At 40.2% G+C, this 69,958-nt stretch overlaps 6 protein-coding genes across 13 annotated transcripts; 4 read left to right on the top strand and 2 right to left on the bottom strand.

The window, feature by feature from the left end:
• Window positions 1–4,986: 4,986 nt before the first annotated feature.
• Window positions 4,987–11,128, top strand: sec61a1 (SEC61 translocon subunit alpha 1). The gene is made up of 12 exons (XM_034533026.1): window positions 4,987–5,117; window positions 5,769–5,836; window positions 5,926–5,991; window positions 6,930–7,008; window positions 7,100–7,231; window positions 7,327–7,436; window positions 8,036–8,189; window positions 8,302–8,462; window positions 8,590–8,787; window positions 9,192–9,383; window positions 9,473–9,549; window positions 9,975–11,128. Exons 1-12 carry the CDS (start codon window positions 5,111–5,113, stop codon window positions 10,159–10,161), a joined length of 1,431 nt encoding a protein of 476 aa, XP_034388917.1. The 5' UTR covers window positions 4,987–5,110; the 3' UTR covers window positions 10,162–11,128.
• A 211-nt stretch (window positions 11,129–11,339) lies between these two features.
• On the top strand, window positions 11,340–22,066 carry uroc1 (urocanate hydratase 1). The gene is given in 23 exon segments (XM_034533143.1): window positions 11,340–11,518; window positions 12,745–12,843; window positions 12,964–13,245; window positions 15,507–15,700; window positions 16,405–16,526; window positions 17,171–17,261; window positions 17,354–17,413; window positions 17,500–17,628; window positions 17,716–17,777; window positions 17,875–17,941; window positions 18,289–18,432; window positions 18,537–18,625; window positions 18,913–18,975; window positions 19,092–19,129; window positions 19,132–19,270; window positions 19,367–19,465; window positions 19,540–19,638; window positions 19,789–19,978; window positions 20,083–20,181; window positions 20,289–20,388; window positions 21,145–21,226; window positions 21,343–21,442; window positions 21,540–22,066. Coding segments are annotated over 23 exon segments (2,511 nt in total). The 5' UTR covers window positions 11,340–11,496; the 3' UTR covers window positions 21,681–22,066.
• Window positions 22,067–22,699: 633 nt separating this feature from the next.
• Window positions 22,700–28,975, top strand: LOC117731025 (MAP kinase-activated protein kinase 2-like). The gene is made up of 10 exons (XM_034533141.1): window positions 22,700–23,323; window positions 24,480–24,619; window positions 25,637–25,701; window positions 25,793–25,872; window positions 25,963–26,089; window positions 26,311–26,386; window positions 26,498–26,622; window positions 27,222–27,307; window positions 27,397–27,477; window positions 27,579–28,975. Exons 1-10 carry the CDS (start codon window positions 23,072–23,074, stop codon window positions 27,789–27,791), a joined length of 1,245 nt encoding a protein of 414 aa, XP_034389032.1. The 5' UTR covers window positions 22,700–23,071; the 3' UTR covers window positions 27,792–28,975.
• Window positions 28,976–35,614: 6,639 nt separating this feature from the next.
• Window positions 35,615–50,821, top strand: pfkfb4b (6-phosphofructo-2-kinase/fructose-2,6-biphosphatase 4b). Of its 8 annotated transcripts, none has more exons than XM_034532413.1 (14): window positions 35,615–35,755; window positions 42,625–42,741; window positions 42,872–42,968; window positions 43,439–43,505; window positions 43,610–43,684; window positions 43,764–43,820; window positions 43,994–44,115; window positions 44,203–44,410; window positions 45,563–45,709; window positions 45,811–45,915; window positions 46,025–46,154; window positions 46,676–46,738; window positions 46,995–47,059; window positions 49,733–50,821. In XM_034532413.1, exons 1-14 carry the CDS (start codon window positions 35,713–35,715, stop codon window positions 49,790–49,792), a joined length of 1,356 nt encoding a protein of 451 aa, XP_034388304.1. In that variant the 5' UTR covers window positions 35,615–35,712; the 3' UTR covers window positions 49,793–50,821. The 8 variants fall into 8 exon arrangements, with proteins under 8 accessions (XP_034388304.1, XP_034388303.1, XP_034388307.1 ...); XM_034532416.1 differs by having other exon boundaries at window positions 35,648–35,760; XM_034532411.1 differs by lacking the exons at window positions 35,615–35,755; window positions 49,733–50,821 and adding exons at window positions 40,961–41,223; window positions 47,346–48,890.
• Window positions 50,822–53,921: 3,100 nt separating this feature from the next.
• Window positions 53,922–57,423, bottom strand: arpc4 (actin related protein 2/3 complex, subunit 4). Its single transcript, XM_034533720.1, has 6 exons — window positions 57,329–57,423; window positions 55,479–55,597; window positions 55,250–55,361; window positions 55,002–55,097; window positions 54,426–54,596; window positions 53,922–54,208 (listed from the first exon to the last, which is right to left on the bottom strand). Exons 1-6 carry the CDS (start codon window positions 57,329–57,331, stop codon window positions 54,203–54,205), a joined length of 507 nt encoding a protein of 168 aa, XP_034389611.1. The 5' UTR covers window positions 57,332–57,423; the 3' UTR covers window positions 53,922–54,202.
• Window positions 57,424–59,077: 1,654 nt separating this feature from the next.
• Window positions 59,078–67,794, bottom strand: LOC117730775 (ras-related protein rab7-like). The gene is made up of 6 exons (XM_034532747.1): window positions 67,421–67,794; window positions 63,186–63,248; window positions 61,862–61,988; window positions 61,453–61,671; window positions 59,818–59,946; window positions 59,078–59,650 (listed from the first exon to the last, which is right to left on the bottom strand). The coding sequence occupies exons 2-6, from the start codon at window positions 63,236–63,238 to the stop codon at window positions 59,555–59,557; spliced, it is 624 nt and encodes a 207-aa protein (XP_034388638.1). The 5' UTR covers window positions 63,239–63,248; window positions 67,421–67,794; the 3' UTR covers window positions 59,078–59,554.
• Window positions 67,795–69,958: the final 2,164 nt, after the last annotated feature.

Here is a 69,958-nt window from a genome sequence, read left to right as displayed (position 1 = left end):
TGTATTCATGTCACATGGTCCACCGGACTTTGTTTGTCTCTTAGTGTATTTCACATATTTAACAGATGGGTGACAATGCAGTGCCAGGTGGACCTGAATCATGCCAGGCAAATGCCCAACACTCCTGACTCTAGGGACCAAACATAGTTTGAGATTGAGCTGAATGCAGGTGCCACGTCAGTCACTGCGTCTTTGTGAAGCGTCTTTCACTTCTGTGCCCCCAGTAATACAACACATTACAAAGTCACACATCTTTTCCTCTTTCAATCTTGAGCATGAATTGATGTCAAGTACGTCCACTGAATCAGGCAATACACATGCACTTAAGTAAGTGTGTGAGCATGTGAGCCCTTTCTCGGACAGTAAAACTGCAGTAGAAAGATATTTGTACCCACATTAGAGCACACGCACACTCATTCTCCCTGCAGCAACCGCAGTGAAGTGTGCGAGTACGTGTGCTTAAAATAACCCAGACAGGACAAGACAAGCAAAGAAGGCTATGAGTGTACGTTTAGTAGTCTGGAATAATCTGGATTATGCCTGATGACTACAATTATGTTGTGACTTGTCACTCGCACCACATTCTACTGTCTGTGGGATTTTTTCGGTTCTCTGCTATTTAAAACATAGCTGCATTAATCCTCCTCGCATACATTTTCCACTTCATATATGACGGGACACCAGACTTTTTCCCTAAAGTAATTGCAGTGCCCATAGATGGATGATAGTAAGTGAGTGTGTCTGTGGGAGGAGGAAGTGTGGGCAGGATGTTTCAATGAAAAGTCTTCCATATATGGAGGACACTCACCAGCTATAGCTGGATATCTTTTAATTACTGTAATAAAGGTTATAGAAGTGAACTCTGACAATGGGTTCATGTTGGCTCATTTATCTCTCTTAGAGAAACTGTCTTGCTTTTAAGAGTCACATAGGACTTCAGCATGGGTAGTATTGTGATACTTTTTAAAAAATGTTGTCTATCCTGTTCAGGTAGAGTTGTCTTTAGTTGGTTGGGCTTAAGCTGTATTTATTTAAGTTTAGCAGAAGCAAAGCTTTAGCTGTCTTGTGTTTTAGACACTTTGCAAATCAGAACAAGAGACTGCTCATCTCTGATGCGGTCTTTTGGCTGTCATGGCTGTGTTTACGTTAAGAGCATGGACATCAGGGAACCTTTAAACAGGTTGCATAAGACGGTTACATTGAAGCTGCACTGAGCACAGTTGTTAGTGTGAGATTAGCAGGATGACCAAAGCAAACACAGCAAACGCCTCTCTGCTCTTCACCTCTAGGATGTGAAAGTGCTTTTATTTACAAAGCCTGGGCTACAATTTAGACACTCCATGTCACTGTGTTCTGTATCCCCCTCCCCCCGTCATTATTCTGTAAATTGAGCAGGACTAAAGGCATATGGATGGTGATAACTGTTTTGGCTATGTTAGCAGTGTGGCTATAAGGGAGGTAACGTGTTCAATGAAATAGCTCAACCTCAATTTGGATGGGTTAGCATTTTACTAGAGGTTCATGTCCCCCCTCGGGATGTAATCATTTTAGTGATTTACCTTTTATCTAGCTACTTCATCAGGTAAACCATGTATTTGCCCAATTCTTTGGATTATGACCATAAACCTGCTGAACCATCGGTCTCTGCTGTGCCTCATGTTTTTGCGCTAATTAGCTAAATGTTAGCATACTAACATGCTAAACTAAGATGGTGATTATAAACATTATTCTTGTGAGCATGTTAACATGATGTTAGCATTTAGCTCAAAGCCTAGATACAGCCTCACATAACCAGTAGCATAGTGGTAGACTGAGCGCTGCTGTGTTTGGGCCCTCTAGGATATAAAGGAAACAACTATACTGGATAGATAATGTTCAGATTGCCAGCTTTAGAGATTTTTTTTCCTCCATGTTTGATATAACAGGCCCATCAGGTTATATAAAGCTGAAGAGCCAAGCTGTTTGTCATTAACCCTCTAATGCTGTGTGAGAACATATCTACAGGGAGGAGTTCTCTGATCTGTGGATGTTTATGTAACCTTGTGCATGCGATCAAGGACACAATGTTCTCTTGTCTGTTGGATCACATTTAAATCCGCCAGTTAAAACCCTTGACCTTAACCCCTGACCTCTTGTACAGCAGATATATACTATATGAATGTTGTGATAGAGTATCAGTAGTCTGTGGGTCGCCAAGAGATCAGAGCAGCTGTTTAGCACAACAACGACCATCTGATTCACAGCAGTGAATGCTGCTCAGACATCAGAGCATATAGTCCTGGTCAACAGTGAGCCACCAGTGAACGCAAACAATCCAACATATAAGAAGAATCAGTCATTCAAGGATTGATAAGAGGAGCGATAGAGAGATGTGTAGAGGCAGAGCAGTCTCAACAAGTTTCTCTTTACAGACCAGTGTCGTACAGTGGTAGCAGACAGACAGGAGAAAGCTGAGTAGAGTCTGAGAAGAGTGAGTCACCATGTCAAGATCACCATGTCACCATGTCAAGATATTGTGACATACTCCCACTCTTGCTTGTGTATCCACTGTCACCCCACCCCTTACAAGAACCTAATGGGCACTCCAGGTAGGTGGCAGAGAATATAATATTGTCCAGTCACTTTAAACATCAGATAGTGGTCTTTCCAAAGCCCCTGACATCCCTTGTCCCAGTAATCTAGTTATATTAACTACAAATCCATGTGTGTGTAAACCAAGCACACACAAAACAGTTCAAATTAGAGGTGAAAGTGAGCCTTTTTATCTCGCTGATGGGAACAGAGGGAAAATGTAAAGAAATTCTAAGTCAAAATCTCTAATGTTACGCCAGCTGCCAAGTAACATTTGTATATGTCCATGTGCACACTGGCAACTCAAAACACCTCTAAAGTGCAGTGATCAACACAGTGTATCTTGTTTAATGATCCAGGCAAAAAAAAAACACAACAAACAAGAATTGGCTGTTTTTTTACAAGGGGTTATGTAATCGTCCTCTGGTTGCCAGCAGAGCTAGACTAGTTGTTTACCGTTTGCTGGAGCCTCATATTTACAGCTAAGACATGAGAGTATCTATCTTCTCATCTCAGAAAGTGTGAATAAGCATTCTTTAAAAAAGAGAGATACTATAAAAAAATTAAGAAAATCTTGCATACAAACTATGAATATATTTGGATTTTTTGGTCTCATTTAGACTTTTGTCTTGAGTCTTACTTTAACTGCAAGTACCATATTTCATAGTTTATGTCCTTAAAATGTGAAAGACTGGTTTCAGGTATGACATGGTGGCACATTCTCCAGCAGTGGAGGGATGTAATTAAGTTAATTTATTGAAGTACTCAACTTAAGTACACATTTGAGGTGTTTGCACTTCAGTATATTCCAACTATATACTTCTACTCCACTTTACACTCAGAGGTCAATAATATATATTTTACTCCAGTTACAAGTTATATTTCTGATCAACTGAAGGATTAAGTACGCCTTTGCACACAAAACATCAATTAGCAAATTTTATGAATGCACATGTTTAAAGGGTATACTTTGATGCTTTTTACTTTTAACTCTAGTGTTTTTTTATTAATTTCTTTGCACTAGTACACTAGTCGTGTGTGGTTTTGTTTGTGTACTGCTGCTGTGACATGATAACTTCCCCCCAGAGTTAAATTAAGTATATCCTTTAATCTATTAATATGTCCATCTATCTCAACAAGTACCTACAACTACCACCACCTTAAACATCTATAGTGGTAAGTATGCATCCAAAAATAGAATAGATAATAGTAAGACTGACACACGGTTTTTATGCATGATGAGTACTTTTACTTTTGATAATGTAGTTAAGTATGCTGATACTACTACTTTTTACTCAAGTTTTTGAATACAGGACTTTTACTTGTAGTAGATTGATTTTATATTGTATACACTGCTCTCAGCACACAGCACACAGCATGTGTCCTGCAGTGTAAGAATCGAATGAAGAGCCTGTCTATCGACAGACAAAGCCTTAGCTGCAGCTTCATTTGGTTGGAGGAGCTTCTCCCTTATCTTTTCCCTTGTGCCCCAAGGCTATGGGAAATCTGTTTTCAGGCAGTATTGTGAAAGACTGAGCTCTTTCTCTACTGTGTGTGCCATCATCCTCTTTCAAATGTGTGAGAAATGCTTCGGCAACTTTTTACGACATCCTGTTGACTGATACTCGTTTTTACTTTTTTACTGCATTCTCCAAAGAAAGAAAGAAAGAACGAACGACAGAAAGAAAGATAAAATGAGAGGAATGTACACATCATAACCCCATTTCTGCTAAAGACTAGGGCTCAGAGATGTACTGAGACATCTGTTGGTCATAATATCATACTGCTGTCTTTGCTGCTTCGTCGGCTGTTGGTGAAAGTTTATGGTGTTGCCTATAACTTTTAATATTATTTGACACCAATCAGCGTCTCTTGGAAACAATAATGTATGTCACATGATAATCTTTACAAATAAACGATTCATTGCAGGGCTTGTGCATTTATTGACATTGTCATTTTGTTATTTTTTCCACCCTTAACAATCTTGTATGAGAGAAACTCTGTCTCTGTCAAACTGTCCTCGCCAACCTGCATTTCCTGAATTAGACCAGAGATCCTCTCCAGGCCACTGCTGCTCTCTGGTGGAGACAAGAATGTGTTCATTCAGGGAAGAACAGTGGTATCGAAAATAGAAAGTCGTCAGATCCTCCACATACTGTAAGCAAATGTAGGAATACTATGTAAAAATGATGATACAGTTCCTACATTCAAAGTAAAGAAGAGTATCAAAAGTATTATTATTGTTAAAATATATTATTATTATTATTATTATTATTATTATTATTATTATTATTAACCAATTAAACGGACTACGTGTTCTATCGTCTTCTAAATAAAGAGTAACACGTTTGCAGTGGAGAGACTGGTTCTTTAAATCGTTGTTCTTCGTGCCTGTAGTGGTGACGTGTCTCTTAGATTTCTCCTCCTCCTCCTCGTCCTCTTCCTCTTCCTCCTCCCCCCGGTGGCTCAGTCAGTAGTGAGATTGAGTCTGATTAGATTTATACAGTAAAGGAGCACGTCGGCGGACAGTTGGGACATCATGGGCAGTGAGTATGACTTTGGCACACGACTTGTGCCAAACTGCTATCTACTGTTTGTGTATTAACACCCTAAATATAGTTCCAAATGTTTTGTTCAACTTAGCTCAGTTAGCTCACGGTGTTAGCGCTGGCAGGCTAGCGTTCATAGCAGGATCCGCTGCTATCAGCTAGCTAGTTGGCTTTTGTACTATTGAGAGACTTTTACGAAGGGGAATCGTTGGTGGATTGAAATAAACTGTCGGTAGTATTTTTGTAAACTGGACTTCCTGCTTGTATTGAGATTTTAGAACCGTAACGGTGGTTTTCGTTGGCAGGAACATCTCCCAAGCTAACTCGCTAGCCACTCATTCAAAGACATTGACAGTCTAGTGATGACGACGCATAACACAACCGGTGTTATCTTCAGCCTGCTGGCCCTAAATCATCTGCCCAACGCTAATAAGGAAACGCGCAGCACTGTTGTTAATGTCCTGGAACATGGCTAGAAACACAGTAATACAAAATCCCCCATTCGACATAAATCTGTGTGGTTTACATTTAGTTGTAGTGAATTCAAGTCTGTCTTGAGTCCGCCCACCATTCACTGCCACGTCCCACTGATGACCAGCTATTATTCACACAGAACTCACAATAATGCTCGTGTTTTCTTGTTTCCAGTCAAATTCTTGGAGGTGATAAAGCCATTCTGTGCCGTGCTGCCAGAGATCCAAAAACCTGAAAGAAAGGTATGTTTTACGCTTATTAGTACCGTATGCGTTTTCCAATAAAAACGGGTATTTGTTATAAATATTCTAATAATGTCATTGTCTAACAGATCCAGTTCAGGGAGAAGGTATTATGGACTGCCATCACTCTTTTCATCTTCCTGGTTTGTTGCCAGGTAAGTGTCACAATTACCTTACTGACTTAGGTTGTTTCTCAGCTAATCAAAACACATGTATAAATCCACATGATACTATTTGTAACATTTAGCAAAAATGGAGTACTGTACAAAACAAAATAGTCCACTACAATCACTTGTAGTCGCTGATGTTATTTAGGACAATTTGGTCTTCAGACATTCAACAGAATCTTGAATGACCTTCATCAAAGGTCTGAGGACAAAACAAATTCTTAATAAAATGAGTACACCTGTGTGCACTATTTATATATATATATATATATATATATATATATATATATATATATATATATATATATATATAAATTGGGGCTGGGCACGTTAACGCGTTTATAAATACGTTAACGTAGCAATCCATTATAAAAAAATTAAAGAAATTTGACAACTGCCCATCACAACAAATCATATATTTGAAACGAGAATGGTGCTTTTAAAGTTACACTTTAAAGGTGCTAAATGCAAAATTGAGAGCATAGCTAATGTCTCTCAAATGCTCTAAACATGGCAACGGCTGAGCCGGTTGCTCGCATCTAGTAATGCTATCAGTGCTAACAGTGCAAACAACAGTAACAGTGCTGACAGAGCTAACAGTGTTTACTTGAGTCAGAAGAAGAGGGAGGGCGCTACGCTACGGCAACATTGGCGTCTGTTGGGACAGCATTATCAGTTGTGACTGCAGTAAGTGATTAGTGCAGAGCGGCGGCAATGAGCTAGCCAGTAGGGCACTTTAACATACACTCCAAGGCAAGGCCGTTCTGGCCATGTTAACAAAGCACAGAGAAACTGGGAATACAACACGCACACAGAGGGAGTGTCCTGACAATTGTCAAACTATTGTCGTATTGCAAGTTCATGGAAGCAATTAAACTCATGGATAACTGAAAATAATCTAATTCTCTCACACTATTTTCCTGCAGATCCCCCTCTTTGGCATTATGTCATCAGACTCTGCAGATCCATTCTACTGGATGAGAGTGATACTGGCCTCAAACAGAGGTATATTATTTGTCTTGCTAGTAACTGAGTAATACATCAAATGTATGTCTGCTCTTCGCTGTTATATCCTAACTTGATTATTAACCTCCAGGTACCTTGATGGAGCTGGGTATCTCGCCTATTGTCACCTCAGGCCTGATCATGCAGCTGCTTGCTGGAGCTAAGATCATTGAGGTTGGCGACACACCAAAGGACAGAGCCCTCTTCAATGGAGCACAGAAATGTAAGTAAACTCTCAACATGTGGCGATCTGTGAACATATGGTTGGTATCTATAAGTGTGTCTATAGATTGTCTTACCACTCTTAATGTTTTTCAGTATTTGGAATGATCATCACCATTGGCCAGGCCATCGTATACGTTATGACTGGCATGTATGGAGATCCCTCTGAGATGGGTGCAGGAATCTGTCTGCTCATCATCATTCAGGTGCAAATGGGAGTTTTCTTAAATTTGTCATAACCATTGTGTACTTTGACAAAAAATATATACTCTATCATCAAAACTGTCTTTCATTATACACTTAAAATGAAGATAGTATGATCAAATGTATAATATAATGTAAAAACCAATGCAGATTGTGGTTACATTTTTATTTTCTGGAGTCTTTAGACTAACCCTCACATATTGTTGATTTATTATCGTAGACAAATCCCCTAGAGTGATGTTGACATTTAAACTAGTCAGTATCAAGCATATCATTCTCCTTCAATTAAAACTTTAAACTGCAATCTTACTGAAGTGCAATATGTGCCCAGAAACGTAGCATTATGTCAAGAAATAGTTTAAATAGTCATTGTACAATTTTAGAATTGCATGACCAACGGGTTTGTTTACATTAATGTGAGTTTACTCACAAACACTTTTATTAGGTTCAGTTAAGGAAACACAAAGGTATAACTTCCATAATCAGAATAAACAGCTTAGACACTCCATAGAAATGTGAATTAATTGCAAAGTAAACAATTTCATATGACTGCCGTTGTATTTTCTTTTAGCTGACTGTATCTGTGTCTGTTCTTTTTCAGCTTTTTGTGGCTGGGCTGATTGTGCTGCTGCTAGATGAGTTGCTCCAAAAGGGTTATGGTCTTGGTTCCGGGATCTCGCTTTTCATTGCTACCAACATCTGTGAGACGATCGTCTGGAAGGCCTTCAGCCCCACGACTGTGAACACTGGAAGAGGTAAGAACCACAAGGTGCTGAGTGAATATGTGATTGTAATTAATACATGTAAATCCTCTGCACTCTACAGGATTGTGTCTCATACTGTACTTGTGACTTTGTATGTTTTTAGGTACAGAGTTTGAGGGAGCAATCATTGCGCTTTTCCATCTGCTGGCCACTCGTACGGACAAAGTGCGTGCTTTGAGAGAGGCTTTCTACAGACAGAACCTGCCCAACCTCATGAACCTCATTGCCACAGTATTCGTTTTTGCTGTAGTTATATACTTTCAGGTGAGTTTCTGGTCTTTCTTAACATGCACCTTTTCTCAAAGCTGAGAAAAGGTATTCCTAATGGACAAGATAATGAAGTGTGGAAATGAACAATTCATGATTTGCTCACACTTTCACCTCCTAACAGGGATTCAGAGTTGATCTGCCCATCAAGTCGGCTCGCTACCGTGGCCAATACAACACCTACCCCATCAAGCTCTTCTACACCTCCAACATCCCCATCATCCTGCAGTCTGCCTTGGTGTCAAACTTGTATGTTATCTCCCAGATGCTTTCCACACGTTTCAGTGGCAACTTCCTGGTTAATCTGCTTGGTACTTGGTCTGTAAGTATACACTTGAACAATCATTTCTCTTCAATTTGTTGAGCTTTATTCTAAGAACGTGTCTAAGTCGATCTAAGAAATCACAGACATTTTCAGCAGGCTTGCAAACAGTTTTTGTTATTTTCATAATGAAAACAATTTACCAAAGTTGCCAGTGTAAATGCTACTTTAGTCCCCAGAAGGAGGATTATGTCTGTCTTTGACAATCGCTCTACCGGCGTATTTGTAAAGATTGTCAGAGTGCAGATTAAGAGACAATGTGCTGTGACACATGATTTTTATTTTTATCATTGATAAATTTGCCTGCCTAGATTAGATTGTACTTAAGTATTTTTTAATTTGTTTTTAACCCAAGGTGCTTGAACATTTTTTTTAAAGCTTGTCTTTTTCTTTCTGGTCTGTAGGATGCAACGTCAGGTGGTCCAGCTCGGGCCTACCCTGTAGGGGGACTCTGTTACTACTTCTCTCCCCCTGAATCATTTGGCTCTGTTCTTGACGACCCAGTCCATGCCGGCATCTACATTGTCTTCATGCTTGGATCATGTGCCTTTTTCTCCAAGACCTGGATTGAAGTCTCAGGCTCCTCTGCGAAAGATGTAAGTTGTTGCTACTTTCAAGCATGTGGTGTTATAAGTTTATTTCAAACAGACTGTGCTTTAAAGTTCTGTTCTTAACTTTTATCCAGGTGGCAAAACAGCTGAAGGAGCAGCAGATGGTGATGAGAGGACACAGAGAAACCTCAATGGTCCATGAACTGAACAGGTAAAATAAAAAAAGTTGTATTTTACAGATCTCTCTTGCTTAGCATTTACATACCTAATAAGCAGCACAAACTATACATTTAGAATGGATATAAGCCTTCATCATGAATTTACATGATCTAATGTTTTTGTCACTAACTAACAAGAAAATAACTCTCATATTTGAATCACATATTGACATCATATTTCACCATACCTTTTATTGCCTCATGTCATCACTTCAACAGTGTGACACTCAATAATTTGATACTCATCATAGTGTTTGTCAAACAAAATATGGAACACTTCTAATCTAACTCTTCGCTACTTTACAATCATGGTTAATGTCTTTGAATATCTACCATTCTTGTCACTTAGCATTTCTGCTGAAATACTGCGAGTAGAAATTCTTTGTATTAATGTCAATCTCCCTGTTTTGTGTTCTAGGTACATTCCTACTGCTGCTGCCTTCGGTGGACTGTGTATTGGTGGTTTATCAGTAATGGCTGACTTTCTCGGAGCCATTGGCTCAGGCACGGGTATCCTGCTGGCTGTCACCATCATCTATCAGTACTTTGAGATCTTTGTGAAAGAACAAAGTGAAGTAGGCAGCATGGGGGCTCTGCTCTTCTAGAAAAGCCAATATCCTCCCACCCTTTACCAACTTTTATTAGGATCACCAACTTTGCATTCATTTTACATCTATGAGAAGCTCCTGCAACGCCAGCTCTCCGCTTTCAAGATGACTGAGGAATCTTAAGGAATCTCTGCTTAAATTGGACTGTATGAAGTGGTGGGGCTACACAGCTTGTTGCTCTCTCCTTAAATCTTCCAAAGCAACACAAAGACCGACATTTCAGTTGTACATCATCAGATTTTCTAACTGACTCAAGATTATAGTTTCCAAAAATTAGTTTAAAGGCTTCCTTTTTTGTATGAGATGAAGTCCTGCAGGAGTTCGGTCCTTTTTTCAGACCGACAATAGAGCGCTTCAGTATGCAGGCATACTCAACACGGATGTAGAGGTCAACTGCCTGCTGTTTGCAGAAGTGCTCTCAATGTTCTGATTGGTGTTATCTTAGTTTATACTTTTACTTTCAGCTTTATTTTATGTTTCCTACAACCTGCCAATTATGTGAAGGTGTGGAACAGAAGCTTAACTGTCAAACGCTGAGTCAAGTACTGTCTTTCTCCTGATTTGTGACCCTGTGTTATAGCTGTTATTTGAACAGAATCCTTTAAGAGGAGGATGTGGAGCTCGCATTGGAGTCCACCTGTCGCTGTTTTAATATATGGCATTCCCAGGGAGCAGCAGTATTAACTCACATGTCACATTCATTTTTGTCTCCCACTTTCTACGATTGTTTTTGTTTTGTTTTGTTTTTTAATTGTCTGCTCTCAGCATACTTGCATTAATTGCTCTTTCATACCTGGAAAAAAATGATTTTCTGTACATAGGCCATGCATTGAATAACTTTGAATTTGTCTCAAGTGTAAAATACAATCTTTTGAATATGTAAAAAATAAATGCATTTCAGAACAAACTTATAGAAAAAACATTCTCAATAAAACCTTTTTTGTGGGAAAAGGCTTAATATTTTGCCTCTTGTACTTGTCTGATGTGTCCCAGGTGAATTGTGATACATTGTATTTTCACAGAGGTACAGAATCTAAATAAATTCTTATCAGAAAGTTAGAGGGGGAAAAAGCTTTCTTGTGAGAAATTCCAAGAATCAGTTTGTGTAATGTGCATGTCATGTGATGAACCTTTGGGGGCAGCAATGCGCCACAGAACGCGTGCGCTACCGGAAATAGAAAAGAAGAAGAAAACTGGCTATAAAACAAGCTAGCTGATGGCTTAAACTTTTGCCATCTTCATGTGTTGTGTGTCAGAAAATAGTTATCATTGAAGCTGTCGCTGCTGTACTTTTGAAAAAAGAGGAATTATTTCCGTCGCAGCGTGAAGAAAATGAGCTCGGTCCGAAACGAAGGTAACCTCAATGTGCCAGCCGGCTAACCCCGTCAGGCTGAATGAGAACATGATTTCGGTGTTTTAACCTGTGAAAAGTATAACAACAAGCCTCTTGTTATAATGACAACCAGGACTGTTAAAATGTGTACCTGGCCCATCATTGAGTGAACAGGACTGTGAGGTTTTTTACAAAGACTCCTCACACTGATGTTTTTCAGTCACCTTGAGTCCTTTCCTTACACCTGACCTTGTCATCACTATACGTCGAGGTTTTCATCTTAAACACATCGAGACTGTCATACTGTCGGTAGATATCTGGTGCAGTGGTGGAAAGCAATTCAGTACATTTGCTCAAGTAGTCCATTTAAAGTACGATGTTAAAGTACATGCTGCTTTGTACTGCTATTTATACTGCTTGTACTTTTGACATCTTTAGATACTACTTTGCGGGAGAATGTATTACGTTAGCTACATATAATCTGCATACAAAATACATTGAATCGTGGCTGGTGACCCCTCACAGAAAAGCCGTGTTTATTTGGGGCCCCATGTAATGTTTAGGGCGCCGACATCAAAGTTAGTATTTGCATTGTTGTGCTGATAATTATAGTTATGTAAAGTATGCTTATACTTCTTTCACCACTGAACTGGTCATATTCACCAGACCACAATCACAGACATAACATGTTCGTGTATATTAAGTCTTGTTTTGTGCCATGATTATTACCACAATACATTGATATGTCAATAATATTTTTGATACATTGTTTAGTCAGAAAATAGTGTAAAATACCCATTACAGTTTTCCAGAACCAAAAAGGTGAATCAAATGACAAACAAAACCCAAAGATGTTACATTTTGAAATTAGTTAAAACCGAAGACAAGCAGCAAATCCTCACATTTATAAATGGGGGAACAGCTCATTTCTTTCTGATGATTAATATATTATTTGACTCATAAGTTAACTGATTTCAGCATGGGTGCTGGAAGTTGCACCAGCAGATCACTGTTTGAATGAAAATCTAAATATTAGCCAGGATGATTTATCTGTCAGGCTCAAGTGAGGAACGTGCAGTACACCGTTCAAATAGTGATTGCAACATTTTAACCTCTTTTTACTTTGTTAATCTCAGAATTTAAAATGAAGTTGTGGCCGTAGATGTCAGCCTTTGGTTTAGTTTGGATATGGTGCTGCAGTTCTTATCAGTTTGTTTGAGTTGTCAATTCAACATTTTTCACAACAGGTAAAGACCGAATTATCTTTGTCACCAAAGAGGACCATGCAACACCCAGCAGTGCAGAGCTCATAGAGGAAGATCCTAATGACCCATATGAGGAAAGAGGTAAGGAACAGTACAACTACCACTAGGACCCTGTCGTCAGACTTATTTGTAGCTCGGGTTAAGTTTGGAAAAAGACAAAATTACAACCTATTAATTTAAATCTCAACTCTTTCATCCTAGGTCTGATTTTTCCCAGTGGGGAGATAAACTGGAACTGCCCCTGTCTGGGTGGGATGGCCAGTGGACCCTGTGGGACGGAATTTAAGGATGCCTTCTCCTGTTTCCACTACAGTAAGGAGGAGGTGAAGGGCTCTGAATGCTTGGAGCAGTTCAGGGCTATGCAGGAGTGTATGCAGCGCTACCCAGAGCTCTATCCACAAGAAGATGAGAAGGTGCAAGAATATGAACGATCATCAGAAACGAAGCAGACCTCACAAGACTCTGCATCTGCAGAAACGTCAGGTGCAAAACCTCAACATCTGCCACCAAGCAAGACTCTGATACTACACAACGCAGCACAGAGGGGCTCAGTGGAAAGTTAATGCGGCTTTAAAGTGCTAAATGCCAAATTCAGAGCATAAATATGATTGAGGGGTTGTCTTCACACAGCTCTCAACACGACAATGGCTGAAGCCGGCGGCAAGCAGCTTACGGTGCTACAGCATGAAAAGTGCCAAAACGGCAACAGTTCTGACGGAGCGTTGACCTGGGGGAGTCGGAAGGTGGGCGCTACACTTAAGCAATGACGGCATCGGTCGGTACGAGGTTATCAGCTGCGTCCGCTGTATAAGCTCAGGGCAGAGCGGCGCCGATTAGCCAGTGGAGCACACAGGAACTGCTCTGATTACAACACACACCGAGGGAGAGTGACTTAATGCTCTGCTCAGGTGGACATTACTCCACTACATCTTTACATTGAAAATAGTTGTTTGATGCTATAATAATGCTCTAAATTTGAAATTTAGCACCTTTTAAAGACCAACTGAAATCATAGTTACTCATCGCTTTATGTAAACAAAAAAAACATGTTTTACATGTTTACTGTCAATTAGTTTTTTGATTGAGAAATGGTAGAAATGCTCATTTTGCTTTGTGGCTGGAGAGGTACGTCTGACGGTTTGATTAGCAGCAGTTTGCAGGCTTAGTGGGCCAGCAGGGGAGACAAAGTAAACCAGAGACCATCTTATGATGGGATCACATCAGATGCGACGCCAAATCCGGCCAGGGGCATAAACCTGAACGGACCATCTTCAAACTTGACTTTGATTTTGAAGCTCTTTCCTGCAAAGTCTGTAGGACTGTCCCACTGTCAAATGTTCTAGTGTTTGAGAGCTCACTTGCAGACATTTTTAGTCCTTTATTCACACTTTCCATAAGTCTACATCTAGCAAGGCAAGAAGAGCCTGAAGGAAATTAAAATAAGGCAGTAAACGATTTGAAATAAATCCCCACAATTGTACATGACATGTTTTAGAGTTGTGAAGGCATGTGATATGTCGCCGTAGAGCTCTTTCCCATTTGTATTTACACCATTTCATCCATTTACCGGGTGATGTCAGTTAAGTCCCTGAGGGTTCATGGTTTAAGGCCTTAGGTGGACATTGGGATTGGGCCTTCGATCAACTACACATCTTTAAAGTTCTTGACTGAATCTTGCACGGTTGCAACACTATCCCAGTCACAAAAATCTGTCCTAAGAAAGAAATAAATGATACCAGCGTTGATTTTTGCGCCTGGTAGCAAACCTGTCCTGTAATTTCAAGCCATTTGCCGACAGTGTGTTGCTAGCATTACGTCAACACTAGCATCTGAACACTAGCATCTGAACTGACCAAAGGGGTATTTGTAGGTATATGTATTAATATATATATATATATATATATATATATATATATATATATATATATATATATATATATATATACAATGTGCATTTTTCATGTACATTTTGTGTTATACAAAGTTAAACTTTGAGTTAACCATAAACGATATACACAAGAAAATATTTGCTTTAATAGAGTTACTTCCTTTAAGTTATAGTTTCAATTTATTCAGAATTAAGAAATTACTCCAAAGCATCTCCAAATGCATTGTTTTCGGCAAAGATCAGGAATTTCAGAAGTGTAGGGAATAATAACTAGGTAAATATAATCTGTTACTTAGTTTGTACTTTCCAAACTCTCTGGCACAAAATATTGACCCTTTTAGCTTACTGTTACTGTAAAGTGAGAATGAGGACAAGAGCTATTATACTTTCTGGGAAGACAATTTTCTGTGACGCATTTCTCTTTGTCTTTATAATTACATTATTAGGCTAAAAATTAATCCCCTGGACCTAATCAAAAGTATATTATTTCACTGTAAATGTGCATTTTTACATGAGACATGAGTTAAAGATGGGTGTATCTTCAGGAAATAAAATCATTCTATATAACAGTTGTTGACCTGTCCAAAGGTTCTGAAATGCACTCGCGCATCAGGGGTCAGAGGCCGGTGACGGTGTTTGTCCACTGAAGCATGTGCCACTTCAAACTCCCTCAGGGATCAATAATTATAAACACAGCATTTTTTATCCGTGCCGGCACCATTGGTGGATTGCGAAGGGCAAAGACGACCGAAAAGCCAATGAGACATCGCCCTCAAATCTTCTACTCAAAGTGCACCGTCTTTGTCTCCATAGTGGACGGTTTTCAGTGAGGGTGAAAGCTGCCTTCAATCTCCAGCAGGAACTCTGTGTTCAGGTTTTTGCTCAAGCCTGAGACGGAAAATCTCCGACAGGATGTGTTCTTTAAAGGAGATATGCAGTGGTTTACCGCTGGACCCCTTGCCTCTGAATCCCGGAAGAGACCCCAATGTGCCACATGCACCGATGCGGACCCCAAACCTTACAGCAGAGGAAGAGCGGGTGAGTCAATATGCAAACAATGTTTGTGCAGAGGACATTTTTTTTTGCACTTTTAGTCACTATATAATCATTTGTTGACATGTATACCCCTTAAATACAGGTGCAAACTAATTTGATAAATAATGGCCGCATTCCATTTTCATGCACACCTAATGAAACTGAGGTATAATGAATAGGTACTCCTGTACCTATTCGGTACACCCAACGTCAAACTACTTTCTGTGATTAAAAAGTAAAGATATCATATATGTCTAATAGTCTGGAAAAACACTGTTGATGGAACATCTTGGCTGCAGTTAAAGCTGTCAAACAACCATCAAAAAGGAAACGTAGACGACCCTCAAACATCATGAAGCAATGAGCAAGTGAGCTAAAGGAGGTTACGGCTCACTGTCAATTGCTTGATTATAAATGTATCAGTGTGGAGCACCATTATTTGTATGCCTTGCTTTGTACTGACTTATTGCATCATCATTGTTGTCTCACAAACCGCCCCAAAAAATTGATTATTCTCTAAGGTCCACTACTGATTGCCCAAACTCAGAGCAAAGGCTTCAGTCAATAATTAAAAGAGAGACAGTGATTGCTCTGCCTCTCATCCTAAACGTGTAAAGGATCTGCTCAGCCATCTGACTGTATTGGTACATTGTTTTGCCGTGTGCAGTGTGTGTTCACTAATCTAGTGTAAATGCCTCTTTCCTCTAGCTGGCGCTAAGAATGCACTGCGTTATTTCCCTCCATCCCACCACGCAACACTTGCACCCGAATTTGCTCAAGAGCTGCGGCAGTACGGACACATCTACATGTACCGCTTCTGCCCCGCGTTACACTTGAGGTGGGGCAACCTGACCATGACCTAATATTCAAGTGTCACATGAATCTGATGTGTATTTTCTGGAATTCCTTTTTGGTTGTTGTACCTTTTTGATATAAATATTGACAATAATCCTTGACATTTGGTTAAGACAAAATATATGCTTAGGAAGAATATTTTACATGTGATCAGTAAACTTTATTACCGGAGATGACAGTAACTAGAAATGAAACATGGGTTTAGTTAATTTGTTCAATGAAAATGACAAATGACTAAACTGAAATATCTTTTCACTGCTTATATATATCTGTCAGTAGGGCTTTCAATGACAATCCTGCTGTGTCAGCTTTTCGCCAAATCTTTTGCATTTACACAATGGTTTGCTGCAGACTTACTGGTCTGGAATGACCAGGTGGGAAATGTTAGCTTGCTCTATAACCAGCCCAGGTTGACCTCTGTTGACCTTGTGACTTTAGATACACGTTTCAATGGCTGTACCTCAAAACAAGAAGTAAACAATGTTAAGGTCAAAAAGTTAATGTGTCATCCTGTATGTAAAACGTGTGGCTTCGGTTCGGAAAAAGTTACAGTCTTGCTTGCAGATGGTACTCTCTAGTTTTCTTCCTCAACAAGAATGACGTGTGTTTCCCTCCGTCTCCTCAGAAGCTTTACCCCATAGATCAGTACCCATGCCGCACACGTCAAGCTGCCTCCATAATGCTCATGATCATGAACAACCTGGACCCAGCAGTTGCTCAGGTGAGCCTCGAACACGGCTAGTAACAAAGTGTGGAAAGTCTTTTGTTTAATTCACTGTCTCGATGACGGCTTCATCTTTCTTTTTCCTTCAGTTCCCCCAGGAGCTCGTCACCTACGGAGGGAATGGACAAGTGTTTAGTAACTGGGCCCAGGTCAGCCTTGAGTTAGCTTGTGTTCAGAAACAATGTATAGAGTCTCAATGGATACACATTAACGACTTGCGCGTGTCTCGGTGCAGTTTTGCCTGGTGATGCATTACCTGAGCGAGATGACAGAGGAACAAACTCTGGTCATGTACAGCGGTCATCCCGTGGGCCTGTTCCCCAGCCTACCTTCATCACCTCGTGCCATCATCACCAACGGCATGGTAACTGCCAAACAAACATCTGATTCAACATTCAGCTCTCTGACATCCCTGTGTACTAATGCACTCTCTTGTTTTTGTATCCCCCAGGTTATTCCAAATTACTCATCTAGAAATCAGTATGAAAAGATGTTTGCTCTTGGTGTATCAATGTAAGTTTTAAAGGTGCTTTTAAGGGAGAAAATGATGCTGAATTAAGCCTCATGTGGTTCCAGATGTAATCTTTATTCTTTGGTTTCTTGTTTTTAGGTACGGTCAAATGACAGCAGGCAGCTACTGCTACATTGGACCTCAAGGGATTGTTCATGGAACTCTGGTTTGTAAAGTTATTAAGAAAAGATGAGCACACAACACTCCAGTATTGAATACTGGAGAATACTGGAGTGTTGTGTGCAGTTCCCAAACTGAGGGTCAAAGAGATTGTAAGATTAGTGTCACCAGATGTAATAAGAAAAAAGGGCAATTCTTTCACACAAAATTATACTTGTTTTTAATTATTCTGAAAAACTGGATAGTTTCATCTCTTTAGAGTTATCAATAAAATGATTTAAATGAAACTATCTGAGGAGGCAAAACAAAGGTCAATAAGGCGCTGCTTAAACCCATTACCTGTATGTTATATTTCCTATTTTTTTATTTCTTCCCTTCTGTATTTCTGTGTAGCTGACTCTGCTGAATGCCGGCCGGAGGTACTTGGGCTCTGATGACTTGAGGGGGCGTGTCTTTGTAACCTCCGGCCTGGGGGGCATGAGTGGAGCTCAGGCTAAAGCTGCCGTCATTGCCGGTTGTATTGGCGTGATTGCAGAGGTCAGTTGGTGTCCAGTCAATTCCCATAAACATTCACAACTGCCTGAGCGAGAAAGAAGGAAGTCCTGTGTGTCAATGTGACTGTGAATTTGATTTCTATGTAGGTGGATGAGGCTCCTCTCAGAAAGAGATTTGAACAGGGCTGGCTGATGGAGGTCACCAGTAGCTTGGAACACTGCATTAAACGCATCAGGTAACAAAGTAATTATGCAAATTATCTTTATTTGAAAAGTAACTATGTCTGTCAAATTAATGTTGTGGAGTAAAAGTTCAATATTTCCCCTGAAATGTAGAAGTACAAAGTTACATGAAATCTAAGTACTTTGGTACAGTACAAGAACCTACAGTTTTCACTAAGTACAGTACTTAAATAAACCTCCCTTGTCAGACTATTGTTATGTATACATCATGTTAGTGTTTCTGTACTGCCACAGAAAAGACCGTAAGATGTATATCATAATGTGCATTTTGGTTTTTCAGAGAGACCAAGAGCTCTAAGACCCCGCTCAGTGTCGGTTACCATGGCAACATCGTAGACTTGTGGTGAGTGAGAGGTGAACACTTTCTGCTGCCGAGAAACGGTCCAGGTCTGCAGCTGCAGTGAAAGAAACACAGTTTGTGACGCACTCTTAACATCTTTTACCTAACTTTCTTACCAGGGAGAGGCTGCTTCTGGAGTATGAGAGGACAGGGGACCTCCTGTAGATCTGGGTTCAGACCAGACCTCCCTTCACAACCCATATAACGGAGGCTACTACCCAGTCCAGCTCAGCTTCTGCCAGGCAAATCAGCTTATGTCGACTGACTCTAACCGTTTTCCTAACCATGGTCAAGAAAGGTAATCTATATCACACAGATGGATTTTCCTATGGTAAACTTTCTGCAATATTTGGGTCTATTGAGTTGAAATAATGGGTTTTACTTGTGATCGTAGCCTCCGCAGACACATTAAGGCCATCAATAAGCTGTCTGATGCTGGTATGTTCTTCTGGGACTATGGCAATGCATTCCTCCTGGAGGCCCAAGAGAGCTGGTTAGTAATTTAACACTTACACAAACTCCCTCAGAATATATGATTATCATTCAGTACATGTCAGACCTATAGAGAGGCTTTTGTTTCTTGTTTTTTATAGGTGCAGAGGTAGAAAAGGCTGGTGGAGGGGCAACAGAATTCCGTTACCCTTCTTATGTCCAGCACATCATGGGGTGAGACATTTATTCAATCTAGCATTGATCATGTAATAGAACTGTAGAACATGTACAAGTCTAGAAAAAGACAGAACTGTGAATTGTGATCAGACCTTTTCTTCTTGCTCTTGCTGGTTTGTAATGACTGTCCTTCCACCTTGGCCACAGGGACATTTTCTCTCTGGGGTTTGGCCCATTTCGCTGGGTGTGCACATCTGGCGACCCCAAAGATCTTGCTACAACGGATGATATCGCTGCTACTATCCTGGAGGAAATTGGTGCCAACGTGACTGATCACATCAGACAGCAGTACAATGATAACATCCGCTGGATCAGAGAGGCTGGAAAACACAAAATGGTGTGTAACTTTCTGGGCAACCAATCCCATCATTCAATGAAAATCTGATGAAAAGATATGCATCTGCAATGACAGGATTTCCTCTGTGTATCCTCTTTGTTTAGGTTGTGGGATCTCAAGCCAGAATCCTCTACTCTGACCAGAAAGGAAGAGTCTGCATTGCTTTGGCTATCAACCAGGCTATTGCTGATGGTCGAGTTTCAGTAAGGATAAATTGTCTGCTAAATAAATCAGTTCATGTTTACTGCAGTCTGCATAATATAAAGTTTTCACTGGAGTCTCAACAATGTCTCATGTTTCTGTTGTTCAGGCTCCTGTGGTTATTAGCAGAGACCATCATGATGTTAGTGGCACAGACAGCCCCTTCAGAGAAACCTCCAATGTGTATGACGGATCTGCCTTCTGTGCAGGTATGTGGTGTGTTGGAAACCAACGGCTCAGATGTTACACAGGACAAAAATGTAATGTGCATTTTTTATAGTCAGTTTTCAATTCAATTCAGTTTATTTTGTATAGCCCGATATCACAAATTACAAATGTGCCTCAGAGGGCTTTACAATCTGTACACATACAACATCCCTGTCCCAGGAGCTCACATCGGATCAGGAAAAACTCCCCAAAAATAACCTTTCACAGGGAAAAAAGGGAAGAAACCTTCAGGAGAGCAACAGAGGAGGATCCCTCTCCCCGGATGGACAGAAGCAATAGATGTAATGTGTACAGAATGAACAGCATTACAGAGTTACATAAACACATTAAATGAATATGACAATGTTTGAATGGACCTCTACAAAGCTTGATAACTGAAGGCTCTGGCTCCCATCCTAATTTTGAAGACTATAGGAACCATGAGTAGCCCCGCATTTAGTGAGCGCAGCTCTTTAGTGGGGAAATATGGTACTTGCCCCACTAGAGATGTGTGGGGCAACTATGGTAGTTTTATGATTTATTCTGTGGGCAATGAAACATGATTTGAAAGTGGACGCACTGCCAACATTGTAACAGATGATCAAACATGCGAGAGCACCACTATAGTCCACACAGATTCTGTTCCTAGTTGCCACCAATGTGAAAATGCACTTCCTGTCTCTCTTCATTTATATAAACCAGTAACACTGCAAGAATCATTTTAGAAAGTCAGAGGTCACAATGTCTCCCCCTTACAGACATGGCGGTCCAGAACTTTGTTGGTGATGCATTCAGGGGCGCCACATGGGTAGCCCTGCACAACGGTGGTGGTGTTGGCTGGTAAGTCTGGCTGGTCATCCAGTAAGCAGTAATGTGTGTAAAAGTATTTTAATCATAAATACTTACCTGTCACCAAGTCAGTGTGTGTATTACTGTATCTCTCGTCTCACCTTCAGGGGCGAGGTAATAAATGGAGGGTTCGGGTTGCTATTGGACGGCTCGGTGGAGGCATCAAAGCGCGCCAGACTGGTGCTCAACTGGGACGTCTCCAATGGGGTGGGAGTGCTGAGAGGACAGCAGCATGATAGATTCCAGCCTCACTTATTGTTTACAATGTGCTCTAATGGCTCCAATCTGTTTCTACGTGCTGCAGGTGGCTCGTCGCTGCTGGTCTGGAAACTCAAAGGCTTATGAGACCATCCAGCACACCATGGAGGAGAATGGGCAGTTGCGTGTCACCATGCCCTTTCCTGTGCAGGATGAGTGCGTGCTGGACCGTGCCCTGCAGGGCTAGCCAACATTTTAGCGCAGGTTAGCAACAGCCAGCTACATACAGTCAGCGACATACAGCCACACACAATAACACAGCAAGGAAACCTGAAGCTGTCATCCCTTCAGTTGGGGCTTATCCAGCTGTGGAAATGATACACTGCAGACGGTCAGTACTAGTTAAGGAATCACTAGCAATGTTGTTACATAAATTGTTTTCCATGAATACACAAAATGCAAAGTAGACTACAACATTGTGCTAGGCTGTATATTCTTTATTTGTTGTGCTAAAAATTAAACTACAAGTATGTATAAATGATAAAGCCTTTGTGAGTCATTTGTATGTCAGTAATCTAAATTATTTTGTCCAAAAATGTCAATGACAGGTTAGTGGCAAAGGAATCATTTTATTTTGTGAAAAAAGGAAAATAAATCAATCAGAATGTGAAAGCCATTTTTTGTCACAGCTGCCTGGTTTGTTTCTTGCTTCAACCACACATTTTACACTTCATTTTAGACGTCCGGAGCTGAAAAAAGCAACTTTCCATTAAGCAACCAGAGACCGATCACTGACACAGTCGCACAGCATTTCCTCTGCTGTCACAACCTGGCTAAACAATTTGAAAGAGGAGAGACCATAAGAAATGCAATCGTTTCAATAGATTACATGAAATACAAATAAGGCTTGACTGCAAGCATCAGCATGCAGTCCAACCATATAAGACGGACAACAATAGGGCCAACCCGGCGTCATTTAGATTACTCAGTAAATAACTACTGACGTTTACCTCCCATCTGTGTGAATCAGCGTTAATATGAGAGTGAGGACACTACTGCTCCTCAGCTTGGAGGATTCTACAAAAACTGTATGAAAGGGAAACAGCGATATTCTCTGACGGAGGCACTTGTGCATAATATATTTTTTTTGTTGGTCATATAGCTTCGAGTCCTTTCCGTCTCACTGGTTCCCCGCCGTGCGTCTTTACGCTGGTTGTTCCTTTAAGAAAAGGCATTTGAGGCGCTGCGCGCTGACGTAAGGGAATTGGAGAGCTTTAGAGAACCCTGCAGGAAGAAGACGCGGATAACCGCGATGAGGACCAGGCAATTTTCTTTTTCTGTCATTTAGTGTGTACTATATTGTATCAAATTACATCCAGATATAAGTTATACTATTTTGAACTTCTCTATGCCAGTATAACGGCGTGGCTTCAGACCTCCGCCCTTTTTTGTGACAAGAGGTTTTCGAGATTACCTCAGTGTGTTCGTGCAGTGGTCAAAGTGGGTCGAGATGTTCAGTCGGGCAGCACGAAAGTCCTCTGGACGTACGCGGATGAACTAGGATGACACCGGATACTTTTTGTTGCAGACACTGATTACATTTTCTCTGCATCACTGTTGGCTTTAACCCCCCAAAAAATGCATCATAACCAGGAGGAGCAGTCGGTAAATTCAATCACTGCGCAGCACGGGACAGGGCACCACAGTGACACCAACAGCCTGGGCAGCAGCCCCACTGACCTCCAGCCGGCTGCTTACTCCAAACTGGAGTTCAGGAGGCATGCAGTGATAGATGACTATAAAATCACATCTCAGGTTCTTGGCCTGGGCATCAATGGCAAAGTGCTGGAATGTTATTGCAAGAAAACGGGAGAGAAATGTGCTCTGAAGGTGTGTGTGTCTCTGCTTCTTAAAACCCTGTGTGATCTGAGTCGTCCTCTGGAGGCTGCTGTCACTAGAAAGAAAGACAGCAGCCATCCATGATTCATGTTACAGTGTCTTGTGCTGGAAATGTGTCCAGCATTTCTACTTAATGTAAAGTTTGTTGTCTAGTAATGATTTTTAATTTGTATGATTAGTAATCTGATGTGACGCAGATGAAATATGAATTCAACCATGGATGGATGAAGCGAGTATCTGCAAATCCACTTACTGAGCTACCCAGACAGTGATGTGCCGTCTGGGAGGCTCTGACACAGGTCCCACTGTTCTACGATGGTTGTGTGGACAATGATCTTCCCTGTTAATACTTTACATAATCATATGACATTTAACACATTTTTTTACTCCTCTAACATTTAGTATCCAGCTTATTAAATGTTTGCCGTTATTTTTAAAAGCTAACTTGAGAAATATGAGTTGTGAGAAATGCAGTGCTCGTAAGTCAACAAACAGCTGGCCGTAGGGTTGCAGCAAAGCTTTAAGAAAACACAAACAGGAAGTGCAGCCCCATGAGTGGCTCTGCATGTTTTATTTGGAATATTGTTTGTGGTAAACCACAAGCGAAAAGCTACAAGGAAATGGGAAATTTGTGGAAATAATCTTATGTTCTGTGAGAGTTAAAATTGTGATTTGTGCTTAGGGGCTTTGGTGGAAAGTCAAACACTCATATCTGAGCCTGTTTCCTCCCACAGTGCTGAAAATTCATTGTAATGTCCACAAGGACTTAGGCTGGGTCTGCATGTCTCGGAAAATAGGATATCCTCCTCCCCTGGCTGTGATACAAGAACAGCAGCACTGTTTCTTTAAAGATAAAGCACATTGCCAAATGCATTCTTACAGTATTCACTCTTAATGTCCTTTCCAGAAAATGTAGATTAATGGTTTTAATAGCGACCACTAACAGTGCCGTAAACCATGAGTGTCTTCACAACAGATGCCTCTGTGTGGGTTTATTGATTTCTTGACAAAGATGTCAAACTAATTCTTTAAAAAATATATTAGGCTGTTCTACCTTATAGACTGTGATCTATAAACATGCAGATACCTTTAGACAAATGTGAAATAGTGGCATTTCATTTATTCATGTTTTTGTTATGTGGAGCAGATCCTGTATGATACTCCTAAAGCCAGACGGGAGGTTGAGCTGCATTGGCGAGTTTCCGGAGGTCCCCACATCGTCCGAATACTTAGCCTGTATGAGAACATGCACCAGGGCAAGAAATGTCTCCTCATCATAATGGAGTGGTGAGCATTACCAGCACTACGTTATCTATGGTCTCCTTGATTTAGGCCTTTACAGGAAAGCTCAAATAGATTTTACATGTTTTTTCTCTAATTGGTAGAGGCATTCATTTAGGAAGGGAAACAGATTGTGTGAAGTCATCCGACCTAAAGTTGCCTTATTTGTGAATATTGGAACAACCACTATGATGCCCTGTTCAGACTATCTTGTATCTAGAAATGTTTGTATGGCATCTAGATCCAGATGAGCTTAATTTCAGCACACACATGGCATAAGAATGCAAATCAAATACATCTGTGACCACTTGGGATTGGAATATAGTTTTGCACGTGTAGTTGATTTTGGTGAAAACTAAACTCTCCCATACTTTTATTGTTTCTGTTTGCTTCATTGATAAAACAACTTAGAAATTCTGATAGTTCTTTGCTCTCTGACCACATCGCAGCTTATACTTTTTGATAACATATTAAGGTCATAAATTAATGTAATCCTCCTTAACTTTACCTTTTTTTTAAAAATATATATTTTTTTTTCTTACATGACCTGCATATATATTTGCTATATTCTCTGTGTGGCAATAACAAATATGCTTTTTAAAGTATTTTTTCCTGTCTATATACATGACTTTCTATTGTTATGTTGTCCTGCTTTTAAATAACTATAAAATAATTAAACTGAGACTAAATTAAAAGGTAAAAGTGGCTTCAGGACTGAAGGCCACTGTAACCCAATTGTGTGAAGGGCTGGGTTCATATATATACATATATATATAGTATATATATATATAAATATATACTGTATATATAGCACCGTCCTCCTGTGATTCAAGCACATAGAACATGCTCAGAGTTTACACGACTTGACCGAAGCATATGGAAAAAGAAGACTGGACTCATCTCAACAGTGAATCACAATGACTTGCTTTGTTGTCAAACCACAATCGCAGTGGAGAACTGTGGTTGGTTGCCAAGAGTCCCCTCGCTGCCCCAATTCTGATGTCTTTGTTAATCTTGTCACAGTATGGAGGGAGGGGAGCTGTTCAGTCGCATTCAGGCCAGAGGGGACCAGGCTTTTACAGAGAGAGGTGGGTTAGAGTTCACGTGAAGCAGTTTTAATGTATGGGTCTCTACACTTTGTCCTGTATGTGTTACATCAATGTCATGTCTGTCCATCAGAGGCGTCAGAGATCATGCATGACATCGGCACAGCCATAGAGTACCTCCACCACATGGACTTCGCTCATAGGGATGTGAAGGTGATGTTACTGCTATAGTCAGAAAGAATTCTATCCTAAATACATTGTTTTGAATTTATTTTTATTTTCTTATTCCCATGCACAATACAGCCTGAAAACCTGCTCTATACCACGAAGGAGAGTAATGCCACACTCACGCTGACTGACTTTGGCTTTGCTAAGGAGACAACACTACTCAACTCCCTCCAAACTCCTTGTTACACTCCATATTATGTTGGTGAGTGTTTACTGTGAAGCTGTATGAGTTTGAGTGAAATCTGCGGTACACTGCATTCGTGCCAGTATTATAAATGTGCTTTAATAGAGATATATTTTTGGTATGTCATTCACGCACATGTTGTCCATGTGTGTCTGCATATTTATCTGATTTTGTGTGAATGTGCCTTTCATGCCTACCATCATTGCGTTGTTTTTTTTTGTATCTATTTGTCCATTCAGCCCCAGAAGTGCTAGGGCCAGAGAAATATGACAAATCATGTGACATGTGGTCTCTGGGCGTAATCATGTACATTCTGTGAGTATCATGTGCGTCTGCAACTGATTCGACTTAATTAAACATATACTGTACATATATATGTTGGTTAAAGATAACATCAAAGTAAAAGAGCCTCTTTTTCTGTTCTAGTCTGTGTGGGTTTCCTCCGTTCTACTCAAACACAGGTCAGGCCATCTCTCCAGGCATGAAGCAGAGGATCAGGTTGGGCCAATATGAGTTCCCCAACCCTGAGTGGGCTGACGTTTCGGAGGAAGGTCAGACTTTGGGCATAAATTCATAAATATTGCAAAAAATATTGGCATGCTGTTCATTATCCCTTACTTCAACTGTTATTTTGGTTTTATGACCTGCAACTTTACTATTTTGGTTCAGTCTGATCACTGCACACGACTTGCCCAGCACCAAACCACAGACTGAACACGGTGGTGTATTTAACAGCTGAAGAGGCACATATTTCTCTCAGGAGTTGGTAGAGACCCAAAATACAGCTAAAAGAGAGTGAATGATAGACGTACATTCATCCGGAGGCCAGTAACACCACTAGAAATTATTGATAATGCTGCTCTGTAACAGCTAGATGTTTAAATAGGCAAAAAGTAATCCATGAAATCTTAAAAGAAAGATGTTAGTGTTGTGTTTACAGCTGGTTTTCACAGCCCTTAAGTGGCACAAAATTCAATGTATGCAGTTTAAATGTTGCAGGATGCACTGACCCAATCACATGTTCGAAAATACCTGAACAACCTGCATAACATCTCCAGTCAACACAAAAGAGACAGCATCATTATAGCTCCATATTGCACTAAAGACTTATTGGATAAAATGCTTGATGTTGTTTAACTGTGTTTTGTAGCAAAACAGCTCATCATTCAGTTACTGAAGACGGACCCCAATGAGAGGATGACCATCGGCCAGTTTGTGAACCATCCCTGGATTAGTGTAAATTATCCCTTTGTCACCTTGCCTATAGAACTGTATGTTTTATCCCCTTTTAGTCAAAAGATGTGTGTGTTATTTCTATACTGCAGCAATCAATGGTGGTCCCTCCGACCCCCCTCCACACCTCACGTGTTTTGACAGAGGACAAGGAACTGTGGGACGATGTGAAGGTGGGACATGCTGTGTTTGGATCCGTTTGTTTGCCGAATATTACCAATAGGCGGCAGTAAAGCACCAGATTTACAGCACAAAACCTCTCGTCTTCCAACAGGAGGAAATGACCAGCGCCCTGGCGACGATGCGTGTCGACTACGACCAGGTTAAGATCAAGGACCTGGACACGTCCAACAACCCTCTGCTCAATAAGAGACGGAAGAGGCCCGTGCCTGGAGGAGCTGACAGTGGAGGAGACGAGGTGTATAATAGCCACAAAGAAGTTACATTTTCTGAAGAGCATGGGGAAATGATTATTGGACAAAAGTAGTACAAAACCATGAAAGCCATAGTTAGCAGTTTTCCCACCAACATATCACTGATTGTATTTTGCTTACCTTCTTTGTATCACTTCACTCAATAGTCTAATCAATGTCACCACTCTTTACATTAAAAATACATTGTTTTTGTATGTTTCAACATGGTATTGTGTCACTTGTGTATAGGAAAATGTATTTGACACAAATAATGATAAAAACCTCGTTGTTCTTATTGCTGTTTGGTGAAAATAAGTTGAGTGTAGAGATTTATGAATCAGAGTGAGAAATTATTATTATTGCTGTAAACAAAGAAGGACTGGAAGTCTAAAAATATATTTAGAAGGCAAGATTCCATCCAACTATAAATAGTCTTCTCTGGGAATAGTTTTGTGAGTAACGTAACATGTGCATTCAAGGAACATTATAACTTTGAGAGGTCAAGGTCAAGGTATCAACCTCACCAGACATTTCACACTTGAAGAGCCTCTGCTAAACCATTAATACTCCCTCACTGAATACTGCATACTCCCTCCTGTCTGTGTTGTATTATTGTATATAATTCGCAATATATTATACATATCATCATTTTAATATTGGATGGAGTTAATTCTAACTACTTTGTTGGGAAGTTTCACTGTATTATATTTTATAAACTCAATATTTCCTACTGAAATGTAGCAACGTAGAAGTATAAAGTAGCATTAAATGCAAATACTGTCTTGCCATTGACTGTACATAGAGTTGTTCAGTTAGGGAAGGAAAGCCACAGTGCATACACAGCGTACAACAAGTCAAAAAGATTTGCATGATAATCAGCTGGAATTGAAATATTTCCATTCAAACCAGTTAGTCAGGAATGAATGTACTGGGTTCAGAACAAAATGAAAGGACGAGGTGGTGAGAGTGGTGGTGAGTAAAAGGTTGTGTGATGCTTCCTGGATGTAATGTGATGAGTGATCTCCAGACTATCTATGAGAAAAGTGTCCTCTTCACTCTGCTCGAGCGTCAGTGTAAGGTCAGTTCATTACTGTCACTTTAAATTATTATCCTTGAAATACAATGTACAAATTATGTAACTTAGTTTTACTTTTTCTGTATTTATAAAAATTTGAATCAGTGATCAGCCAAATGAAGTCTGTCTGAGACTGTTACATACCTGCCATTGCCATTAATGAAACCTAATAATAAATTTGCTAACAAAAACTAATTGTGTTGTAAGTGTAACATATTTGAAAAGTAATATTTCATCTGCTGAATATACTGTATGTGGCTGGTATTGTATTACCTATGTGTTATCAGTATCATTAATCAGAGGAAGCTTGGTGGATGAATGGGCTTCCTATGAGAGATGATTTGTTTAGTATCGGTATTGCCTGCACGACCACGTTGGGTTACAAGAGCAGATGCTGCAAGATGTCAAAAAACACTTAACACTTAACCACTTGAATAGAGCAAATAAGTAAATAATGAAAACAAATAAAGAATATTTTGTTGTGTGTGTGTGAGTGTGTGTGTGTGTGTGTGTGTGTGTGTGTGTGTGTGTGTGTGTGTGTGTGTGTGAGGCGGGGGGGGGGGTAACAGTACTACTACAATAAGATGTTCATTTTGGAAGTAAAAAGCAATGTCAATTTGGTCAACCATATTCACTGACAGTTTATGCATATGACTTGATTTCATAGGATTTAGCTTCTGTTATTAATTTTCTAATCGATCAAGAAACGTAAAGCTACCATCTTAAATAAAGCTTGACTCTCATGGACTAATTTGCACTAATTTTAACCACTTATGCTGTTCATTAAAGCTCTAGCTTGCATTTACCTACGTGAGTCATCAATTGAACTAAATTGTCTTTGGACTGTGGGGGGTAGCTGGAGAACCTGGAGAGAACCCACGCTGACACAAGGAGAACATGCGAGATAAAAACATTATCACTGAAAAATATAACTGCTTATAAAAAAGTGTCCTAATGAAAGAAGTAATTGTGGGTGCTTTATAGGCAGAATAAAAGGTTAACATTAATATTAAAATGTATCATTAATAAAGAAAAGAAGAGAATGTAATCCGGTGACCATCAGTTTTGTGTACTATGATGATGATTTGCAATTGCATCCGTAGGGATGGTTAGGACCTGGATGAGTGAACTTAGGTAATGTCAGGCCTGAAATATAATGGGAAGTTAAATGGATCATTTCCGAGCATCATCAGCCTCTAAAAGGAGGTCACAATCTCTCTGAGGAGCTTCCCCTCTGCTATGTAAGACTCTGAAACTAAACCAGAATGTCTCAAAGGTTACTCATGAGTCAGAAATAATATGAAGTTGGTTTAAAAAAGAACAACTCCAAGAAAGGTGGAGGAGTTTGAGTGGCTCAGTGATCCTGGGAGCTATGTTGTCCGGGGCATCAGCCCCTGGTAGGGTCTCCCAAGGCAAACAGGTCTCGGGGGAGAGCCCAGACTAAGAGCGGTTCAATAAACCCTGATGATAAGTAGCCCACGGACTTGAAGCTACCTTGCCCGGACAAGGGAAACCGGGGCACCCTCCCGGAGCCAGACCCAGGAGGGGAGCTCGTCGGCGAGCGTCTGGTGGCCGGCTTTCGCCCATGGGGCCCGAAAAAAACATCATGGAGCAGCAGTCACCCTGTGGACCCACCACCCGCAGGGAGAATTATCGGGGTCGGGTGCTATGTAGATCCGGGCGGCGGGCCAGGCGGGAGACCTGGGCGGGCCGATCGCTGGCGGCATAGACTAGCTCTAGGGACGTGGAACGTCACCTCACTAGCGGGGAAAGAGCCGGAGCTGGTGCAGGAGGTGGAGCGGTACCAGCTAGATATAGTTGGGCTCACCTCCACGCACAGCATGGGCTCTGGAACCAAGCTCCTGGAGAAGGGTTGGACTTTGTCCCTTTTCTGGAGTTGCCCAGGGTGAGAGGCGCCGGGCGGGAGTGGGGATACTCACGAGCCCCCGGCTGAGCGCCGCTGTGTTGGAGTTTTCCCCCGGGGAACGAGAGGGTCGCCTCCCTGCGCCTACGGGTTGCGGAGAGTAAGGCTCTGACTGTTGTTTGTGCTTATGCACCGAACAGCATTTCGGAGTATCCGGCCTTCTTGGAGTCGGTGGGAGGGGTCCTGGAAAGGGCGCCGCCTGCCGACTCCATAGTTCTCCTGGGAGACTTCAACGCTCACGTGGGCAATGACAGAGAAACCTGGCGAGGCGTGATTGGGAGGAACGGCTTGCCGATCTGAACCCGAATGGTGTTTTGTTGTTGGACTTCTGTGCTAGCCACAGTTTGTCCATAACGAACACCATGTTCGAACATAAGGTGGCTCATAAGTGTACCTGGTACCAGAACACCTTAGGCCGGAGATCAATGATCGACTTTGTAATCGTATCATCTGATCTGCGGCCGTATGTCTTGGACACTCCGGGTGAAGAGAGGAGCAGAGCTGTCAACTGATCACCACCTGGTGGTGAGTTGGATCAGATGGCGGGGGACTCGGCTAGAGAGACCTGGCAAGCCCAAACGTGTAGTGAGGGTGAACTGGGAACGTCTGGCAGAGGATCCTGTCCGGGAGGTCTTCAACTCCCACCTCCAAAAGAACTTCTCACAAATCCCGAGGGAGGCTGGGGACATGGAATCCGAGTGGACCTTGTTCAAAGCCTCTATTGTGGACGCGGCTGCTCGGGGCTGTGGCCGGAAGGTCAATCGGTGCCTGTCGTGGCGGCAACCCGAGAACCCGGTGGTGGACACCGGGGGTGAGGGAAGCCGTCAAACTGAAGAAGGAGGCCTTTCGGGCCTGGCTGGCCCAGGGGTCTCCTGAAGCAGCTGACGGGTACCGGCGGGCCAGAAGGGCTGCAGCGGCGATGGTCGCGGAGGCTAAAACTCGGGCATGGGGAGGAGTTCGGGGGAGGCCATGGAGAAGGACTTTCGGTTGGCCTCAATGAAGTTCTGGCAAACCATCCGACGGCTCAGGAAGGGAAAGCAGGGTCTACCCCAGGCTGTTCTCAGCAGGGGGGGGGAACTGCTTGCCCCGGACTGGGGACATCGTCGGGCGGTGGAAAAAGCACTTTGAGGAACTCCTAAACCCGGCCAACATGTCCCCCGGAGAGGGGGCAGCGCTCGAAGACTTTGGGGTGGATTCACCCATATCCCTAGCAGATGGTCGCTAAGGTAGTTAAAAAGCTCCTTGGTGGCAAGGCGCCAGGGGTGGATGAGATCCGCCCTGAGATGCTGAAAGCGCTGGACATTGTTGGGCTGTCTTGGTTGACACGCCTTTTTCAGTGTCGCATGGGGGTCGGGAACAGTGCCCATGGACTGGCAGACCGGGGTGGTGGTTCCCATCTTCAAGAAGGGGGACCGGAGAATGTGCTCGAACTATCGTGGTATCACACTGCTCAGCCTCCCGGGAAAAGCTTATGCCAGGGTGCTGGAGAGGAGGCTCCGACCGCTTGTCGAACCTCAGATTCAAGACGAACAGTGCGGATTCCGTCCCGGTCGTGTGAACAGTGGACCAGCTCTTTACCCTCGCAAGATTACTGAGGGGTCCTGGGAGTTTGCCCAACCAGTTTACATGTGCTTTGTAGACCTGGAGAAGGCTTTCGACCGGGTCCCTCAGGGTTTTTTGTGGGTGCTGCGGGAGTATGGGGTGCCCGGACCCGTTGGCACGGGCCATCCGGTCTCTGTACTCCTGCAGTAGGAGCTGTGTTCGTCTCCTCGGTAGTAAGTCAGACACGGTGGGTGTTGGCCTCCGCCAGGGCTGCCCTTTATCACCGGTCCTGTTCGTGACCTTCATGGACAGGATATCTAGGCGCAGCCAGGGGCGGAGAGGATCCGGTTCGCGAGTCTCGGGATCACCTCTCTGCTGTTTGCGGATGATGTGGTCCTGTTTGCCTCCTCGGACCGTGACCTCCAGCATTCACTGGGGCGTTTTGCAGCCGAGTGCGAAGCGGCAGGGATGAGAGTTAGCACCTCCAAATCTGAGGCCATGGTGCTCTGCCGGAAAACCGGCGGATTGCTCCCTCCAGGTGGGGGCAAACTGCCTACCCCAAGCGAAGGAGTTCAAGTATCTCGGGGTCTTGTTCACGATGTGAGGGTAAGGTGGAGCGGGAGATCGATAGGCGGATCGGTGCGGCTGCAGCAGTAAAACAGGCGCTGTACCGGTCCGTCTTGGTGAAGAGGGAGCTGAGCCAGAAGGCAAAGCTCTCCATTTACTGGTCGGTCTACGTTCCAACCCTCACCTATGGTCACAAACTCTGGGTCGTGACCGAAAGAACGAGATCTCGGATACAAGCGGCCGAAATGAGCTTTCTCCGTAGGGTGGCCGGGCTCAGCCTTAGAGATAGGGTAAGGAGCTCGGACATCAGGGGGGAGCTTGGAGTCGAGTAGCTGCTCCTTCGTGTCGAAAGGAGTCAGCTGAGGTGGTTCGGGCATCTAGTCAGGATGCCCTCCTGGACGCCTCCCATTAGAGGTTTTCCGGGCACGTCCAACTGGTAGGAGGCCCCGGGGAAGACCGAGGACACGCTGGAGGGATTATATCTCCCGGCTGGCCTTGGAACGCCTCGAGATCCCCCAGAATGAGCTGGAAAGTGCTGCGGGTGAGAGGGAAGCCTGGGTCGGCCTGCTGAACCTGCTGCCACCGCGACCCGACCCCGGATAAGCGGGTGATAATGGATGGATGGATGGATGGATGGAACTCCAAGAAAGCAGTTTGGTGGCAAACCTTCTAAAAGAAGGGTTGAGGCTAAGAGGAAGATAGGGAACAAACACTGACTGAACCATATACCTCATCAAGAAAGTGTTTTGGGACTTGAAAGTATTTGGTAGCAGAGGGTCCAGGCTGGAGTTGTTTGGGTTGTGGGTCTCATTGAGGATAGTTCCATTCACACACATTAGAGATACTTCATTGACTCTACTAACATCTATGTTCCTCAATGTGTTAGCTTCCTTTTGTCTGTGATAGTAATTGCATGTATGGGACAGCTATAGCTTCCTTTGATTTGCAGTTTCCTTTAGTAACAATGGTCTTACTTGGTGCCTGTACTCTTCCTTATGTAATTACTATAATAGCTGTTTTATCTTTCCTTGAACACAGCATTCCAAGTTAATGTGTGAGCAGGAGCTGTACATCCCATTCAAGTACACTGCAACTCGCACATTCTTCCATACGTTCCCTGTGGATGTAAGCAATCCTGTTTAAAAGTATCAGTGTATGCAACATCAGAGAATTAGCATGAATGGGTTTAAGGTAGATTTACTGTGTTTGCACAGAGCCACAGAGTATACGTTTTAACTTTGCAAAACATCGCGGTGGAGGATGTCCAAAGAAACCAAGGTTAGAATAACAAGTAATCTATGACATGTATCAACACAGGTGTGTTTGGACTTTTCTTTTAATGGCTCTTGTTTCCTCTAATTCAGCTTTTTCTGTTTCACATAAATTATGGTCATGATGAGGGGAATAACAAATTCTGAGAACAAAAACAAGTCGACAAGTGATCCACCTGATTCAGGGTGACAACAATGTTACGACTCCATAGACATAAATAATAGAAGAGAGCCAAGGTTTAAAGTAATGGTTTACTTTGTTTTCTATAGCATTAAGGCTGTGCATAGAGAGTTACTTTATCTTGAAAGACGATGTGCAGTGTATCCTCTTTTTTTCTTTTCTTTTTTTTGCTGTTAAGTAGAAGTAATACTGGATCTTTTAAGGCAGTACTTTTGCATTTTTGACCGGCCCAGTATCTCATCCATCTCTTTTGCTTTGAAGAAAGGACCTCAACCACAGGTTCCCTCCATCAAAGATAGCACCACCACCCAGCAGGAACCACAGTACACAGACTCACAACTCCAGAGTCAGAGTCCTCCTCAGATTCCTCCTCCTCCACCTCCTCTGCCTGCTCCAGCTCTCCCAGAGAGGACCAGAAGGAGTGCACACTTACAACCTGTAAGTGGACCATGACACATGCCGTTACAGTTCTTAAATTTGAACATGTAAAATGTGTGGTCTATTTGCAATGTGAGCATATTCTGACTACAATTAGAGAAGTATTCAGACAAAAGGAGCTGCTCCAGAAGTGTACAGATGGGCGGCATATGGAGCTGGACACTAACAGTGAACGGCACCTTTAAAGAAACTTTGGTTTCAACTGTGCTACTCAATAAAAAATGTGTGATACAGCTGAGATGCTGCTTTTCACTTTGTCTTACATAAGGCCATGGTTTTCTTTGTGTCAGTCAGTTTTTTTGTTCAAAACTTGAGTTAAGCTTTAAAAGCTCTATGTATAGATTTGTTTTACTGCGAGGTAAAGATGTCCTGAAGCCAGTGATGAAGATTGAATGGCAAGGATTTGTTCATGTCGAGGTTTAACACAGCATGGTCATTCATTTCTGAATTATTCATTGGTCACAAAAGGAACTTACATCTAACTGTTCCACTCTAATAATGTTGCACAGATATGTACTGTACAGATGCTGTTAAAGTTGTTTCTCTTCTTCCTTCAAGGGGTGTCGAACTGGTAAATACAAGAACATTTGAAACAACTATTTACTCATTTAAGAATCTGCTCCATGGGAGCACGATATAAACTGAAATAATTAATCATACATTTTTACACATTCTCGTGTTTTACCGCAGGACTTGTCTTGGTTGCTGCTGAAGTTTATGTGGTGCACATTCTCTAACATATTTACAATAAATGAAATTACCAAAACCCAGTTTGGGGCCCATTTGTTTTCATAAAGGGGCGTAAAACATATGCACACAGGTGAAGAGGTAAAGGTGGAGTTTCATGAGCACAAGGCGACGTGCTTGCGCGCGCGCTCATTATCGCGTCCATACGCACGCGCGCGCCTCTCACAGCGCACTGCACTTCATTCATTGCTGTGCTGCTGTAGGGACTCGCACTGCACACCACGCTGGGAAGAGGCTTTAAACCCGGACCATGAGGGGCTCTGGCCGCCCGAGAAGCATGCGGGACAGGGCAGGTAAGGTGCGAACTCCTCCTGGGACCTCACTTGTCTCTTTTTCTGAGGATATGTCTATTTGTGCCACTAGTTGTGTGTGCAGTGAGTGCTACAGAGCAGCTGGACGAGCGAGCAGATGAAGTAAACAAGTCTGTGTCACGTAGGCATGCTTCAGAGCGGACAGGGTCTGCTAGCGGGGAGAAGTGGGGCAGCCTGCGGGACACAGTCGGGACATTTAGGACAGACCGGATAGTTCAGCTTTCACGTAACGAAAAAACAGTTTGCAATTGCCAAGGATGCTTTGGTGGACTACTTAGTGTGTCCCTGTCTGCAGCTGCTGGTTAGCTAGCCTGTAAGCTAACGTAACTGGTGGACTGGCCGTCAATGAGAGGAAGTAAACACGACTTTGCTTCGAAAAGCTTTCCAAACATCGCTTATTACAGTGTAGTGCCGCTTCAAAGAGCCCCGACCTGATCTGAGAGGTTAAGTTGGTCCTCCAGAATGTTCTAGAAATGCCTAGAGCTAGGTATTGCTTTGGGTTCTGCTCAAACGATGCAAATGTAAAGTCAGGCACTGTGTGCTAGGACCACAAGGGAAACCTCTGGCCAGGTGGTCATCTCTGCATACCCAGACCGCCAGGCGGCCCGTTTGGTTTTCAAAGGATATTGTAGACCTGCTTTTAAATTCCTCTTATTGTTGGTTTGGGGATTCTTGTAGCCACGAAATGTGTGTATCACAAAGATTGGTTTGAATACAACTGTAAGTAGCATTGAATGGGACAGATGGAGATTTCCGTGTAAATTGTGGTCCACAATCCTTGTCTAATGGGTGCTGGCTTGTGTCGAATGTACCTTAATGTTGCTCTAAACATTTTGAATTTGTGTGAGTTAACTTTTGCATGATGTCAACCCCAGGCTACAATACTTTGTCTCTTATTGAGAATACCTCCCATGCTACAAAGGATTATGAGCATACGAATGGAATCTAAGACAATGCTAATGCTATGTGCCTATATAATCCGGTGACTCAGTTATTATAAGAATATGTTATTACGTAACTCTATTTGTCATGAAGCCTTGGCCTGTTTAACATTGTGTTACTGTGCTGTCATGTTGATAGACGCCCTGCAGAGAGGACACACTCTACCAAGTCTCTGATAGACTTTGCATCTCAAGGGACGGATTCATTACTGTTCCTTGTATGAATATGGTCACATTGGTTTAAATGTTGTCCCAGATGTATGAGGGATGAACAGATCTCAGGCTGTGTTGGTGAGTTGTCTGCCTGCCAACACACAGAGAGGTGGGGCTAAGCAGAAAAACAAGAAAAACATGCTAGTGTGCATGTGCGGATGCTGATGGTTATACTTATTTTAAGAACAAATACAGATAGTAACCTTGGATTTTAGAGATTCAGTATGGTGATAACAGTTTAAGTGCATATTAAGCGGCCCCTTCTGTTAACAGTGATGTAACTATGATGTTAAGAAGAGACTGGCTGTGAAAGCATTGAGTTAGCTTTGTCTCTAGAGTGCCCACAGAGCCCTTATGTGTTTATCACTGCAGACGAAGAGAAATATGCTTCAGTGGGTGCAGCAGACCCAACACAGATTATGTCCCTACGTGCACTTCACGATGGCTGTAAACCGCACACAATATTTACCCCCATGCTGCCAGCTCCAGTACATCTACCTTCTCCCACCCTCTATTTTTATCCTCTCTATTTTACCCAGTAATCCTTATTTGCTCTTTCTTTATTTCCGCCAGATCCCTTCTCTGAATAATCACAAACACATCCCTCTTTCTCATCCTGTTCATCTATTGCTGGCTGGCTCACTGCAGCTCCCTCCCTCCCTCCCTGTGTCTGCTCTCTATCTGGGGGAAAGTTCACCCTCTCACTCAGAATCTCATTAAAGGCTTCAGGCAGAGCTGCTGTGGCCTGCTAGTGTGTGATGCCTCTGCAGTCATTGTACGCCTGCTCAGTGCACTGATCTTGCTGATGTTTTGCATTTGGGAGCATTCAAGTGCAGGATTGTTTGTGTTATTTATGTATGTTTATGATTGCAAAAGTAGAAACATTTCTGTAAAATGGAGAAATTAATATTGCTTGTTCAGGCTCATATGAAATCGCCTCTTCTGACATCCTCCGTCACAAGCAACACAAAAGGGACTTATAGGCCGATTATGGATTTATAGTTGATCAACACAGAATTAATATATTAAATTAATATATGAACATATTTGATAATCAAGTAATTGTTAAAGCAAAAAAGCTAACAATTCTCTGTATGCAGTTTCTCCGGTATGGGGGTTTGCTCTTTTTCTGAGTGATACAAATGTAAAATTAATATCTTTGTGTTCTGGACTGTTGATTGGCCAAAACCATCTTTTTTATGTTGTCAAGTCTGTGAACACCCCTGTCCACATACTTTTACTGAGTTTGTTTTTCATGGTTAGTGCTAGATCTCTTGATTCTTGTTAATGGGTATACACATATTACAGTATTTATTTATTTATTATTTAGGCATAGAGTGCTGTATCTTTTTTGTGTACAGTGGCACTGTCGTCTTGAAAAGAAAGGGTCTTCTGCCCCCAAACTGTTGCCAAAACCAAGTTAGGTCGTAAACAAATGCTTTTCTAGTTTTAGTGCAGAGGTAGTGAATTTCCTCCACAGAGCCCTGAACTCAACCCTGTCCAACACCTTTAGGGTGAGGTCAAATGCTGACTGTGTCACACAATCTTATAGACAGCGTTCCCAAGAGTGAAGGTTAGTTATCGAAGCAACATGGTAACTGCATCTTAATTCAAAGATCAATCGTATGTATGTAATGTTGGCCTTGAAAGTCAACAGAAATCTAAATAAGATCCCTGATCTTTTTAAACTAAACTGGATTTGCTAATCTGGATTTGATTGGTCTAGACTAATCACTATTAGATCATCAAACATTATGTTTTTCTATTTAACATACACAACATAAAACTCCGCCAAACACGCCTTTTGTAGCAGTGTTTGCAGTGGTTGTTTACATTATTTATTACAAATTTAAATGTCTTTGTGAAGAGTTTGACTAATTTTGTTGATGAAATTATACATTAAAATTTTTAACAAAGGTTTGAATTGCAGCTTAAGGAATCTGCTTTGTTACCCTTAAAACTGTCTCTGTTGGCCTTTAATATAATTAATGCTCAATACTGGATATTTGTTGTTGTTGTATACTTACTGGCACATAACTGGTGTGTGTGTGCGTGTGTGCATGACTATGCTAGCAGCTCTGGAGTGAGGTTGTCTTGCTGATGGGATTAGTCCTGCTGACTTGCTGACTTCCCAGACATGGTGCCCTCTGACTTCTGGATGTGTTTACTGTCGTAGTAGATGCTGAGTTGATAACACAGCTGCCAGTAAGATGCATCTTTGTCTCAACTAGATTTGTATTAATTTCCTTTACCCTGCTGCAGTCCAAACCAATGGCCTTTAAAGTGAGTCCACAGCGTCACCTGGTGTTACAACTTTGACACTACATTAAGTTTCATTGGGCTAAGAACAAGCTACTGTATTGTAGTTTTTCTCATTTGTTTTCAGACATTTTCTAAAAACAAACTGTATATTTTTAGTCAAAAGACACAAAAGGTAAAACTCCACAAATACATTACTATGTTTTCTAAAATTAGTAGATTGTGTTCAAATGACACATGCACCATAAAATGAATAAACATTTCCAATGACAAATTCCACAATGATGTGCTCAATTTAATCTAGTATGAATGCCTTTTCAGAAGATGCCTTTTGCATCTTTAGTGTTACACATACTACGTATGTACAGGAGTCACCATTAGCGTTTTTCTCTTCTTTTTAAAATACTGTATAGATCCGAACAAACACAAAGTCAGATATGTAAAGTGCGCAACGTACAGAACAAACAATAGAAAAAGTACAATTTAAAGTGAGGTTTGACCCTGTTTTCTGCTTCGGTCTGGCCACAGCACCTCATCAGCATCACAAGCGTTGCTCTCCTTGGCCACTACTGTAAATACATCTAGGCAGGATAGAGTTCCCTATACAGTACAGTACCACGGTCCACCTGTAATACTGTACTACAGTAATCATTGAATACTGTATTGATATATACTACATTATTGTAATGACAGTAGATGTAATACCTTAGCCATGTGAACCTCTTCCTCATCCTTCTCCTCATGTGATCTTGATTTTTTTATGGTGAAGATTAGGCGAAATGTGTGAAGTGTTTAGAAGAAAGTTGGGGTTACTTGAGAGTAAAGTGTGAATGTTCTTGTATTTTAGAAGATCTGGGTCAGTAGTTTGGTACATGAGTTCCAGGTTTGGGTCATTGTGTTTCAAGTACCAGTGTTAGTGTGTGAACAATTGAGAAAACTGAAAAAGAACAATACAACTCTGGATGTTTTATATTTGACATGATTCAGTCATTACTTGGAAGTGAAACTTGAACCAGTTTCCTCTAGTGTCAGCAATTTGTGTTGTTCAAGGCGTCTGTACTGGACTTCTTTTCTTGTCCTATGCAGTCTTCTCACAAATGTGCATCTATTGTTTTGGTTGGACAATATTACTCTCACATGTTCTGGCTTGAAGAAGACCCAGCTAACAGCAACCGATTGAAGTCCTTGGTTGAAATACATTTACATTATGTAATGTTGAAGGTTGTGTGTGATATCTGGGACTCGTGACTGGGTCATGTAGTTAATACTTGTGGCCACGACTGTTTTCTGGATGCTCCCAGCAGTTAGCACGCCCTCCCCATCCCCGAAACCTCCTCTCCTATTGGCTGCTGGACCTCTCGTCTCTTCTCTGATTGGTTCAGTTCTCAGCTGCATTCACTGCCCATGTGTGCTGCACGTGAGCGTCTGCTGGCTTGTGATTCGATCATCTGCTCTTTTCCGCTTCTCTTGCTTGTGTCATTACGGTAATATTTTTTAACGGGTTTCTTAGAAATTAGGGAGCTATTCAGATGTTTTCTTGTGGTCTGGAAATATTACTGAAAATAATTCAAATATTTGTATTTGTTGCATTTACCCCACAGAAAGTTCAGTAAAATATACATTTAAAAAAATGAATTGGCGACAATTCTGTAACATAAAATTAGTAGAATAATTGAAAATGCAAATTGAGGCAGTTAGTTGAGGTTAAAATGACACCGCTGAAATGCTGTTTACCTGCTTTGTTTTGCGCCCTCACTGCGTTGCGCTTCGTCTCCAGTGGTTACAGTAATGAGCAACTGCTGTTTCTCTGCTGATATGTGACATCCATCCCGCCTGCAGTCTGCTGAATCAGACTACCCGGGTTGGAGCCCACCGCCTCAGTTTCACATAGGCAGGGTAACCTCAGTGATCCAACATCCAGGATGTTGGACAACAACGAAGAGTTCACGTTAGAGACTTCTCCACGGGAACTCACCCAAAACCCGCTCCAGAAGATCTGGATGCCGTGCAAAAACGGCCATATATCTCAGAGACGGGGTAAGATGCAGTTGACCCGCAAGAGCCGCAAAGGATGTGCACCTGCTAATGTCATTTCTATTTTAAATCATATTTTATTTTATTAATTTAGTTTCCTGATTCAAGTGCGTTCTGTCTTTGAACTTACACGTATTCCGTTTTGTGACATTTACGCGCGGTTGTTTTAGATGTTGCGCACAAATAAAGTCATGAATTATTGCCTTTTTGTGCTTGGTAGTGTTGCATCAGCGTATCTGTTTTCTCCCATCTCATGTATGGAGGTACATTTGAATCGCGCTTGGGAGGGGGTAATTGTAAGCTCGGTGAATTGAATGTTGTCATATGACACACGCACACACACACCCCACACGACCCAAAATGCATCAATTTACCACATAATCATATACAGCCAACATGTCTGATGGGTGTTGATCTCTGTGGATGGGAGGCAGCTGTGTTTTATTTCAGCCAGTCTGGTTTGAACTCTCTGCGGGTTGACTTGTTTTTTGCTGAGTCAAGCTCTGCTTTCTTCATTGCTGTTTCATTGTTGTTGTTTGAAACAAACATTACTCAAAAATAGGTTAAAGAAATACATTCTTAATCGATTAACATGTGGTTTTGTCGACTAATTGATTAGTTGATCTGCAAAACTGAGTTTCTCCACAAATAATCACACAAAGGCACCACTTTAAGACTTTTGTTTACCAAGCATGTGGAAGTCGATTAGCATCATGAACACTAATTCACTAAAGAAATCTTCGTTGACCAAGACAAAAACTCAAGTTTGGGTGGCAACTCAAGCATTGCTAAACATTTGAGTATTAATACAAATTAAAAAAAAAGTAAAAAAAAGAAAGAAATGAACAATTAAAGGAAATTGCTAGAAAAACATGTCTGCAGAATCTAAAATACAGTGATTGCTTTAGTTTGTGACATTCTTTTATACAATAAACTTAAAAGGGGAGTATTATCATTTTGGTAAGAATAAGAAGAAACAAGTAAAGATAACAGATTTAATGTACATCCTCAACGTTCAGAGATGCAGCTTCCAAATCCAAAACCTGGGCCCCAGTACAGCGTACTTTTCAACCTGACCTTGTTCTGCAGCATGGCGCTGTCCTTAATGAACCAGCATGTTCCTCTGGCCAGCTTTTAAAGACCTACGTGAGGGTTCACTAATTGGAGACCTTACCCTCTGCTGTCTACTTATACATGCTAGTTTCATCCTTGTATTCAGTGGTGTGTTTATTTGTCATCCCATCATCTTTTCTTCCTAAGAGTTAGTTACGAGCCCTGGTAGTAAATAAATGATCAGTTGTTTCAAGATCCAGATCAGTCATTCCCAAAGACTGGATCAGGATCTAGTGTAATTATAAGCAACTTAAATCCATTAAAGTGTGTTTCTCTCCCTCTCTCACACAGTGTGTATGACAAACCGCCCGACCCTCATTGTGACTGTTGGACTTCCAGCTCGTGGGAAGACTTACATTTCGAAGAAGCTCACTCGCTATTTAAACTGGATTGGTGTCCCAACAAAAGGTACCAGCTACACCCTCAACACATACACAAACATATAATATGTAATGCATAATATTTACATATTACATTTGAGTAGAAACCAGCGATACTCCAATGTTTTAAAAAAATACAATATTTTCATCTGTAACAGAGTTCAATGTTGGCCAGTACCGGAGGGAGTGTCTGAAGATCTACAAGTCCTTTGAGTTCTTCCGTCCAGATAATGAAGAGGGATTAAAAATCAGACGGTAAGTCTACACTGATTGGCCAACCAAAAGCAATGATGAGCCAACAGTCTGCAGGTTTCCAGGTAATCGGATGGAATGAAAACCTGCAGACTTTTGGCTCCCCCCAATTCAGTGCATTAATATAACAGCAAACAACTATTATCTACGTAAAGATGTAGAGGAGTAATGTCTACATGAGCAGATAATGAAGACACTTCCCTCGGTGTGTGTTGTTATCCAAGCTTCTCCTTGATTTGATGACAAAGTCGGGCCGGCCGCGCATGCTTTTAGTGGATGTCTCATAGGATGTCTCATATTATTTTTTACTTCACAAATGTCTACCAAAAAACAGCATCTAATGGTTGATATTTGAGGTTGACGTGTTTACAGTCTGCCTTCCTGAATGAAAATGCATCAGTCAATGTAGTTGGTTTACAAACGTTAGAAGTCTTTGCCCTGCACACTGACTCTGTACCTTCTGTCCTTCACAGTCAGTGTGCGTTGGCAGCACTTAATGATGTCCGGCAGTACCTGAGTGTCGAAGGAGGACAGGTGGCGGTGAGTCCTTGACTTTGTCCCTAAATTCTACACGGCAAATTATCATAATATCAAAACATAAAGTGGACATCAGAGCTAAAGAAGTGTTTTTCCTGCTTTTTCAGGTGTTTGATGCCACAAATACGACAAGAGAAAGAAGAGGAACTATTGTCAAGTTTGCTGAACAGAATGGGTTCAAGGTATGTTAACCAAGGTACAGTGTTACTTAATTCAAACAGTAATTTTGACCTTAGTTTACTAATTGTCTTGTCAATGCAGGTATTTTTTGTGGAGTCTGTGTGTGAGGACCCAGATGTCATTGCACAAAATATAGTGGTAAGTCTTTTCTCTTTTTGAGAGTAGAGATAATTGAAAACAGATCATGTACTGTACATGTGCAGTTTATCTTAGAATTTGTTCATAAGAAGGCTTTCTCAGAGTTATTGTGGAGACCAAGAAGACTTGTTCAGATCCATACAAACAAACTCACTCTGTTTCTATCTTTGTAGCAAGTTAAGTTAGGCAGTCCAGACTACATCCACTGCAACACAGAGGAGGTCATTGAGGACTTTATGAACAGGATCAAGTGTTACGAGTCCTCCTATCAGCCTCTGGACGAGGTCCTGGACAGGTGAGGAAACACAATGAAAAAATGACTTAGATCAGATTTAACTACCTCATCAACATCGCTGGTGGTTGACTGACTCTCTTGCTCCAGGGATCTGTCCTACATAAAGATCATTGATGTGGGCTGTCGTTACCTGGTGAACCGCGTCCTTGACCACATCCAAAGCCGAATCGTCTATTACCTGATGAACATCCACATCACGCCACGCTCCATCTACCTGTGTCGCCACGGCGAGAGCGACCTCAACATCAAGGGACGCATTGGAGGAGACTCTGGCTTATCCCCCAGAGGAAAAGAGGTGTGTGTTTGTGTGTGTTTGTGTGTGCTGAGTCCGTATTAAAGCAATTGCCATGTGTGAGTTTTTATTGGTCTAAAACAACAGTAATTCTCAAAGTGGAGTCCATGCCACAATTTAAGTTATGACATATTTTCATAAAAGGCTTTTAGTCCAATAAATTATTGGTAAGTAAACTATTTTAAATTTTAATCTAATTTTACATGGACATTGACCGATAGACCATGGCACATGAGTATGCAAAGACATCTACAAGAATATTCAGTGACAAAGTTACAAACAGTTGCCATGTAAGCAGTATAAAACAATAACACCCATAATAATAATAATAATAATAACAGCAGCAACTACAACAGAGAACAAAATTAATAAATAAGTATATCTAAATAAATCAAATAAAAGAATACAAAAAATAAATAAGTAAATAAACTAAACTAAATACCAATACTAGAAATAAACAAATTCAATAAAAGGGAGATGGGCAAGGGGCACAGAGGGCTCATTACGTCAGACCGGCACAGAAAAAACTGCCACAGTGTGGTATTTTTCACTAGTGCCTTAGTCACTATATCTCAACTTGTTTAGTTTTAATTGTGCCGTTACATCCTTGAACCAACGAGCGTGTGATGATGGAGTTCTATCTTGTGAAGGATTAGACAACGAGCCCGGAGGTAAGCAAATGCTAGAGAGTGTGATTTGTTATTTCTATGGGCCAACTCCAGAGACATTCGTTATAGGGTTTGTGGGCATGTTTGAGTGACAGGAAAAAAACATATGATATAGGGTAGCTGGGACACCATGACCCTTCTGGCCACAACCTACCAAAGACCAATAATCCATTTGTCTAATATATTTCTACAACTTTTCTCTTGTGTTGTACTTCCATATAACTAAGACTATAGATGTGTAAAAAATGTATATTTTCCAAGAGACATGCATGGGGGTTTCCAGTGTAATCTATATGTTTTTTGGCAGGGTTGTCCAGACTTTTTTAATAGGATGCCAAATTAGATAACAAGAAAACCGTTCATATTATAAAACGTCTGTTTACGAAAATGAAAAAAGTGAGAATCTCTGGTATAAAAGATATATCTGTATGGTTTTGAAGAGAAATTATTGTTCTCATTGGGTGGATTTGGTTTTCTTGCATTCCAGTATGCCAAAAGTCTGATGAAATTCATCCAGGACCAGAACATCAACGATCTAAAAGTGTGGACCAGCCAGATGAAGAGGACAATCCAGACAGCGGAGGGCCTGGGAGTACCGTACGAACAGTGGAAGTCCCTCAACGAAATTGATGCTGTATGTTGATTCCTGTATTCATCAAAATAAATAATTAATAACTGCCTTTTTAAAAAATGTGTTTGCTCAAGCTAATCACACACTCTTCCCTCTTTACAAAGGGCGTTTGTGAGGAAATGATGTATGAGGAGATTCAAGAGCATTTCCCTCTGGAGTTTGCACTGAGAGACCAAGACAAGTACCGCTACCGCTATCCTAAAGGAGAGGTGAGAATGTGACTCTTCCAAATGCGTCGCATCTGTTCTTTATAGGTGAATGGATTTGTTTGTTTCCTTTAAACTGTGGGTCTTTGATCGTTATGTGATTCTCCGTCAGTCTTATGAAGACCTGGTGCAGCGACTGGAGCCAGTGATCATGGAGTTGGAGAGACAGGAGAATGTTCTGGTGGTTTGTCACCAGGCCGTCATGCGTTGTCTTCTTGCATATTTCCTGGACAAGACTGCAGGTATGAAGGACTTGCAGTAGACAATGCAAACACAATTGAAAAGTATATACGCATTTTCCGATTATTTGCTGATTTAGGATGTAAATCAGGATAGTTTTTAAACTAGAAATATCGCCTTGCAGTTTTGTATGCCTCTGCCAACCAGTCAGGTTTTGAGGTCACAGTGAACTCTGGCCACAGCTAATTCATGAGTCCATGTCAATGTTTGTGCCAAATTTTAAGAAATTCCTCCCAGGCGTTCCTAAGATATTAAGTTTATGAGAATGAGACAGGCGGACTGATGTACAGACGCACTGTACACATGTACAAACAACCTGTAACAGCTTCAGGCCATGGCTGTTAGTGACATATTAAGTTATGGAAAAGGAAAAGGCTTTAATAAACATATTAAAGGGCAGCCTGAAATGAAAATATGCAGTACCCCTCGACCCTGAAACTTGCATAACATAGCATAACAATTCAAAACAATTCAGTTTATTTTGTATAGCCCATAACATAACTTTCTATCTCTGCTTCCACAGATGAGTTGCCTTATCTTAAGTGCCCTTTGCACACGGTATTAAAGTTGACTCCCATGGCTTACGGTGAGTTCTGTAATTTTCTTGGCTTATTTTTATAAATAGTATTGACTATTATTCTTCTTTCAAACTAACCCCAAAATGCATCAATTTTGTTTGAAACATTACCGCATAACTCTTAGTCTGGACAACCCTGCCAAAAAACATATAGATTATATTTTTTAAATAGTCTTATTTGATAATCAAAGTAAACTTGTCACCTAGAGATGAAAATTATGACCAAAGATGACAAATAATCTTTGCTTTGTTCGCTTTTTCTCAGGATGTAAAGTGGAGTCTGTCTATTTAGGCGTGGACTCTGTGAACACACACAGAGACCGACCAGAGGTAGGTATCCTAGGTAGCACACAGAAATGTCTCTCAGCAGACGACATAGACAACTTCAATCCACCTCAGGGGTGATTCACCTCACTGCGGTTTCCTCCGGTTCATCTGTTACCGGGGACTCCATTGGATTTGGGAGAATCTTTAAACTGTGAAAGCTGTGTGTGACTTTCTTTAATGATTTCTAGAGAGGCACATTGTATGTGTTCTGTCGTATTAAGTGTGTGTGTCCCTCCTAAAGCCGTCCTCGCAGTCGGTGCTGATCCGTCCCTCTCTCCTTATCGCACAGAGAATGTAAATCTTTCACACATGGCAGAAGAAACTGTGTTCACACTCCGTCCACCAGTGATCCCTGACCGCAATCAAGACAGCTGTGACATTGACACTGCTACCTCTGTCCTGTCAGCATTTACTTTTTAGGTCCGAGCTGAATTTTTATTGCATTTTTTCTAAATCGGCCCTGAGAGCTCAATGCGCTGCGACTGAAGTGGAAATGAGACAAAATTCTGCAAAGTAAGAAAACACAACCAAATACAGAAACTCTGCAAATCACACAGAACACAATGAAAATGAATAAAACAAAAAAAACTGTTATATTCACTTAATAGAAATAAACAAATGTATTTTGTCTTATTTTATTTCTCATTTAAACATTAGCATTGCATGCATTTTCTTGGTAAACTTAGATTAACAGCAGATCTGAATCATGCAACCCCAATGTTGTGCCAAGAAATGATGCCAATGCGGAAGTGCCTAAAACTGCAGTTCCTCACACGGCCACTTGAGGTTGGCTCCAAAAGTGAGTCAATGTCTGTAGACCTGTATGCTAATCCTTCACTTTAGAGCAGAAATAAACATGTTCACAGCCTGGTACAAAAACATGTTTTGTCTATATATGTTGATGGAGTGAATATTTATATTATCCACCCGTTTCATTTAAATGATGTCTTAAATGTAGGCATAATTGAGGGCGTGGTCGCGTTATGTGACAGGTGAGTTGTGTCGTCACTGCAAGATGGCAACGGCAGGAGCCACACACTTTGATTTGCTTTTCAGAAACTTCTGTGTGACGATACTGAGACTTCGTCCATATTCTATGCACAGTCTACGGTTTCCACTAGTTGCAGTGCATTGACATTTCAGGGCCACTGCATTTCATTCCATTTCACATCTTTGTAGGAACTCTATAACTGGAATCCAGAGACGGAAAAAATTACTTGTGTGTGTCCATGTGTGTACACTTGTGCATCTATATTTGTTTTTGTTCAATTTGACTTAAACCTTTGGAGTGAGGACATTTTTTAGGTCATTTGAGCTGGACCTTCAAAGTGTGTGTTTCTGAATAAATAGTAAATGAAGGAGGGAAATGGCAATAAGCACATGACATTAGTATTGTTTTAAAATCTGTCTTTAAATACTGTCTAGGATTTAACATTGTTATTTTTCACATAATGAATGTTACCTTAATTCTATTATCGTAAAGTCAGTTTATTTTATACATTATGTATGCAAGTGACAAATACATTTAACCTCAACATACATGTTTATGCATATGAATTTAATTAAAATGTCATTTTCATTCTCGTAATATTTCTTTTTAATAACTCTTGTTTCCTGCTTAAATGTTAAGTCTTAATCAGCAATGGCCCCCAAAGGTTTGATCACTAAACCTCCACTTGAATCCAAATGTTTGCTGCTTTAATACAAAATCATCACTAATAGTGTAAACCGGTAGTTGGAGAACACACATGCTTGAATCATTTCATCAAGTGTAACCTTGTTGTCTTTGTGAAGGTCATTGTAAATATAAAAATTTTAAATTGGAAAAAAATCATTCTCTTTCTCCTGTTACTTTTTTTGGTGAACACGTCAACGATCAATTATTTTGTCTCTCAGACAATTATTATAATGTGTGTAAAAGTGCTGCTCTCTATATGTCACACGTCAGTTGGGGTTTGAGTAGACATTGAAGGATTTGTCTCAGTGAAGCAGGAAGTAATGTGATTAGCACTTTGTAGTTTAACTTTATTGAAGAAATTGTACTTGCTTGATTCTTGTTGTTCTGAGTTTGGACTCATGGTTTAATGCACTTATTGTAAGTCGCTTTGGATAAAAGCGTCAGCTAAATGACATGTAATGTAATGTAATGTCTGAATAGTAATCTACTGTAAAATGCTGACTTGTGTATTTCCTCCTAAACAGTGATGTAGTGGTTGTGGATGAGGTGGGTGTACTTCTAGGTAGATGGCTAGGTTACCAAGGAACAAGTGGGTATTGTCTCCTATATATTCCAATGCCTGTTTGGCTCATGGGGGGGTATACTGTAAACTGCCAGGAAAATAGGTGTGTGTATACCTGCAAATAACCTGCTCCACACCACTGCTCCCAAAAGTCTTTTAGATGCTTATGTGGCAATCTACATTTTAAGAAATGTATTTTATGACCAAAACATTAATTACATATGCTCTGTGACTATACCCACAAGTTCTTTTCACATATTGTAGGAATACCAGATGAAAGCATGAATTCTGATTTCATCAAACTAATTGTATCAGAGTCATTTTACTGTTGATCCAGACATGAATGTCAAGGGAGGATTCAAGGAATTTAAGTCGATATGTAAATGTCGGATAAGTAATGTAGGATTGTAACCCTTCACTCTCCTCACTGTTTCAGAATGTGAAAGTACAGCGCACCCCTGAAGACGCTCTGCAGACGGTCCCAGCTCACCTCTAATATCCTGCACTTCCTGTTCCTGCTGCGATCTTGTTCGACTTTCTGTTCCGACCTCTGAACTGCATTATGGGAGCGGTGCTGTTCAACTGCCCGGACTAAAACTGTAAAGCACTTTCACTAAATGTAATCCATTTTTATATGTCTGTTCTGTCGCTCAACTGTTAGTGAAGAAAACGAGAAAAAAATGCCAATATTTTTGATACATGTGTCTACTCTTAATGTTGCAATAATAATATTACCTTCATTTTCAGCATCTTTTCCATGATTATATTTACTGTATATTGTGCACTATGTATACTCTGTGTTTCTGGAGAATTTACTGTAAGTAAAACAATCATCATAAACCTGAAAAAAAACTCAAGAAATGAACTACTTTAGTTAAGATGCTCTTTATCAAAGTCCATAATTCGTGGCAGTTTCCTTCAGGGAACACAAATGAACTTCTTTTTTTTTTAACTGTTTCTCTGCTAGATGTTGAATTCTAATTTTAAGAAGCCACCTATTGTGCTGTGTATCTGCCATGAGCAAACAGATTAATTATAAATCTAAAGCATTATGATAAAATCCTTTCTCCACATGGAATATAAATAGCATTGTAAATGCACTGATTCACATATGTAGCTCATATTCAGAAATCCCGTGGTGAGATCTTTCCTCTTATGTTTAAACCAAAAAAGATTTTAAGATGGATTTTAACATTTCATTTGAAGACCTAAAATGAAATGTTATGACACATCTGCAGTCATAAGTCTGTCTTTTAAAAAGGCAGCGTTTGATGGACCAATGATTTTCTCTTTCATATGAATGCCTGCCTGGTGCTGTGCAAACTGTACACATGGTTATTTGATGTACGTTGTGTGTGTAAATCAACATGTATTATACTGTATGCCATTCTTTTGAGAACACTGTACACTTTCTGTAATGTTGTACATTTGATATTGTATATTACTGTACTGGAAATATCATTCCAAATGCCTTGTTCGTCTCCAGCTGTCACAATCTGAATAAACCTTCAATGTTTGGAGTTAAGACAGAGCTGTTGTTTGTGCTTCAAAAAAAGATATAAAATGTCAAAACTAAAAGGAGGCCATGGGCCCAATCCCAATCTCCACACTCGCAGACTTCGAGGCCCACTGTCAAGTGGTCGAGTGTTAGAGCCTTTTCATTTCACTCTGCAGACTTTGCTGATGGGAATTACTCACAATTCATAGCAATGTGACTAAACACATGGTCATCAGTGGAAGCATGGAGAAATTACATTCACTCAGAAACATTAGGGATTAAAGATGGAACATAAAATGGAATGGAAGCGGAGACGATACATCACAAATTTATTCATCAAACATTTAATTTAGTCATTGAAGCTGTATGACAAAAACAAGTGAATTGATTATTTGAAGTGACCTCATCTAGTGAGAAAAGAACCTGGAAGATGTTAATATCAGGGAGTAAAATAGCCACAATTGTGCATAATATATTGTGACGTTGTCGGTGATATGTTATGCCCATTCATATTTACACCATTTCAAAACCTTAAAAGCCCTCAACCATTTATCAGATGTCAGTAAACCCTGAGGATTCAGCAGTTAAGCTGCATTATTATTTCTGGTTTTGGGTTGACGGAGAACATTTACTATGATGTGAAATGCAGCTTTCTGTTGCAAGCTGAAACAGTCTGTTGGAATATTAGTGTATTAACACTATTGTGAACCCTGGATACAGCTGCTTGTTTTTTTGTGAGACATTGGGTATTATATTCACACAATGCATCCTTTTGATGTATGCGTTTGCTGTCTTGCAGCTTTAGTACTAATGCTTTGTTTTTTGAGGGGGGGAGGAGTCCACCACCCATGATGTAATGATCAGAACTGTTTATTGTTGGAATGCTGTTAAACTTCTTCAACTTTAAAAGCACAACAGTTCTGCATACTTTCAGCTAGACACCATTTAAACGTGTATGTGTTGGCAAAACCTTCAACATTTAACTAATTTAGTTGAAGAGAGCATAATGAAGTCATTGTCTTTTTAAGGTTAACATAGATTGGAAATATTCTAGCCATTTTTTGTAATTATTGATGTGTTGAGGGATATTTCAACAACTGTAATCTTTTTACACAGGCGACAAGTGCAGTCAACCTCAAAAGGTCTGCCATGCCACTTGAGGAAGATGATGGGCATCTCATTTGGAAGTACTGTATATGGTAAGTCAGTGTAATTGCATTTGCCAGCCACATGTACTGTTTTGTATTACAGAAAAAGTTTTAAGATCATAACGTCACGTTATTGCGACAGCACCGAGAACTCAGTTCACACCTGTTGAATAGGTATAGAAAATGTCTGATTTTGAGCAACGTAAACAATGCTGATTTAACCTCATACTTGACTGTCTGTATGCCAATAAATATAATATATACATACATATTTTATTTCAGTATACAGGACATCAAGGGACAATGCGGAACACACAAGAACGAGTTCTGCCCAGTTATCTGTATGCCGTCAGCAACCGATGCGGAGGATGGCACAAGTGGACTGGCGCCCCCATTGTAGGGGACGTTAAGTGAAACACATCGAACGTGTAACGCACATGTTCACGTAGTGAAGGGATTAATGGCTTTGCACTGCTTTGTCTTTCAAGGATAACATGCTACTTTTGCTAAAAAGAAAGGAAAAGAGACTATAACTGGACATCTCCTTCACAAAACTGAATATCCAGTTATAACCGAGCAGCCTGATGTGTGTAGAGGTCCATGGCTATACTGGAGCAGCATGCGTTGTTTTAAGGGGATTTAATGAATGCGGCACTTCTCAGAGGCTGCGGATTTATCAACAACTCCTAGAAGCTGTCTAACATTTGGTCAAAATATAGTTGACTAATGTAAGTGAACTATCGATACATAACCTCCAAAACGAGCCATTAACCAGATTGTCGTCATGGGTGCTCTCCATTACTTAAATCACTGCACACCTGACAGTTGCTTCAAGAAAATCAGTCTCCATATTTCATAGTGCCAAATAAAACAATAAAACATATTATTGGGATGCAGCATTTTTATGATTGGTTAAATTGACAAGCAGGTAGCCTTTTGTGACCTGTTGCATTTGTGATAAGTGTTTGTCAATTGTTTATACACTGTAAAACGTGTATAGTTTGTTGTGTTTGTTGCTTACTTTTAGAATAAAAATAGTTTACCAAAGCTGCCAGTGTGTAAAATGCTGCCTCAGTCCCCAGGAGGAGTGTGTCTGTCTTTGATTCTTGTACTACTCGTATATTAGGAATGCACGTCAGTGTGCAGTAACATATGTAAATATGAAATGACATAACAAAGTCATAAAAAAGTACATTGAAAGTAACATTAAAAAAATGTATGCATGTGACAAATCGTCATAGTCGTAGTGTTGAAATATTTATAGTATTTCATAATACACTCATAGTAGAGTATGTTAAGAATAATAGAATATGAAATTATTAAAGTCTGTATTTAAATAATTCATAAATAAGTGAAATTTACAAAAATGTCATGATATGGTATACAATGAAAAAGATGTACAAAGAGATCATTCAAAATGTGATGAAAAATAAATGTATAGAATTTCGATTAAGTCATACAACTTTAATACAAGAATGTATATTTTTTTCATAAAAGTGTCTTTGTAGTGTCTCAAAAAAATTATGTCATAATAAAACGTTTTTTAACGTAATGTTATACATTTGAAATAAAATATAATTCTAAATGCCTCATTTGTCTCCAACTGTCAAAACCTCAATACATCTTCAATGTTTGGGGTAAAGACAGCTGCTGTTTGTGCTTCATGACATAAAAAACAAAATGCAAAAAAACACAAAAATACAAAGAATAATGCTTTTTATTTATCTTCACTTTAAGCAAGTATATTTATTTTAATTATTTCCATCTACAATAGGATGTATTCTGTGGACTTTTGGACTAATACAAGAAACATGCACCAATTGATTGCCCTCGTTGCTTAAAGTCAGTCATAACAAAACAAAACATAGCTAAATAAAACGTATGTTCATATATATATATATATATATATATATATATATATATATATATATATATATATATATATTTTTTTTTTTTTTTTTTTTTTTTTTTTTAAAACATCGGGAATATTGATTACAAATAGCTTTTTAAGTGCCTGCCCTGACGTTGAATGTTCTAAAAAGGCAGAAATTAATATCTTGTGGGAAAACTCATTATGTACAAAAATCTATGTTTTTGAGCAAAAGGGCATGATGTTAAGTTTAAAGGGCAAAACCCCATTTCTGTCTTGTGTTTCTCAACTTGGCTGATCAGATTTCCTCCTCTCTGCTCTGTGATGTGGAAGCTCCACAGTGACGGCCAAGATTGCAAAAGAAATGTATTCCCCGGGTTTCTCTCTCTTTCAGAACTGCAAGAGTAAAAAAACAAACAAATACAATGTCTAAAGCTGCAGTAAATCTAAAAGACATAGAAGAAATTATATAAAATTGTGTCTACTAATAATTTAATTTCAATCCACTACAACATTAAGAACATTATAGACAGACACTAAGGTAAACGATAATGCAAAAACTAAACCACTTCATAATGATGCAATGTAAAAATTTGGACAAACTACGACTTACATTTTTTAAGAACTCTTCGGCAACAATACGAGCCCTGGCGTTGACGGAAAGCTTCATTTCACTGATCTCCTTGTCAATTTCCTCCATGAAATGAATGACATAGTCCACCAGTTTGTGTTTGTACATCTGCTCCGTGTGAAAGTTGGTGATGAGAAAGCTGATGTCATAGCCCTACAAAATTAAAATGGATGAAAAAAATTAATAAAAGAGTCTTTTAAACATTAAACAGCATTAACTGACACTAATGTAAAACAAGGTTCCCACTATTTCGAACAAATCATTTTCAAGGACACTTTTGGAAACATTAGTGGATTAAATATAAAATGGAAACGGTCTATTGAACAACATTATTTTGTTTCTGCTACTTTCTCCAATAACTGATGCATAGCTCTAACCATTCAAGGTCATTCAGGACACTATATTAACTAAGCACGTTTTATCTTTTATATTTCCAACAGTCAATATTAAACATATATTTTGGCAATGGATTGCTTATCAGGCTATTTTGAGCAATTTTCCAACACTGAATAAGTATGTGGGGATCCTGTAAATGTCACACTTTCAACGCACACTTACCTCCACTGGTTTCCTCCTCAGGATGAAGAAATTCTCAGCTCTCATCATCATGAAACGCATGAATTTATGGCACAGAATCTTCTCAATCTCATCTGCCTGCAGCAGCAGAATATTTAAAATTAGTCAGGATTACAGATACAGTTCTAATCTTTAAATCAATCATATTCATCACCAATTGCTTAGCAACCATCCATTTTGTATTAGGGACTAAACACAACCATTGGCACCCAGGCAGCAGCCTGACCGACCTGCTTGACAGCGATGCTGACTCTGACAGAGTTAACGGAGCCCTCGATCAGAACTTTCTCCTTGTCGTTACGGCTGATGATCACAGGCTGGAGGAGCAACTCTTTACTACTTCTATAAGTGAGAGAAACATACAATTCCTTCGGTTACACTATCAGTCCAGTGGTAGGTAGAGGTGAAACTCAGATTTCATGCACTGCTGGGTGTTCATTTTTGCGTCGACAGACTCACCGCACTTCCACCTCTGGCTTGTTGTGTCTCTCCACCACTTGCGAGGAGAAGTTCTCCAGGCAGAGTGCGGCCTGCAAGGTAGCACGAACTGCATTGAGATATGGGCGCAAGGTAGCCGTCTGAGGGAGGAAAGCGAGAAAGAATAGATGAGAAACATTCCGAAAGAAGAATGTCTGAATCTAGGTATGTACGATTGCAGCATTCACCTGATCACAGTCGACAGTATTAAGGGCATTGACTGTCTTAAATCTCAACCGTGTGCTTCTGGTTGTTTCTGTTGAGACTTCACATGAGCCAACCAGCAATTCATCTTAATTCTATGGTGCCAGGAAAATGCTCTCGACACAAAACCATATTTCGATATCTCACTCGCTCCACTGTATAATACATTCAGAAAACAGAGATGTTATCATGATTATGAGCATGCTAAACCCCGGCTAGCCCCGGCCCGTCTTGTAACGTCGGGTTCACACTGGGCATGGAAGTGCCGCACTGTGTTAATTGTTGCACAAGCAGTAGCCTGGCTGTTCACACCAGAAGCGCTTTTTGTGTGTGATAGGAGACGGGCAATCACGATTAAGGTAGAGATTCTGTGCATATTTTTATAGTTTGTTTATCAGATTAAATTCAAAGTGGCGGAAATTAGAAAATAACTTTTTTGTGTCATCCTCCCCACCATCAGAAGACGCCTACGCTATGAGACAAACACCAGTTCATGGTTAGTTGTAGCAACTCACATTCAGCCACACTTAAAGCAAATAAAATAATTGTGTCTGTTGGATTTATAAAGAATTATAGCCACTTACAGAAATACTATTAACACCATGAATTACAAATCCAGGCTACAAGCCTTTTGAACATGACTAATTTTAGATGCGTCTAACTCCATTTACCCCATCTCACAAAACTTGGACAGTCCTGACAGTAGAAGAATATATGTAAAGTATGTGTGTAACTAAAATGGGTGTATGCATGTTTGATTTTTGATTCTGTAAACAACCGTGCATCTGATCAACTTCTCACTTGGTGGGTGCATTGTGATGTGTCCATACAGTATGAGTGTGTATGTATGGACGCCCATGCGTGGGAGCAGTGTTTAACCCTGGACATGAGTGTATGCAAAACCTTATTGTTTCTGTACTTGACATTACATTACATGTCATTTAGCTGACGCTTTTATCCAAAGCAACTTACAATAAGTGCATTAAACCATTAGTACAAACTCAGAACAACAAGAATCAAGCAAGTACAATTTCTTCAATAAAGTTAAACTACAAAGTGCCATCAGTAAGAGCCATTTAAGTGCTACTAAAGTGACCGGATGTGTTTTGTCATGCACATCCAGCATGAACATATGAAAGATTATTGTTTTAAATTAAAAAAGTGAAATATGATCCCACAACAATCTGAAAAACGTCACTAAAAAAAAAAACACATGCGGGACTACACAGCTCCAGACAGGGCAACAACATCACCGAGTGTTCATTTGGGTCCAGAATTAGCGAGTTCCACAGATGTGTCCATCATTCTACATTACTTAGAAACTAAATATTACCAAGGAGATACGGTCAATCTCCCACGTCATCATAATAGCAGCTGAATGCAGTGACGCAGTAGGATTATATTATCTCGGATGGGTTCTAATTCTGCTTGGAAACAGACCAGCTAACGTTAGCCTGCTAGCTAGCTAACTACCTGCTTAGCTAGTCCAAATAAGCCGCAATGAAAACAGAGCTGCGGCTTCCTGCATGGACGCAGTCCCCGAGAAGGCGTTAATATCAACAAGGTCATATATTTCAAACGTGTTAACTGTGTCAGTTTATCAGCACATCACGTCTAATGTCTCTTACCATTTCTGTGTGATGAGACGCGGCTGAAGGCGGAAGTAGCTGCACTTGTCGGTCAGGGTTTTTCCGTGAACATACCGGAACTGAACTCCGCCGGTTTTTGGCACAATTAGCAAGATGACAAATAAAACACCGATATTTCAAAAATAAAAATTAAGCTTGAACTATTAGGAATCAGCAATACCTGTTATCAAAATATGTGAGTGTGTTCAGTAAAACTATAATGAAAAAAAAGGCCGAATAATTCCGTTTCTTTCCTTTCACAGAATAACATTAGAGACAAAACGTGCAATACCAGCCTAACCGCTTATTACTTTAATCAAATATTTGTTGAACAGGCTATTTTTTTAGTACTAGGCTTGCAGTCAAATTCTTATCAAATTAACAATTGAATGATGTTGAGATGGGAGTCAGGTTTTTATTTGAGCTGTACCAGAATTACTTTTCTCAAGTATTAAGCGGTTCGGATAATGGAATGGAAAGTATAAACATGCCACAGATGATGAATACAGAAATGTAGCTCTCTGCAGGGAGACTTATACAACTTTGCAATCCTGACCAAAATCCCTTTAAATTCCAAAGCAGCACTTAAGACCATATTGTGCAGTTTTGTTTGTCGCTTGTCAGAAATGAAGTTGTCATATGGAAATCTGAACCTCAGTATTTCTAAAATCCTGACTACAGCCCTTGCAATGGGAACTTTTAATTCCATAGTTAGGCAAAGTGCAGGATAGCAGTTTTAGCTTAAACATCCATGGGAATAGACCCTTTTCATGGAAGACATTTTTTTATTTTAAACGCTGCAGTTTTATCATAACGTGTCACAAAAGGATTAAGTGAAGTGTAAATAATGAAAATAACCACAGTCAAGCAAAAACACATAATGATACACCATTGATATATTCAAGAGTTTTATTATTTGACGTCCCAATTTTCTTTGACAACATCATTGGCATTGCAGTGATTTTATTCTATAAGGAGAAAGAGTAATACCAGGGCAAAACCTTGGACCTTTACTTTAAATGGAAGCGAGAACATCCATTTGAGTTGAATCCATCTGTCATTTACCATCTATACACCGTAATGCACAATCCGCTAAAAATATGAAGTACTTAGCCAACCTGAGCTACAAGCAGATAGAGAGAACAGCAATAACAAAGACATGACAGAAGACAGGTGTATGCTGTGTTGGTGACACATATAGTAATTCCATAGTGTTGAAAGATATCTGATGAAGGACATAACACATACAGCAGTAATAGTAGCAGTACAAGTAATGTTACATAAAAGGCAAATATTATTATATCAAGGAATGAACCCATGTTTTACACCGTGACTGCGTTATCAGCTTTTACTTAATGTCTACTTAGGAACATTTCTTCTGCAGTGTGAGGCAGTTATAAGCCCATTAACACACAAACTGGAAGGGAAAAGTTCAACAGATTCTCAGGGCACATATTTGACAGGAAAAATGAGTGAGGAGTTATCATTTGAAGCTTACCAAAATGCATGTGGTAGCAGACGTTGTCCAAAATCAGTCATCCCTCTATAATATTTAAAAAGGCAAAAACATAAAAATAAAGTGCAAAAAACAAGTTTGTTTTTCAGGCTTGAGAAATAACATCAGCCAATTAAAAAAAGAAAAGAATATATATATATATATATATATATATATATATATATATATATATATATATATATATATATATATATATATATATATAAAAACTCGATTATTTTTTTGACAGACAGACAATAGAAAGCAAAAAGAAAATAGAAAGACATAAGATACTTGGGATGCTGACATTAGCAAACATCATCTCACATTACAGCGCTTCAGCCAGTCTATCTAGAGTTTCCAATTGCACTCTGAACATGGCTCCATCTGTCCCCCTCAGTGTGAGAGTCAGATCCCAAAGTCAGAAAAATGGGTGGGCTGGACAGGAGATCACTCACTATCAAGCCGGGAAAACTCAGAAGGGGTGTCCTTCTCTCGTGTGATCTTTGGGCACTGGATTTTTCAGCGTGTGTATAAATTTGTATACTGCATGGGGGATAGGGTGGGGGTGGGGGTGGGTACATCCATGTGCAGTGTACTGCGTGAGGTTTTGTGTCGATGGAATAAACAGTGGTGTGAAGGAGGAAGTCCTCTTCCAGGGAGGTGCAGGTGATGTAACCGGTGACAGGGTGTTTCAGAAAGCCAAGAGAGAAGATGGTCCAAGTTGTCCCTTAGCAGCTGCAGCTTTCTGCTGAAGGTTTAGCTCTGTCATTCCGGTCCAGTTTTATAGGCTCTGGGAATTCATTATACAACTCCACCTCTGTTTCCTGAAAGGCAGCAAAAGAAAGAGAAAAAAAAATCAAAAAGGGAGAAAATGTAACAGACTAAGTCATTAAGACTGGGTTTTAAATCATTTAGCCATCATTGCATTACAATATGCAATTAACAAAGCACACATCTGCACTGTTTTTAATTTCAAGCAATTTTAACTCACTTGTTTGAGGGCGTTGCGTGCAATTGTCTGGAATGCCTGTTCTACATTGATGGCTTCTTTGGCGCTGGTCTCAAAGTAGGGGATGTTGTTCTTACTCTGACACCAAGCCTGAGCCCTTTTGGTGGTTACCTGTGTGTATGAAGAAGAAGAAATACAGTGAGCGGGAATATACATGGATAGGTTTATGGTTCCTTCTAAAAAGAAGGAAACAATTATAATAAAGTCATAGATGTTAAACTTCATGTTATTTCACATTGTTCTCCTTTAATGAAGTAGATAAAGATCATCGTATGCCATAATAAGTATTTCCAGATAAATAATAAAGTTGCATTGTCCATCCTTATGGACTCTCAGAGAGGCCAACTAGCCAGACACGTCTAAGCTCCATTATGCCTATACAACTTCTAAATTGGAGCTGTCGTTTAGTAAAATAACTTCTTTTGGACAATATGTTTGATAGCATCTCTGAAACCCTGTTCCAGAACTCTGCAACCATGGGCACTCCCACACCATATGAAAATAAGTACCCAGGATGCAGTTTGGTGATGGTAAAGATTTCATTTTATGTAATGTGATGAGAGTGAGACATGTTCTGTGAATAAAATATTAATTAATAGCTTGATGGCTCAAGGCCCTGGAAGATAGCTGCGTGTTGTGCGATATCAGTTTCCAAAAGGGGTTGGAGAATTTGAGGTTGTCGCTATGAAAAACAGCAGAGTGACGATTCCAGTAAAACAAACTATTGTAATGCTTTTTGGCAAGATGCTTTTTGGCAAGATGCTTTTTGGCAAGATGCTTTTTGGCAGGTGGAGATTACTTCAGAAATTAGTTTATTTTCTTGATTGTTTGAGTGAAATGTTGGAATAGATCAGATCCTGTAACCTGTAAGGCCATGTTATCTTCCATTGGCCTCCAAGATACACAATAAGTAGGTTTTAATCATTTGACTGTGAAAACATTGGAATTAAGGTACAACAAATCCCCCATCGTCTTTTTGTCTTTGGAGAGTTGACAGTTTCCATCCAGGATTTTTTTTCTTCTTTTTCTCCAGTTAATAAGCTCAGAAAGTTGATTCTCAATTCCGGATCTCTGAATTTGAAGAAATTCCTTCAAGGGGTTTCTGAGAAATCAAGTACATGAGAATGGCCCGGACGGAGGACACATAAGCCTCTGGCCACAGCTGTTGGAGACATAACAAAAGCTGGCAAGATCAACCAGCTAGCACTGTGCCATGTTCTACTAATATGCCATTATTGAGCCATAGGAGTAATAAACACTGATCTTTACTGACCTACATGACTATGAGCCTTAAACTTTACAAATATAAATTAATTTGCTGAAGATAAAGTGGCAGCCGTGTTTTGACTAAGTGCTCTTCCATTCCTCGGCAGATTGAGCCTGTTTACACTTACATTTGCTTCAATCTGTGATGTCAACTTAAGTCTTTGAGGGCTCAGATCTCGCTCCTTCTGTACACCAAGCACCAAAACCAGCACGTCGTTGTGCTCAGAATGATCTCAACATTGCTCTCAGAATGATGGGCATTTGACATGGGCTCTTTTCCAAAAATAATGAAATGCAGTATAATGGGATTAAAATGAGGTCATCATGAAGTCATTCTCCACAAATACCAACCTGTCTGTTCTCCAAGTCAATCTTGTTGCCGAGCACCACAAAGGGGAAGTTTTCAGGATCTCGAGGGCTGGCCTGGATCAGGAACTCATCCCTCCAGCTGTCGAGTGTCTTGAAGGTGTTGGGTGCAGTCACATCAAACACCAGCACACAGCAGTCTGCTCCACGATAGAATGCAACACCCAAAGACTGGAACCTCTCCTGACCAGCTGTGTCCCAGATCTAGACAACCACAAGGAGACACACACTTTAGTAAATGGACATAATCACAGAAGCAGTTGAGAGGACTGCGACTAATAACTGTGGAAACAATGCAAATTACTGATGCTGTGGTATGTGTCTAGTAAAAGGAAAGAAGAAGAAAAGTTGAATTCTCCAAGATGTAACCTTGCCATCTGAAATTGTACGGTACCTGCATTGTAACGAGCCGGTCGTCCACCATCACCTCCTTGGTCAGGAAGTCTGCTCCTATTGTAGCTTTGTACTGGTTACTAAACTTCTTGTTCACATACTGGTTCATTAGGGAGGTCTTTCCAACACTGAAAATAGAAGACAAGAGACAGCAGGATAACAGATATTGTAGATGTTAGACAAGTGCAAAAATAGATCTTAGACAAAATAAAAAGGTAGTACAGGTTGACCGATAATAATTTAGACCTGGTGGATATATGGATGTAATCAAGAGTCCATTTACACTTTGCCTTGCGCCTTGAGATAATTGGATGTCCATGTCATCTCAAATAAGTGTAAATGCAACCAAGAGGCATTACAGACTAATTGAAACCTGATTTCTCTCACCACCTTCTAACAACTTCAAATCATGTGATAATGCCAATTCCACAGATATTACAATGAAATGATCAGTTTTTTCCGTGTCACCTATAAAGCAATAGGTAGAAAACGTCTCCAGCTAATCCAATCTGACCCCCGGAACAATAACTGAATGATCTGTGTGGGTGGTAGAGCACTGATCTATATAGATATTTCATTAAAAACTGTTTCCACCTAGATTAGTCATTTACCACATTAACAATGTATAGAGTATATTTCTGATTAATTTAATGTTATCTTCATTGAAAAAAACAGTGCTTTTCTTTAAAAAATAAGGACATTTCTAAGTGACCCCAAACTTTTGAACGGTAGTGTATATGTAAACATGAATAAAGAAGCAGATACATGTGTTTTGAGTCAGAGGCTGCCATCTCTGCTGAAGATGTTGGGTCTGAAGGGCACCGAAAGTATGGGGTTAAAAGGCACCATAAATTAAGTTGAACCTTGGACTTTGTAAATATCTTGTACTGAACTTTAGCTGCACTGTAGAAGTCCAATATTGTGAGAGATACTGTCTGGCATCTTGGTTAGTAATTTCATAATATACTGTGGCTTAATCTCCCGTTCTTATTGTCTAAAAGGCTGCAATATTGTCAAATTATGCAATGTGCTTACTTTTAGAACAGTAAATGTTTTCACTCTCTTGGCCCTCATTTTCACATTGCTGTTGGCATTTGTTTTTTTTTGCCATGAAAAAAACATTACCAAGCTATAGTTTCAAATGTAGGTACTTGTCACACACACAACTCGTTGTCACAGTCAGGAGAGGAAACAATTAAAAAAGAACGAGGAAGTAACAGTCTTCAATGATTTCAAACAATTTTTAGAACAAACCAAAGATCATTTCATACCCTGAATTGCTGATTTGTACATGTAGGAGAGCGAAATCATGTGTTGTGACTCACCCGGAATCTCCCAGGATGATGACTTTCAACAGCACTTTCTTCCTGGATGTCATTTTTCCACAGCTGCAGAAAGACCAAGAAACAAAAAGTTTAGCATACAGACAGCACTAAACAATGCCTTCCTATCCCCTTCATTGCAAGTCAAACTAAAGTGTATTATTGTTCAGGGACAATAAAATTGATACAAAGGTAAATCTGTGTTATGCCTCTGGACCAATCAGGTTTGAATACTGCTCATTCCAGTCATGTGCTTTCTAAGCTGTTGGACAAATCACGAGGAACACATCATTCTTTCTCTTGCATGCACGACAGGAAGTTCCCCTTTAGACAACTGACTGCTTCTCTGTACTACAACTCCAAACCAAGTGGCTCATCTAGCAGTTTTGGTGATATCACTACACTAATACAACCTACTGCATGTGTTGATGTTAGTACACTCTCAATCATCCTATATTTAGATATCAGTCAGATACAATTTTTACGTAAAATGACACGCACACGCATGCACGTATTACCCCATGCGATTCATTTACAAAATGTTCAAATTGCAGCTGGGAAATGATTCATACAACCGCTTATTCACAAAAGTGAGGAAGTTACTAGTGCAATTGTAGAATAGCAATGAGATGCATTATATAGCACTCCTTGATGTTCTGTGAAAATAAAATCATTCTTTAGTCCCTCCTACTAGTATTTATTCTGACTTCTACCTATCTACAGTATTATCCCTAACTTCATCATGGCAAACAAAAATATAATGACTTATCTTTTCATGGAGTGACTCATATTACAAAATGAACTGTGTGGCAGTTAAATAAAAAAGATTATCGTATTGAGGTTGCGGTTTCTATTAAATTTCCATAAAGTTTCCACGGGAACTTTGGCTCGGGAATTTTGAAAAAGAAAAGTTTTTTTTCAAAAGCATATAACAGGGAACTTAAATGTAGTTGAGAACAAGACTATGCACGCCTAGCTCAGCTGGACCCTGAATGCAGCTGGTTGGGAACATTGTCTGCCAGAAACATAAATGTAAACATAAATCGTTCTGTTGTTTTTGAACGTCTTTGTCATCAGTGTTGCGTCTGAACGTTTCAGCCCTATGCCTGGCAAGTGTGAGAGCGCCGAGTTGCGTAGAGGCCAAGAGCGGTATTGCAGACAGATAGAGATTTCAATTATAGCTCCCAACATATTGAAAAAAATAACTGAACTAGTTCATTTTTTGGAGCTGTGAACTTAGTTCAAAATGTTGAATTATGAACTAAACTAGTTCATTTTAAAATGTGTGAACTATGAACTGAACTAGTTCATGTAGAAAGTGAACTTTCCCAACACTGTTTGTCATTACCTAGCATATTGATTACTTGTTCATGTTCATTTTAATACCAAGTTTATTTGTATACAGTAGACTAACTTTACAGCAGTGAGGAGGACGTTGATGAGGTCCAGGAAGAAAGCATTTAGATTCAGGGGGAAAAAAATGTGGGTTGGGGGGGTGGTGATCATAGGGAATACACCTTTTTTATTCAACGTTCATGTTTTTGTTGTTCGATGAAAGAATAAAGTTCTACTTACAAAATGTCAAAAAAGTCCAGTGTCATTTTTAAAAGTTGTATTATAAATGTTTGCATACATGCATGCTTATGACAAGGTAAATACAGTTAAATTACCTCAACATTTTCAGTTTATTCCTGTTTATTCCCGTTAATTCCCGTGGAAAATTTCCAATTTTGAAAATTCCCGGAATTTTGCAACCCTGGTGAAGAACGATAACCTGTTTGACAACAGTTTAACAAAAAACATTACCACTTCCTTTCAGCTCTTCACGCAAGTCAACATCATGCACAAAGCACAAAAGATATTTTAGATATGCCAATCTGCCAGCTCAAACAGGTTTTTTGTAACCCAAGTCCTTAAAATGAATTTAGATTAAAAAACTAAGCCTTTAAAAACACAAACACAAGCACTCCATCAGGAGCTGGAAAGTACACTTACATACTTTCTGAGAGGAACGAGCACAGCACTCCAATGGCTACCACACTGTGAAGCACAGTATGTGAACAGTACGGTAGTGACTTTAGTGATGTGCTGTTGTTCATGCTTCTGTCAGCTGACAGAAGCATGAACAACAGCACGTCTAGAAACTGGAAACTCAACTCAGGTATTTAACCTTTGACAGCAGAGCATTAGACATTGATAAAAGCACAAATGCGCACGACTATCATCTCAGACAAGAGGTTTAAAAAATCTGGTGGATTATTCTGCAACACTTATTGGCAGATTTCAATCATACAAGTATAAGAGCATTTTTCTCAATTTCTGAATGAATCTCAATAAAGATAAAGGAAAATAAACTGCGACGGTTTTTATACAATATATGCATGTCTGTGGAAATACCTGAAGATATGCCACTCCAGAAAATAACATTGTACTGGTTAATTGTCCTGAAAAGATTAATGTATTTTAAATAATTATTTTGTATCTGAAAATTCTTTCTGACATGAAATTGCATTGAACATGCAAAATGTTAGATAGTTTAGAGTATAGTGTTGCAGCCAGTCTGGTACTAAAATATGTTTTCTTTCTCCTGAGAAAAAAAAATATTTCATCCATCCCTTCCAGGTAGTATTTAATTTCCTGTCCACTATTATGAGTTTAATGTATGCTACTCTGGCCGATCCCTAAAAATAAACCAAATATAAATAATTGTGGCTACACAGAAAGTTAAACAATTGTTTATTACTTTAACACGACAAACTGATAATGCAAACGATTTTTAAAGCCACATTCTTTTATTTATGTTTTATTTGATAAACTATTTTTATTATAAAAGTAAGCAACAAATACTTCAGTTTTACAGTGTATGAACAATTGACAAAACACTTTCCCCAAATACAACACAAAAGGCCACCTGCTTGTCAATTTAACCAATCATAAAAATGCCATGTCCAAATAATCTGTTTAAATAAAATCTTAATTTGATTTGGCACTATGAAATACGGAGACTGATTTTCTTGAAGCAACTGTCAGGTGTGCAGTGATTTAAGTAATGGAGAGCACCCATGACGACAATCCATGGTTAATGGCTCATTTTGGAGGTTATGTATCGATAGTTCACTTACATTAGTCAACTATATTTTGACCAAATGTTAGACAGCTTCTAGGAGTTGTTGATAAATCCGCAGCCTCTGAGAAGTGCCGCATTCATTAAATCCCCTTAAAACAACGCATGCTGCTCCAGTATAACCATGGACCTCTACACACATCAGGCTGCTCGGTTATAACTGGATATTCAGTTTTGTGAAGGAGATGTCTAGTTAGTCTCTTTTCCTTTCTTTTTAGCAAAAGTAGCATGTTATCCTTGAAAGACAAAGCAGTGCAAAGCCATTATTCCCTTCATGGACAGTCCAAATAATCAAACATTTCAAGTCAAAACATTGGATATGAGTAAATCTCAAAACTAGCATGCAGGTATAGAGCACAACTCAATTATTGTTACCAGCTGCAAAGTACTACAATGAATCATTCAAAACAAAAACACAGATCAATGTCACAGTCATCATACTCTATCTACATGTAATGTAGTATGTATGACTTTGAAAGCCAATGAAAACGAAGTAAGGGGGAAAAGTTAGAACTTGAATAAGGAAAGCAAGAGACGTTGTATAGCTTTTAAAGAAGTCTAATGGGCGTTGTAGCGACAACAAAGTACCTTTAAACAAATAATCTGAAGGACATGTACCTGCGTGATCTGTGAGTCACAACCAAAACAGTTCAACGCAGAACAACATGGTGTCACGATGTCTCGTCTGCCTGACAACACAATGGAGAGACACAGTCTGTTGACAGGAGTCAAGTCAGTACTTGCGACACCTCGAGAAATGATCAATAAAACCAGACCGAAAGTGTAAACTTAGTTGTATGTCACACGCTCCCTACTTCGCCAAAGTATTGAGAGAAAACAATATTCAGTCTGTCAACAGTTGACACATTGTTTACGATGGCTTGTTCGACCGACCGACCGACCGACCGACCTCTTCTCCCCGGTTCTCCTTCCTTGTTGGAGCCGACCCAGAGGAGCCCCAGGCCGGCCTTGTTTGTGTCAACCCGGCTTCTCGAACAACATTGCACCATTCGCCGTTAACGTCACAGCGTTGGCGTTAACGTGACACTGGCCGAATTGATGAGTGAGCAAACATTATGCATATAGTCAGACAGTTGTCGTGTTAAGAACTTACCTTCGACTTGTAACACACCGAAACGACGACTTCTCTACGGGAATCGATACGGCTGCGAGCTGACGAGCTGTTATTGTTCAGGGCAGTTGGCGTTATTGGCTCACTAGGCGTTGCGTTAGCTAGCTAGCTAGCTAGCTCGCTGTCACTGAACTCGGTAGCTAGCGTTAATTTGGCAATACCACGTTTCAGATTCTGAGGAAAAGATGTTTCCCTTTGCGTGGACACTAACAAAACCCTTGTTGTAAATTGACGAAGCAGATTATCTACAGCTGGTGTGTAAATTTGGCACTTTTCTTCAAGGCTTGTCTCCCAGCGAGCTAACTATGTCCTACCCCCAGCGTCTCTCTTCCCCTTTCACTTCCTCCTCCAAAACAACGCCTGCGTCCTCCGTCAGACGCAGCTCATCGACTGACTCAACCCACTTGTGTTTTTAAGATGATGCGACTACACTTTCTGTATTATTTCTGCAGACATAATTGCAATGTTGGTTTTTGGTGGATAGAGCAACCCTTGAAAACTGTTCAATCTTCAGGCTCAGTTCCAGTTTACAGGGAGCTGTCATCAATGCCACAGTTAAAGAATAATTTATGTTAGGAGATAGAGACCTCCAGTATTTCATGATTAGTATAGAGGTTCAGGTGTATCTGGTCCCTCCACGTGTGGATGTAAAAGTAGTAGTATTGCAGCGATTAAGAAATGGAGGTTTAAAAAAAGACAGATTAAAAATAAAAGGTAGGTCAAGATCAAAGCAGCAGATGCTTAGATATCCAAACAGTAGCCACAAGTACCACAATTCACCTGCCTTCTAAATGCCCACTTTTGTCAAACCTCACACCCAGTTTAAAACACAGGTCTGTTAAAATGTATTGCCATGAGCCCAAGCTGAGATAACCCTGACAACATCATCACGATTATACATGTAGACTTCAGCTGAGTAGCTCTCCACATGAACACAAGACTATACACTTAAAACCAGTGGAGTGCCCCCTTAAAAGCAGAGGTTGACATTTTATTCTTGACTCTTGAAACACCTGCTTAAAACAGCATCAAGGTAGCCTATACATTTAGTTGCCCTTCCGGAGATTTTGAGCATATTACATGATTTTCCCTCAGTAAATATGTGTGTGCACACACTACTTCACCGCTGTCAGGGGCTCTCTTACTTTACTTTTGTGATCAACAGAACAAGTGAGAGACAAGATGGTGTTGTGTGATTAATTGCAGTGAATCTAAGCCAAAGGGAAGAGCTCTGATGATCCACCACTAGAGGACAGAATCAACCCACTTTGAATGAATGAATCCAATGAACTGGTATCCTAGCTGCCAGTCCACCAATAGGTGAGATGAGCTGCTTCTGTCTGTGATACATGAAAGCACACAATCCTGTAAGCACAAAAACACAGTGTTACAGAAACATGTAAAGATTAGGATGCAGGCCATCGTTTACAGCCATGAAAGCGAGAGAGAGAGAGAGAGAGAGAGAGTGTGTGTGTGTGTGTGTGTGTGTGTGTGTGTGTGTGTGTATGTGTGTGTGTGTGTGTGTGTGTGTGTGTGTGTGACATAAAGGTTATGGTTAAGGTTATAAACATTTAAGGATACCATGACACGTCTCACAGAAATTGTTACAGTACTTAGCATTGATAACTAATGTGTGGTATTGATATAATAATATCTAATTATGATACCAAGATGTAAAAAAAAGATGATATTAATTCCACTTGGTGTAAATATTCTGAGTACAGGGACACACTTTAAGTTCTTTGAGAAATATGATTTCTAGTCAGTGAGACACACACAAGGATAACTGTATTCACAACATCTGAAATGAGTTTGAGTCACAGGTGCTGCAGGATTCAATAATGCCTTAAATTGACCAAAAAAAACACGGATTAGAAGTAAACAAAATAACTTGCCCTTAATAAGTTTACATTTTTTTCAGAAGCAGCTAATTTAAACAGAACTGAATAACTCACAATGGTCACCTCTAGTATTTTCATTGGTTTTACTGTGGCTGTATTGGTGAATGTGTGCTTTACTATATCTTGTGTGTGATATTTATAATGTTGTATATCGTGACTTTATATGTTGTTATATTCTATTTTAGGGCACATTTCTATCATCTGGCCAGGGACGACAGATTGACACTAGTCATATAAGTTAACTCATTTACAGTTCTTTTTCTGTTGATCAGTGAATGAATATGAATAAACCCCTATAAAATGTGTTATTGGACAAATTCAGAACTGTTGCAACCATAGAGATCTTATTGTTGATCATATTCTCAGTGTTGCAATTATAATTTTTTTAACAGAGTCTTTAAAGAATCATGTGCCAAGTCTGTGAATATAGAAATATACAATTCTTGACTCTCTTTTGAGTCTTCTCTTCTTTTAACATCTTCATTTAAACTCACAGACTCTGTAATTGTTTTCTAAAGAACACAGCACTGCTATTGGCTCATCAGAACAACCATGTCACATTATGAGGTTATTTTTCCTCATTAAGCCTAACAGAGACCTCATCTTGATGTTGTCCTGC

Source organism: Cyclopterus lumpus, chromosome 5, assembly GCF_009769545.1.
Source record: "Cyclopterus lumpus isolate fCycLum1 chromosome 5, fCycLum1.pri, whole genome shotgun sequence".
NCBI lineage: Eukaryota > Metazoa > Chordata > Actinopteri > Perciformes > Cyclopteridae > Cyclopterus > Cyclopterus lumpus.
The sequence above is the reverse complement of the archived record's forward strand: the minus strand, read 5'-3'. Positions and strand labels throughout refer to the sequence as shown.

Coding starts and splice junctions, on each gene's coding strand:
- sec61a1 (XM_034533026.1), top strand. Junction 5,837..5,925: donor TCCAAAAACCTGAAAGAAAG/GTATGTTTTACG, acceptor ATTGTCTAACAG/ATCCAGTTCAGGGAGAAGGT. Junction 8,190..8,301: donor GACTGTGAACACTGGAAGAG/GTAAGAACCACA, acceptor GTATGTTTTTAG/GTACAGAGTTTGAGGGAGCA.
- LOC117731025 (XM_034533141.1), top strand. CDS start 23,072: ATGCATCATAACCAGGAGGAGCAGTCGGTAAATTCAATCACTGCGCAG. Junction 26,387..26,497: donor GGCGTAATCATGTACATTCT/GTGAGTATCATG, acceptor TTTCTGTTCTAG/TCTGTGTGGGTTTCCTCCGT. Junction 27,308..27,396: donor TGAACCATCCCTGGATTAGT/GTAAATTATCCC, acceptor TCTATACTGCAG/CAATCAATGGTGGTCCCTCC.
- pfkfb4b (XM_034532409.1), top strand. CDS start 41,109: ATGTTGGACAACAACGAAGAGTTCACGTTAGAGACTTCTCCACGGGAA. Junction 45,916..46,024: donor ACCGCTATCCTAAAGGAGAG/GTGAGAATGTGA, acceptor ATTCTCCGTCAG/TCTTATGAAGACCTGGTGCA. Junction 46,739..46,994: donor GTTGACTCCCATGGCTTACG/GTGAGTTCTGTA, acceptor GCTTTTTCTCAG/GATGTAAAGTGGAGTCTGTC.
- arpc4 (XM_034533720.1), bottom strand. Junction 55,098..55,249: donor TCAGCATCGCTGTCAAGCAG/GTCGGTCAGGCT, acceptor CTGCTGCTGCAG/GCAGATGAGATTGAGAAGAT. Junction 54,597..55,001: donor TGAGGAGGAAACCAGTGGAG/GTAAGTGTGCGT, acceptor TTAATTTTGTAG/GGCTATGACATCAGCTTTCT.
- LOC117730775 (XM_034532747.1), bottom strand. CDS start 63,238: ATGACATCCAGGAAGAAAGTGCTGTTGAAAGTCATCATCCTGGGAGAT. Junction 61,989..63,185: donor ATCATCCTGGGAGATTCCGG/GTGAGTCACAAC, acceptor TTCTATTTTCAG/TGTTGGAAAGACCTCCCTAA. Junction 61,672..61,861: donor ACCGGCTCGTTACAATGCAG/GTACCGTACAAT, acceptor GTGGTTGTCTAG/ATCTGGGACACAGCTGGTCA.